Consider the following 72089-nt stretch of genomic DNA (forward strand, 5'->3'; position numbering starts at 1 on the left):
GGACTTTGCAATAGCCACATGCGAGTGCAGAAGGAGCTTGTCCTTCCTATGCAAACACTCTAGACTTGCCTATAGAGGCTTCCATTATAGAGCTTGAAGGACTCTGCAATAGTCACACGTGATAGCATTACATATTTTAATAGATAATATAATATTTATAAAAAAAAAGAACTGGATGTCACAATTTCAATGAAAGGGACCACAACATTTCAATGAGGATGTTATATGTGCAATGTGAGTTTTGACATATCTTTGCCACCATTGTGACAGAAAAGAGCATAACATTTCGATGAGGATACTAAATGTGTGACATGAGTTTGAAAGCATCTTCATTTCCATTACAATGGAAAAGAGCAAGTAATTTTGATGAGGATGCTATATATGCGACATGCATTTCAATTTGTATTCGTCATAGTTTTGATAGAAAAGAGCATAACATTTCAATGAGAGTATTATATGTATGATGTGCATTTTGACACGTATTCATCTCCATTTTCACAGAAAAAAACTTTGTATTTTGACGAGGATGTTATATGTGTGACGTGAGTTTTGACGGGTGTTTATCACAATTTCAACAAGAAAGATATCAATATTTCGGTGAGGATGCTTATAATTCTTGTGAGTTGAGGCAAATATCTTGACAATAGTTCCATTGATATCTCAAAAATAGTAACATTGCAATTTTGAACAACATTTTGGGTGTTGTAAGCTCGATGAAAAAAGATCAATGATAGGGTTTGTCATTTTGTCAACATAGTGGTGTTGTAACTGCAATAAATCCTAATAAAAAATTAGGTCTAAATTTACTAGTGTCTGCTACTGCCATCATGTTCAATGGATGTCAAGTTATTGTAGCTCTAGTGGATGCCAAGCAACTGTAGCTCTAGTGAATGCCAAGTTACTGTAGCTCTAGTGTATGTCAAGTTACTTTAGCTCTAGTGGATGTTGAGTTATTATAGCTCTAATGGATGTTGAGTTAATGTAGCTCTAGTGGATGTTGAGTTACTATAGCTCTAGCGGATGCTGAGTTACTATAGCAATATAGTATTGACTAAGTGTTCCTTCATGTGCTAAGTGAATCTATTGGTGCTGAGTGTTACTATTGGTGCCAAGTGTTTCTGTTGGTGCTGAGTGCCAATATTTGTCGTGGTCCTTCATTGACCAAGTTTTCTATGGGGTAAGTGCACCAAGTTGTGGTGGCATAAGGGGGGTATAAGTGGACACCTTTTTTTTGAAATCAGTAATTTCTAAACTTTAACAAGAATTTGAAGATAGTTATGCTAACAAATTTAAGATATGATAAAAACAAAAGTAGTATTCATTTGAATCTAGTTTCTAAACTACTAATCTTTTTCCAAAAATGGTTTACTATTAGTTCATCAAAAAAGGGGGCCACAAAAAGTGGTATTTTTTATTCCAAAAAAACATAACATAGTACAAAGTGTGGACCCCCTAAAATTTGAACCCTATTTTTGGAATTCTTTAATTGCTCTAGTCAAAAGTTACCTAAAACTATGTAGTTTATCCAAAAAAATTTGAGTAATTTTATAATGTCTATTTTTTTAATGAATTTTTTAATTAGACACATCCCAAAAATGTGAAATATCTATGTGCTCCCCCTAGAAATGATTGAAAACTAATCTAAAATAAAAACTTCTCTTTTTCAAAGTGTGTAGAATGGAGTCTAGTTTCTAAAAAACTAAGTTGCTGCAAAAATTGATGAACGAGCTAAAATCTACAGCCCAATTAGTACATGTTGGTTTTTGACAAAAAATGGACATACATTAAAAAGAAATTATGGTTGAAAGGTTTGAAATAGTTCAAATAAAAAATAAATTATATGGTTATATAGCTATCACAGAGACCTACAATGTCATGTAATCTTATTTTATCAATGCTCAACCATGAGGAAACTTGAAGGAGAACACACAAGGAAAATCAATCATTTTTGTATGTTTTTAGCGAAACACATCTCAAACCACTTTATAGACTCCAAACCTTTGGGTTGGATCCCCAAAGAAAAACCAAGCCTTAGGCTTGGTACAATGAAAAGATTTAAATATCACACGTTGTATTTAAAGCTTTTTAAATTTTTAGTCTTAATAGTGTGTGTGTGTACTTTAGTTTAGATGCACTTTAGTGCACATGCCCTATTAAGACCCAAATAGTGCATATAGAGGGAAGGAGAGAGAGAGAGAGAGAGAGAGAGAGAGAGAGAGAGAGGAGAGGGGGGATGTGTGTGTGTTTGTGTTTGAGAAAGAGAGGGGGGGATGGGAGATGAGAGAGAGAGTAGGGGATGGGAAAGAAAGGAAGTTTGATAGAGATAGTAGGGGTGGAAGAGAGAGAGTATGAGATGGGAGAGAGTAGGGGTGGTAGAGAGAGAGTATAGGATGGGAGAGAGAGATTGTGAGTAGGGGATGGGAGAGAGAGGAAGTGTGACAGAGTGAGTAGGGGTGGTAGAGAGAGAGTATGGGATGGGAGAGAGAGATTAAGAGTAGGAGATGGGTGAGAGAGAGAGAGAGTAGGTAGTATGAGAGGGAGTAGGAGAGGGAGAGTGAGAGACAGAGAGAGAGGAGGATGGGAGTGTGTGTGAGCGAGAAAGTACAGCATGGGAGAGAGTGTGAGAGAGAGTAGGGGTGGTAGAGAGAAAAAGTAGGGGATGGAAGAGGGGAGAGAGAGAGTAGGGGATGGGAGAGAGAGGAAGTGTGAGTGAGAGAGTAGTGGTGGAAGAGAGATAGTACATGATGGCGGAGAGAGATTGAGAGTAGGGGATGGGAGGGAGGGGGAGAGAGAGAGAGAGAGAGAGAGAGAGAGAGAGAGAGAGAGAGAGAGAAGGTGATGGAAGAGGGAGGGAGAGAGAGAGAGAGAAGGGGATCAAAGAGGAGAGAGGGGGGATGGGAGTTTGTGTGTGTGTGTGTGTGTGTGTGTGTGAAAGAGAGAGAGTAGGGGATGGGCGAGAGAGAGAGAGAGAGTAGCCTTAGAGAGAGTAGAGAATGGGAGAGAGAGAGAGGGGGGGATGGGAGTGTGTGTAAGAGAGAGAGTAGGGCATGAGAGAGAGAGTAGGGGTGGTAGAGAGAGAGTAAGGAGAGTGAGAGTAGGCAATGGGAGAGAGTAGAAAGGGAGAGAGAGAATGAGAGAGAGAGTAGGTGATGGGAGAGGGAGTGGGAGAGGGAGAGAGAGGGAGGAATGGGAGTGTGTGTGAGAGATATAGAGAGTAGGAGATGGGAGAGGAGAGAGAGAGGGAGGATGGGAGTGTGTGTGTGTGTGTGTGTAGAGAGAGACAATAAGGGATGGGAGAGTGAAGAGAGAGAGAGAGAGAGAGAGAGAGAGAGAGAGAGAGAGAGAGAGAAAGAAGGGGATGGGAGAGAGAGTGAGAGAGAGAGTAGGTGGTGGGAGAGGGAGTGGGAAAGGGCAAGAGAGAGAGGGGGGAATGAGAGTGTGTCTAAGAGAGAGAGTAGGGGATGGGAGAGAGAGAGTGAGAGGAGGCGATGGGAGAGAGATAGAGTAGGTAGTGGCAGAGGGAGTGGGAGAAGGAGAGAGAGAGAGAGAGTGTAGGGGATGGGAGAGGAGACAGAGAAGGGGGGTGGTAGTGTGTGTGTGTGTGTGTGTGTGTGTTTGTGTGTGTGTGAAAGAGAGAGAGGGAGAGTAGGTGGTGGGAGAGGGAGTGTCAAAGGGGGAGAGAGAGAGGGGGGATGGGAATGTGTGTGTGTGTGTGTGTGTGTGTGTGTGTGTGAGAGAGAGAGAGAGAGAGAGAGAGAGTAGGGGATGGGAGAGAGTGTGAGAGTGTGAGAGAGAGTAGGGGGTGATAGAGAGAGTAGAGAGGGACAGAGAGAGAGTAGGTAGTGGGAGAGGGACTAGGAGAGAGTGTGAGAGTAGGAGATGGGAGAGGGAGAGAGTGAGAGTAGGGGATGGGAGAGAGAGAGTATAGAGGGAGAGAGAGTGAGAGAGAGAGAGATAGTAGGAAATGAGAGAGGGAGTGGGAGAGGGAGAGAGGGGGATGAGAGTCTGTGTGAGAGATTTGGAGAGTAGTGGATGGGAGAGGAGAGAGATAGGGGGGATGGGAGTGTGTGTGTGTGTGTGTGTGTGTGTTTGAAAGAGAGTGAGTAGGGGATGGGAGGGGGGGAGAGAGTAGTGGATGGGGGAGAGAGCGTGTTTGAGAGAGAGAGAGAGAGTAGGCAGTGGTAGTGGGAGAGAGAGAGAGGGGGGGGATGGGAGTGTGTATAGGAGAGAGAGTAGGGGATGGGTGGTAGAGAGAGAGAACAAGATGGGAGAGAGAGTAGGTGGTGGGAGAGAGAGAGAGAGAGAGGAGTATGAGAGTGTGTGAGTGAGAGAGAGAGTAGGGGATGGGAAAGGGGGGAGAGAGAGTAGCCCGAGAGAGAGAGAGAGAGATAGTAGGGGATGGGAGAGGGAGAGTAGGTAGTGGGAGAGGGAGTAGGAGAGGGAGAGTGAGAGAGAGTAGAGGATGGGAGAGGGGAGAGAGAGAGTAGGGGATGGGAGAGGAGAGAGAGTGAGAGAAAGTAGGGGATGGGAGAGGAGAGAGAGTGAAAGAGAGTAGGGGATAGGAGAGAGAGAGTGAGAGAGAGTAGGTGGTGAGAGAGGGAGAGAGAGAGAGGGGGGGATGGGAGTGTGTGTGAGAGAGTAGGGGATGGGAGAGGAGAGAAGGAGAGAGGGTGAGAGAGAGTAGGGGATGCGAGAGAGAGAGTAAGTGGTGGGAGAGGGAGAATGAGAGAGAGAGGGGGGGGAGTAGGGGATGGGAGAGGGGAGAGAGAGAATATAAGATGGGAGAGAGAGAGAGTAGGCAGTGGGAGAGGGGAAAAGAGAGAGGGGGGATGGGAGTGTGTGTGAGAGAGAGTAGGGGATGGGAGAGGAGAGAGGGTGAGAGAGAGTAGGTGGTGGGGGAGGGAGAGAGAGAGAGAGAGAGAGAGAGAGAGAGAGAGAGAGAGAGAGAGAGAGAGTAGGGAATGGGAGAGGAGAGAGAGAGTAGAGAGGGAGAGGGAGTAGGGGATGGGAGAGGAGAGAGAGAGATTAGCAAATGGGAGAGAGAGGGTAGGCAGTGGGAGAGGGAGATAGAGAGGGGGGATGGGAGTGAGAGAGATAGAGAGAGTAGGGGATGGGAGAGGAGAGAGGGTGGGAGAGAGTAGGGGATGGGAGAGAGATAATAAGCAGTGGGAGAGGGAGAGCAAGAGAGAGAGTAGGGGATGGGATAAGAGAGAGAGCGAGAGAGAGAGTAGGGGATGGGAGAGGAGAGAGAGAGTGAGAGAGAGTATGGGATGGGAGAGGAGAGAGAGTGAGAGAGAGTAGGGGATGGGAGGGAGAGAGAGTGAGAGAGAGTAGGTGGTGGGAGAGGGAGTAGGAAAGGGAGAGCAAGAGAGAGAGTAAGGGATGGGAGAGCAGAGAGAGAGTATTAGATGGGAGAGGAGAGAGAGGATGAGAGAGAGTAGGGGATGGTAGAGGAGAGAGAGAGAGAGAGTAGGGGATAGGGGATGGTGGGATAGGGAGAGATTATTTTTTACATAGTGCGTATGCGCTTTAGTGCATACACACTATATGAAAACAACAAAAAATGGTCATAAGGCAAGTTTGGTTCCCTGGTAATCCATATTCTACTTTTTGTTTGTTGTGTATTGTTCTAACAGAAAATGTGGGTTTCATGCTATTGGAAGTTAGCAAACACTATTTGAAGGCCTTTTGAACATTCTTTCATTCTATTTGAAGCTAGCGAACACAAAATTCAACTATTGGATACACCATTGAAGGCTTTTTGAATATTCTTTCTATAGCAAAGGTTAGTGCAATCCTTTTTAAATATTCTTTGTTGTTATATACAGACAAATTTGATTACAATTTGATATTTGTTTTAATATATATAGTGAATTCATTGAAATTTGTATGTTTGAATGAATTGTTATTTGGAAATGGTTAGAAATTTGGCAAGTTGTTTAATATATATTGTGTATTCATTGAAATAATTGTAATTTTTATATGTATTTGAATGATTTGTAATTTACAAATTGTAAGTAATTTAGATGTTTGAATAATTTGACTTATAGAAATCATCATCATGCCAAGGAAGAAACCAAAAACTCAAACAAAGGAAAAGAGGGAGATAGATTTGGAAATTAAAAGAGATAAAATGAAACTACTATGTGAACAAAGAAAATTGCAAAGCAACAATGAGGAATTCACTTTTGAAGAGGAAGAAGAACAACCAATACAAATAAACAAAGAGTAAGAATTGGAAAGACAAAGAGAGTGAATGAAATTGTTATGCTGAAGAAGACAATTGAATTTTGAAGCTACACCATCTTCTAATGTTGGATTCATATCATCCCCTCATGTTGAAGATATGCTAATTTGTAGATTTGACAATGTACACATTCCGTCATGTCATGTTGAAGGCACAACAATATCAAGTAGGTGATATTCCATCTTTTGTATCTTATTCCCAAGGCACATCATCTTCGATTCAAGGTACACAAAACACTCAACCTTATGTTGATGTTCAAAATATTAAGGGAATGAAAGAGATTATAACACCTTCTAAAATTCATTTTAGAAGACTAAAATATTTGATTGATATTGATACTAACATTTTGAAATCAATGCCTGACAAGATTAGTAAGCATACTTGTCAAAGAAAAGATAATTTTATGTGGAGATTGTTCTTTTAAGAATTAAATATTATAGGTGAATGCCAATTATTTTTTTAAATGATGAAGAATTTGAAATTTAGGCCTATCATGAAGATTCTTGGGCTAAGAAAAATGGACAATTCAAAGAAAAAAAGCATTGTAAAGAATCTAATGAGTGCTTATGACAAAGTGGGTTCTAAATCACGCACCAAAAATAGTGATATCACAAGATGAGTACTTACATTGACAACAATAAGTACCCAAATCAAGAAAGCTTGACTCATGAGAATACAAGAAAAAAATTGAAAATTGGTAGAGGTACTCTAAGGAGAGCCATGCTAAGGCGTGAGAGATTGGAAGATCCAAAAAAAATGAGCTATGGAGATTTAGCGGTAGATTACCATGATAGGATAAAGAAATTAGTGATACTTTGAAATCATTGATCAAGGATTTTTAGAAAAATAACACACATGTTTCCCTTAATCAAAGAGATGTTGTAAGAGGGAGGATTGGTATCCAAAATAGTGACCCATGTGTGAAACATTTTTTGGACTCAACTCAGACACAATTTTTTGCAAAATTTATTAGTATGTTTCCTCAAAATCAAATAAGTCAAAGATTTTTTGAGATGGGTAAACCTTTTTATGTGAAGATAAATCACACACACACACAAATTGTTGTTGTAGGGTACACATTGAATTTTCTAATCATTTTGATGTTTTTAGGCATATATGTGTGTTTTTGCATTCTAAGTTTGTTTTGCAGAATTGTGGTATGAATGAGCTACCAAGATCTTCAAGGGAATTCAAATTGAACATTTAATGTGAAATAGGAGATAGCCAAAAAATTTACAAGACATCATGCTTGGATGGTACATGCTTATTTTTTGGTTCTTTGCAACTTTTATCAACTTGTGAACATATGGATAGTACACATGCAATTGGAAATGAAATAGTAGATTACGAAAAATATAAGATAGTGAAATATGCTCTAAAAGATGGGAAACTAGGTAAAATATGTGATTTTGTCATTGAAAATATTTCATTGTATGAGTTCATGAAGATTTTTTGTGAAAAGATTATTTACGAGTATGCAAGGCATACACATAGAGCTTGATGGTTGCATTTGCAATTCAAGTTGTGCAAGGATACATTTCCACTAGATACCATTGTTTTGGTTGTAGACTTTGTAGAGAACTACACACTACAAATACAAAATGACGTGCAAGAAAAGTATTATACTTCTTAATAGGTTTCTATAGTTATTTACATAACATTCATGCATTCATCTACAAGTACAGAGGATGATAGGAAGATTTTGAGAGAGTACCATTTTTACATCAGCAATGATAAATCACATTCTATGGAGTTTTTACATGGTTGTTTTAAACTATTTTATGGAGATTTTGCTAACAAGGGCATACCATATCATCAGCACATTATTTGGTCAGACAATTGCGCATCTCAATTCAAGAATGCACAGATGTTCTATTGGTTAAGCAGGATGCATAATTTGTGTAGAATTCAATATATGTGGAATTTCACAAAGGCTAGTCATGGAAAGGGAGAGCATGATGGTGTAGATGCATGCATCAAAAGGAGCCTTAACTCATGAAAAACTAAAGTACAAAGATGGAGAAATATTGATAGATGTAAAATCCATTGTCCAGTGGTGTAATGCTACAATGGCTCCAGGTAAGGAAGGTGAGTCTACGGTTCATAGATTTTTTTGGTTGATAGATACTACTAACATTGCACCATATGAAGATTGTTGCACACTAATAGGATCAAGTGAGTTGCACTCTTTTAGAATCTTTGATGCAGGTTCAAGGACTATCCACACACAAAAAATGGCATGCTATTGTCCATCATATGTAGAAGAAAATTAGGATGATTGTGAGTCAACTGAATGGGTGGACAAATGGGATATATGTGTTTTGGACCCAATTGACACCTATCATCCCCCACAAGCACTAGAAATGGTATAGATGGATTCATCTATTGAATTTGACCACTTGTCTAATCTACTACAACCTATTAATATATATATTTATATATCTTTGTACTTTCAATATGTAACTTTATAACTTTTGCTTAAGTATTTTTTGAATTAATGACTGCATTTTGTACATTTATCACTACAAGCCATATTTTGGTTGTTATTGCACCTGCACACAATGAAGAAGGGACATATTAATTTATTTATTTTTTTGTCCAAGTCAAACAAAAATTGGTTCACTCGGTTATAGATGGTGAAGGTTTAGAGTACCATATCAGTGCAATGGTTGTAACTGGCACATGGCTTAGATGATATTCTATGAAGAACCCTAACTTGTGGTTATTCGAGGATTGGCAAATAGAGAGGAAGATTCTTCATTATTCAAACCTTGTTATCTCATCAAATGTCCACTTGATAAAATATGGTGAAAAATCACATAATAAGACTCTTTAGAAAGTTCGCGAGTTAGACCATGAGGCAATACTTAAGACATTAAAATGTAGAGCAGATCTAGTTGGTTCATTAGATTGAATAGGGAGAGAGGGAGAGAGAGAAAGAGTGGTGTAAGGTCACCTTGAATCATTGATGCAAGTGTTAGGGTACTAAAAATGAAGGTTGGGAGAGTACAACCCACAAGGACACCTAAACAAAGTTTGAAAGCCCAAACATGGCCCAAATCCATGCACTTGCACCTTGACAAAAATAAAAGCTTAACATATGAAACCTACTCTAGAAATTGAACCATTAATATAGACTTAAGGAATGTTTTTTTTACATTAGTAGGGGCATATGGACTGAATTTGAAGGCCTCAAACTGAGAAAAAGTCATAGGTCTTTCATTAACCTCTTAGATTCCTAGTAGCCCAAGAAGCAAGGTTATGGCCTACAACTTACTAAAAGTTGAATGGAAGAAAAAACTAACCACCAAGATACCTCCTACTCCTAATAAACTATCAAATTTCAAAGTGTTGACATTGCATACACATAAATGTTGCATTAACCCATGGGGACAACAATTAAGGCTAAAGGGTTGATTAGGCCACTATTGCAAAGGAAGTACTATTTAGGCACATGCTAGAACCATCAAACTAATTGAAAATGTTGAGAAATGTTCCAAACAGCCTAAATCCGAAGTTTAGGGTTTGGAAATGAGTTTTAAGGTCTTAAGTGTTGACTATAGCAAAATACTAAGTTGGTGCATATATGCTACATTCACCTAGGGTATCATCTTTCTCCCTTGTACCTACATTTTTGCAACTAAAACCAAAAAATTCTCAAAGAGAATTAAGATTACAGGGAATCCACCAAAGGCCATAAAACTCCTATGGTGGAATCTCAAGTTATAACATGATTTCCACCAAAACCCTTGAAACCCTTAAATTTCGGGTTGTCAGCACTAAAATAGGAATAACTTGAGTTCTACTATGTTTCAAGACCTCAAACCAGTTTCATTAGAAAGGTAACTCAAATATGCATCCAATCACACTAAGATTTGGCACCTATTTGTCTTTATAGGTCTGTACCATGTAGAGAAACAACCTATAATGCAGAAAAATAGGTTATATTTTATTGATTTCAAAGAAAAATATTACATTATACCTTCCATCCACCGAAAAGAGCTATATGAAGGTCTTCCCCAACTGATCCAACCAAATTTGAAAGGTTGTAACCATTGGGGGAATGATTACAAACAATTTTTTTAGTTATACAAAAAGCTGCAAAGTTGCATAGCAACTTTTGTAACTTTTATTGTATTTTTGCATATTTGTGCCTAAAAGGCATTTTAATTATGTAAATGAGTCCTAATTGAATCAATACAACTATTGGACTCTAGATGACAAGCATATGAATTCAAAATACAAAACTTGTGCCCTTATGACCTCATTGAGAAATGAGCTTATAAAACACCCAATATTGCTAATGGACCACACAAAAGGGTTAATGGTAAATCTAGGAGTCTAAAAACATGACCTTATTGAAAAAATTAAAAGAAAACTAGAAAGAGGTCATAAATGACCCAAAGATCTTGATTACATGATTTCATAAGAGGGGTGCTCCTGCACCAATCATAGGGTCCTCACCTTTTCAATTTTGTTGTGTTATGCTCCAAGTTAGCCTTGTAAGTAGAATAAGTGTCATTGGACCTAGGTGTGATAGTTAGGGTATTGGATGCCATTTAATGTCCTTAGAAGAGTCACTATTTTGGCCAAAAAATTAAGGTATACATTTCCATAGTGAAATGAGTAAAATAAGGGATGATTCATTAGCTTAGGGAAGGGCCCCTATCATGGAATTGCTAAGGGATAGCCTAGATAACAAGTTAGAAGTGTTAACACTTGAGCAAGCAAGAAAAATCCAATAGTTACTACATTGCAATTTTGCAATTTTTGCAAAATTTTGATTTTGCAAGAAATTGTGGATTTTCCTTTTAAAACTTGAAGGAGGTCAATGCAAACCATAAGGATGAAGGGGAAAGACCTAGGAGGCAATATAAAGACTTTCCAAAATCTAAAATGAGAGAAGTTAATATCATTGTGTACGATCATCATGCTATAGCATGATATTTGAAGGCAAAATGATGCAGCAATCTAGGGTGGTGGGCTTCAATATATAATAAGTTTTAGAAATTTTAGTGGTTTAGGTGCCTGGGCCTATCGACAATCTAAATTCTCCAAGGAAATGACCTAAAACTTGTCTTAATCTGCATATACTCAGTTAGTACTTAATAATACAAGTTAGTTTGGTCATCCCATGAATATTGGGCCCTAAATTATTCAACATAGTGATGCTGAGTGAACAACTTTATTGATTCTTTGGCATATCAAAACAAGCTTAGTTGAGATTCTCAAGAATGAACAAACTTGCAAACATGAAGAGTTTTATTGCTACATTTCACCAATCTCACTGTGTATGTCCGTACACCTGATTCTCACATATATAAAAGCTTCAAAATAACTTCTCCAAACTGTTTCAACCAACTCTCATTAGTTGGGTTGAAGGGTTAATGCTTTAAAACAATAACATTTCCATATTCCCTCTAAATCCTAAACTAGCCATTGGATTTTGAAAATTCAAAAGTCCAACATACAATTTATTGAATTCTTTTAAACAAAAAGACCATTAATTTACTCATATTGATCCTTTATGATCATTAAACTTTCCTAGACCCTTAAAATTCCAATTTAACCCAAGGACTCTATTGGTCCCCCTTACAAAGAAAATTTTATCCCTTTAGGACTTGTGACAATTTCTAGGATTTGCAGAATCAAAAAGCCATTATAGGCTTTAGTATTTCCCAATTAATTTGCCTTATTCTCTGATTGTCTTGTTGACCTTGATTATGTATTCCATCCTCCAGATTTCCCTTGAGGTTCATGAAGGTCCTCATGATCTTTATCTTTATATTTATCTTTCCCTTGAGGTTCGAACCAACCTTATAACCATTGGGGACAACCTATATTATCCCTTACAGGTGGGTGATAGGTATGATGTACTTATTTTGGCAAGAAATCAATAAAATAACTTATTATTCTTGCAAAATTTTGTGTTTTAGAGTGTTGTATAGACTGGTACAAATTTTGGGACATGTACTAGTGACCCCAAGAGTTAGAGAGGTGAGTTACCTTTCATTTTTAGTTTGCAAGTTACTCGAGTTTTGCTGAAGGTGTTTAGAAATTAGCACTAAACCAAGGGTTTCACCTAGGTGCTTTTTGTTTTGGCACTTTCCGCCATTAGAATTTCATGCCCCTTAGTGTAATGCAAGTTCTATTAGTATACTTCATGATTTTGTAGGTTTAATAGATGGCCAAGCAAGGAATGAATTTTGCCACCATACCCTAGGTGTATGGCTCCATACATGCACCATTCAACATTTCACCGTGCAGTCACTATAACTTTTTCTCTAGACCTTGGACATTTTTCACATGCCCTAAGATGTTCTAATGATTTTTTTGTAGATTGGCATGTGTGAAAGGGTACTTTTAGTGCAACTATAGGCTAATTAGGCCTATCAACACTTTCCAAATGTTGTTACAATAGTGGCTTCTAGTCTATTCTAGTGTGTGTGGTTTACATATGTTTTATATGTCCTAAAAGGGTGTTTGAATCTCACATTAAACTATGTCTTCATGTGGTGTTTTTCCATACTATGTTCAATTTATAGTTTGAAGGGCTACTAGCCTTTTCAATGGAAAACTATTGTAAATGTATATCAGTGCTATTCGGACACAACAAAACCACTTTATCTACTGTATACAAACCTTAATAGGTCTAAGGTGTGTTTGGATTCCATTCCATGGTCATTGTTCTCTTTTCATTCATGTTTGGGGATATGTTCCTGGTGTAGAGCACCAAGGCACTTGGTTTATATTTTGGTTTTCATTTCTTTTTCACCTACTTAGGCTAGAATAAATGACCCTTGGATGAGAAGTCCATGGTTGTGAAAGAAAGACACCATTTTGTATGCTTAAGCCACTTTATGCAATTTATAAGAAAAAGTTTCTCATTAGGAAAATATGGGATTTTTAATGTTTTTGGTCAAGAAATCTTAGGATTATTTGTTTTTAGTTGGTTTTAGATATTTTGGAACCTTTTTGAAGTCCTAGAAGTGAAATCAAGTGAAAAATGTTGAAATTGCACTTTTTGTGCAAAGTGGCATTGTTGAAAGTTGTAAAAGTTGCTCAAATTTGCAACTTAGTGGGAAAATGGTTATAATTATTAAAATATTGGTTGTAAAAATTAAAATAGACATTGGAGATATATATACCTCATTTTTGAGGTCTAGAGGTCATTAATATATAGATTGGAAGAAGTTGCAATGAAAGAAATTTAGTTTTGGAAGAAGTTGCAAAGAAAGAAAGAAATGTACAAACTTTCAGACTAGATGTGATGGATTTTTGAGATAGAGTTTTGAATAAGATTTCTTTTGCTTCTAGTCTCATCATTCTACATGTTTTCTAACTCAAGTTATTGCATTTTTGGTGAAACTAGGTTTTTAGGACAACATTTTGGTGCACACAGCAAAAATGGGCTTGCAACTGCAATTTTCATGGTTAAAATTTCATGGCTGCTTGGGAAATGGTAGTTAGTAGGGTCCTTTTTAAGATTATATGGTTTCAAGACTAGAGGATGTGTTTTGCGATTTTTCCAATCAAGCCCTAGGTCAAGTACCATGAAGGATTTGACCTATTGTAGCATGTTGATTTGTGAATGGTAGGAGTTTGGGAATTGGTTAAGGGCTAAGCATTTGAAAATAAGTTATTTTATTGTTGGCAAACCTTACTGAGAATTGAGTTTGTTTCCATGACCCCATTTCCTACTAGTTTCTTTATAAATAGTTTCTTTATAAACCATTCATCTACTTGACTAGGACATGTTTGGGAACTGATAATCTCCATTTAAACTAAAGTCTCCATTTAAAGGTGGCAATGAGAATTTTTTTTTTCTATTAAGATCATTAATATATTTCTATGAGAACTTTGAGGGATCATGCCCATCTTGAGTATCCTAGCTTCCCAAGTCTTGTAAATGCAAAGCCATTAATGAATAGGCATTTCTAATTGAAACATATGTGGTGCTAGAATGAAGTGCATGACCAGATTATTTGCCTACTAATGAGCCAATTTGAGGCTTCACTTCACATTGCTCCGTGGACAATTCTATAACACTTGTTACTTCTCTATCTAGAAACTTTGTGTCTATGTGCATGTGCACTCTTTCCCAATAGTTGTAGGTTTTGTCTCTTCATCATAAGTAATTGGCATAACTTGGATGGCACTAAGATAACTATTTTCTTCTAAAATGTCCTTTTCTCTTAGATTAATCTCTCTATTAAGTAGGTCTTCTATATCTTGCTTTGTATATTTAATAGATGTAGCTTCAATTCCTCTATATATATTCATCTGTCTATTAAGCTTTCCTTCATATGAATGAGAAGGCATGGGGAGTGAGGCCAACTATTGGTCACCGCATTAAAAAGGTAGTACTTGGCTGTGCCACTAATGGGAATCATTTCAATATTATTTTCAGAATTGGTACCTCATTTTTCTTGAAAGAATAATATATATTGTTTTTAATGTCTTTGAAATATCTCTAGCTGGTATCCAATTGCTTATTCATTTTCTTCCAATATTCATGGGAAACTAAGGTATATGGGTACCTAATAGGTCCTAGGAATCTTAACTAGGGTCCTAGAATAGTCCTAGATGGACCCATTTGACCTAAATATTTAAAGAGCAAAAATTGCTCAAAAGTTGCAATGTTGCTCAAAAACTTGCTTGAGCAAATTTTGCATTTTCTGAAAAAAAGTTGCAAATTGAAGTTTGGGAAGCTATAACTATCCATGCTCAGGTATATAAGAATTGTAAACATTTTTTCAAAGGTTAGAAGGTTTCCAATCAGATTTGCATTTTTAAGCAACTTTTACAACTTTTGCAATTTTGCACAAAAAGTGCAACTAATGCAAAGTTCAGTAGATTTCACTTCTAGGACTTGGAAAAGGTTCCAAACTATTAAAAAACAACTAAAAACACCTATTCCTAGGTTATCTTAATCAAAAACTCAGAAAGACCCAATTTGACCTAATTAGCAACTTTTGTTCATATTTTGCACAAAGTGGCCTAGTCATACATATCTTGGTCATATCTCCCTCACCATTTCTCATGGGATTGAATTATCTATTCTATTAGCTCCAGGTGGTTGGGTAAACCCTAGCCCCAAGCTCATCTCAATCTTTGAGCACTTGAATGTTCTTGGGCACACTGAATGAAACTATCCCTAAGAGTCACTAAATGCCATAGGGCAGTGATCTTTAATGAGACATATCTTGGAGTTTGTGTGAGGTATGGATGTGATTCTAGGAGCTATAGGACCTTGTTGTAGAGACCTACAATAAACTCTCTCACATTTTCAATATCTTACTCCATTTTGATTTTATGATGCCATCTCAAGTGATGTTGAAACTCGTAGTGTTGGCCAATACAAAGTTGTCAATTGCCAAATCTCCCTCACCATTCATCGTGGGATTGAATTGTCTATTCCATTAGCTCTAGGTGGCTAGATAAACCCTAGCTCTAAGCTTGTCCCATTATGTTGAGAATTTGAATGTTCTCGAGCATGCCAAACCAAAATGTCTATAAGAATCACTAAATGCCATAGGGAAGTGATCTTTGACGAGGTATATCTCAGAGTTTGTGCAAGGTATGGATGCGATTCTAGGTTTTATAGCACTATGTCATAGAGACCTACAATAACCTCTCTCTCTCTTTTTAGAGATCTTACTCCATTTTGATTTTGTGATGCCATCTCGGGTGATGCTGAAACTTGTACTATTGGCCAGTACAAAGTTGCCAACTACCAAATCTCCCTAACCATTCATTGTGAGATCAAACTATTTATTCCATTAGCTCTAGGTGGCTGGGTAAACCTAAGCTCCAAGCTCATCCAATCCCATTGAGTGCTCGAACATTCTTGGGCACACTGAACCAAAATGTCCCTAAGACTCACTAAATGTCATAGGGTAGTGATCTTTGATGAGGAATATATTGGAGCTCATGCAAGGTATGGATGTGATTTTGGGTGCTATAGGACCATGTTGCAAAGACCTACAATAACCTCTCTCTCTTTTTGGAGATCTTACTCCATTTTGATTTTGTGATGCCATCTCAGGTGATGCTAAAACTCGTAGTGTTGGCTAGTACAAAGTTGCCAACTACCAAATCTCTCTCACCATTCATCATGGGATTGAATTGTCCTATTAGCTCTGAGTGGCTGGGTAAACATTATTCCCAAGCTCCTCCAATCCCATTGAGCACTTGAATGTTCTTGGGCACACTGAATCAAATCGTCCCTAATAGTCACTAAATGCCATAGGGTACTGATCTTTGATAGGGCATATCTCAGTGCTTGTGTGAGTTATGGATGCAATTCTAGGTGCTATAGGACTATGTTGCAGAGACCTACAATAACATCTCTTTCTTTTTAGAGATCCTACTCCATTTTGATTTTTTGATGCTATCTTGGGTGATGCTGAAACTCATAATGTTGGCCAGTACAAAGTTGAAAATTTCTAAATCTCCCTCACCATTCATCATGGGATCAAACTATCTATTCTATTAGCTCTGGGTGGCTAGGTAAACCCTAGCCCCAAGCTCATCCCATTTTGTTGAGTGCTTGAACATTTTCCAGCACACCAAACCAAAACATCTATAAGAGTCACTAAATGCCATAAGGTAGCGATCTTTGATGGGGAATATCTTGGTGCTTGTGTGAGGTATGGATGTGATTCTAGGTGCTATAAGATCTTTTTGTGGAGACCTACAATAACCTCTCTCACTTTTTGGAGATCTTACTCCATTTTGATTTTGCAATGCCATCTCGGGTGATGCTGAAACTCATAGTGTTGGCCAATACAAAGTTGCCAACTTCCAAATCTCCCTCACCATTCATTGTGGGATCAAATTTTCTATTTTCTTAGCTCCCAATGGCAAGGTAAACCCTAGCCCCAAGCTTGTTCCATCCTATTGAGTGCTCAAACATTCTCAGGTACACTAAACAGAAATGTCCCTAAGAGTCACTAAATGCCATAGGGAAGTATCTTTGATAGGGCATATCTCAGAGCTTGTGGAAGCTATGAATGCAATTCTAAGTGATATAGGACTATTTTATGGAGGCCTACAATAACCTCTCCCACTTTTTTGAGATCTTACTCCATTTTGATTTTGCAATGCCATCTTGTGTGATGTTGAAACTTGTAGTGTTGGTTATTACAAAGTTGCCAACTGCCAAATCTCCCTCACAACTCATCGTGGGATCAAATGGTCTATTTCATTAGCTCTAGGTAGATAGGTAAACCCTAGCCCCAAGCTCATCCCATCCTATTGAGTGCTCAAACATTCTCAGGCATGCCAAATTGAAACCTCCCTAAGAGTCACTAAATGTCATAGGGTAGAAATATTTGACGAGACATATCTTGGTGCTTGTGTGAGGTATGGATGTAATTCTAGGTGATATACAACCATTTTTTAGAGACCTAAAATAACCTCTCTCATTTTTTGGAGATCTTGTTGTGTTTTGATTTTGCGATGCCATCTTAGGTAATGTTGAAACTCATAGTGTTGGCTAGTACAAAGTTGCCAACTACCAAATCTCCCTCACTATTTATTGTGGGATCAAACTATATGTTCCATTAGCTCTAGGTGGCTGGGTAAACCCTAGCTCCAAGCTCATCTCATCCTATTGAGCACTCCAACGTTCTCAAGCATGCCGAACTAAAACATTCGTAAGAGTCACTAAATCCCATAGGGTAGTGATCTTTAACGGCTATATCTCGAAGCTTGTTTAAGGTATGGATGCAATTCTAGGTGCTATAGAACTGTGTTGTAGAGACCTGCAATAATCTCTTTAACTTTTTGTAGATCTTAATCTATTTTTGATTTTGCGATGCCATCTTGGGTGATGCTAAAACTTGTAGTGTTGGCAAGTACGAAGCTGCCAACTACCAAATCTCTCTCATCATTCATCATGGGGTTAAACTATATATTCTATTAGCTTCAAGTGGCTAGCTAAACACTAGTACCAAGCTTCTCCCATCCTTTTGAGTGCTTGATCATTCTTGGGCATGCCAAATCGAATCGTCCCTAAGAGTCTTTAAGTGTCATATGACAGTGATGTTTGATGGGGCGTATCTTGGAGCTCGTGTAAGGTATGGATGCAATTCTAGGTGCTCCAAGACCATGTTTTAGAGACCTATAATAACCTCTCTCACTTTTTGGTGATCTTACTCCATTTAAATTTTGTGATGCCATCTTGAGTGATGCTAAAACTTGTAGTATTGGCTAGTACAAAGTTGCCAACTACCAAATCTCTCTCACCTTTCGTTGTGGGATTGAACAATTTGTTTGGTTAGCTCTAGGTGGCTAGGTAAACACTAGCACCAAGCTCTTTGTTTCTTATTGAGCACTCAAATGTTCTTGGGCATGCCAAACTGAATCATCCCTCAGAGTCATTAAATGCCATAGGGTGATGATCTTTGACTGTGGCAACTAGATATGTCATCTCATCCAATGATGGTGACTTGTGATAGAAGGTAAAGGGGTGATCATACACATCATTTTGAACATGATATTTTTTTTTAATGGTAATAAGGTAACCCTTATTTGTAAGTTCAAGGAACTTGAGGTCACCTATAAACCCAAATTGCCTTAGTTCTAACGATTTTTCTTTTTTTATTGTTTTTGTTAATAAGTTGACTCAATAAATGTTTTGAGAGTCATTACACCTTATATAGCTGAATTTTATCACTAAATGGAGTTAGTGGAAGATGTTAATGATCTTCTTGGTTGTCTTAATAGTCATTTCATGGGTTTGAAACATAACCACTTCCCTTTGTGAAGAGCTGTCCAAAAATCAACAAATTACATGTTGTTGCAAAGAAAATGTCGTCATAGGATGTTGGAAGATTGTTTTCACTCATAGGATGTTGAAGAATCTCTTAGAAGGATGGAATAGATGACAAACTAAAGTTTTTGAGATAGTTATTAGGTGTTCTTTGAAGTGGCTAAGATGTTAGTTTGAAGCATTTCTCAAATTTGCTCATTCTTCCCTTATTGCTTCCCATGTCTTGAATAGGGAAACTGATCAAGTAGTTTTTTGATGTTGGGTAGAAGTTTGTTCAATATTGTAACCAAGTTGGAAATATTCTTTGAAGACACTTACAAAGGTGGGAAAGGAAGTTTGTCTTAAAAGTGTTCTTGTTGGAAATCCACTAGCTTTTGATGTGAGCACTCTACATTATTTTGGATGCAATTTACATTAAAATGAAATGCATGAATGTACTTAAAATTTTAAAAATAAAAACAAGATATATATATAATGATAACTAATAATGTCATACATGAACAAACATATAATCTACAAGGTTGCATGGGGATGGGGGTACTTGGGGTACTTAGGGTACCTATACAAGTATGAGTACAACTATTTTTTATAATATGGGATAGGGTTACTTGGGTATGTCAAACTTTATTTTTAATTATACTTTTATGTTTATAGAAAACTTGAATTTATGAGTCATGATAATGATTTTTCAAATCAAGAATAGTGATAAAGTTTGCAAATGCAATGTATTGTTTTTAGTTTCAAATTTGTTATATGTTTGTAACAATAATTTATGATAAATGTTTAGATGCATAACATAGAAGGTAGACTTTAAACATGAACAAGAAGATCATAAATCATATGACAATGACATATTGCAAATGGTAAATTTTTGGCTTTAACAATGATAAAGTTTATTGTTGATCAATATTGTATCAAAGTTTCAAACTGATTAGGTATTGAATCAAGCTTTATAAACAAATAATATAGATGGAAAAATTTAAATATGAAAAAGATCATAAATCATATGACAACAACATATTGGAAATGATAAACTTATGCTTGAACAATGATAAATTTTATTGTTAATCAATATTCTATCAAAGTTTCAAATTGATTAGGTACTACATTAAGCTTGATAAACAATGAGTTGATACAAAAACAAAAAACCAAAAAATAAAATTAGAAATCTCAATCAAGTTCCTTAGCTATGATGCTCTCCATCGAGTACTCGATACTTGGGATACATGTACCTAGTACTTGGGTACAAGTACCAAGGGTGTGGGTACAAGTACCCATGCAACCTTGATAATATCTTATGATAACTAATAATTTCATACATAAACAAACATATAATATAAAATGATAACCAATAATTCCATATATTAACAAACACATGATATATTATGGTAACCAATAATATCATACATGAACAAACATATCATATATTTACCAATAATGTCATAAGTTTAATAATGTCATACATCAAATATAAAATGTCATATATACATCAAATGTATATCGAATATGTCCATTGACATAAAATCCAACATATATGTCTACTAATGCCTATACATGTTTGTCTATCAACTATATCTTCTCCTTCCCATGAGGGGAAGGAAACAAATCCCTAGAGGTCATCAGTCACCATGTGGAGGGAGATGATGGGGTCTTCCTCACACACTCACTCATCCTCTTGTTTAGGCTCTTCTCTAACTCAAGCTGATACAAACAAAGTAGATATGAATCAATAATTATTATACATTGAAATCAAATATATGAACACACAAAATTAATTATTTTCTTATTGTCATCAAATAGTCACTCTGTACATCCACCTTAAAGGCTCACAGATGATAGGGTGTAATAAGGCCCTACAACAATTCAATCAATATAATCACTTATAAATAACATTAGTAACTATTATAAACAACTAAAACCAAGAAAAATCTTTCATACTTTATTCAATGGCTTTGAACTAGCCATCATTGTAGCAACACCATGATCGATAGATTAGCAAAGATGAGGAGGAGTCTCAGATGTTGAGAGCTACATGTCATACAATAAAAGTTACATGTAACATGAAACATGAAACAAATATAATCAAATGAATTAAATTAACATGAAACAAATGTACCTCTATGAAGCTCGTATCACACCTACGCTTGGAGTCCTTAGTGAATGTCGACGATCTTGTAGAGAACTGATGGACATGCATAATTTTTTTTTTTCAATCCTTCATATGATTAATTAATAAATATATGTATTAATTCAAATGATTAAATTGATACATTCTCTAGACTTGTTGATGGGATGAAAAATGAGGCTAGGGGATCTCTACTAGGGCTAGCAACACCCTTATCCTAAATTTTGAACAATGTCAATATATGCTAATTAATTAGTCATTCACTATAGATACAAAATGTGATCAAATTAGTTTATTATAATAGTAATTTACCTATGTGTCAATGCCAAATGTCTGACTCAAGAACTGATCAATGACTAGCCATCATCCATACTATCTCCAGCATGACTACCAAATGTGCATAAGGATCCACATGATGTGCACATGTGACCACAATGCACAGAAGGCTTTTCCTCAACTAATGGACTCATGCAATGAATGAGGATCTACATCAAAGCATTAATAGTCCCTAGAGTATTGTTCTCTACATGTTCCTTCATAACTAAAAGAATAATCACATGCTCACCCTGTGGCTTGACAACAAGTGCCCTAACTACATTAGAGTCATGACATGCCCCCAGCCTCTCAAATGATGACCCCCCACCTCTACCTTGAGATTCTAATATATCAAAATAATTGGGGATCTCCCCAAGGACAAATTCACAATACAATTTCTTCAAAAAATACATTGGAACCTCGTGATTATTACAGGGAGGAGCATCAAAGACCATCCACCATCTATCCCAAATGTTATTTCTAATACCATCATGTATGCACCAATGGATGGGGAACCATTTAGTTATCTCTCTAATAATATTTTGTTCACCAAGTTTTCTAAACAATGCACAAATGCTACCTTTTGCTATTTCTTTTTTTTCTTACATCTTGATATGATAATTTGTTTGTATAATATCTTCTTTGTTCATCCCTCTTAACACACCAAATATCCAACTAACCACTAACAAAAGCTACATGGGTCATAATGGACTCGAGGGAGGATGCCAATTGTGCTCTCATTGGATTGGTTTTTCCACAAGCTTTCAACCTACCAATGAGTGCTTCTAATTCATTTTTCCCTCTTTCTATTTCATTTTTTTTATTGTCTTGTGTGCTATGAGGAGGTCTTCCAATTGGCGCAGGTTGCTGAATATCTTGCTCTTGTTGTGGAGGGCTTTTGTTTGGATCTTGTGGAGGGCTTTGGTTTTGATCTTGTTGATCTGGTTGGGATTTGGTGGTTCATTATTCCCATTTCCTGATAAGAAAAAAATTGCAATCTAAATAAATAAACAAATTTAAAGAAAATTTGAAAAAAACCTATAAAACAATGGAAAAACAAGACTAGAAAACATATGACATGATCTCAATCTCAAACTTTGGTGACGAGGAGGCATTTTTAGGAGGTGGGTGGAAAAATTCTTTGACTTCTTCAATCTACATGCATGCTATTTATGAGAAATAGAAAACCAAAAGCAATGGTAAAATGGGTCACGGGTTTGCAGCCCATTTATAAAAAAATTACTTATTCAAAGTGTTGGCTTGTGCTCCACAAGCCTAAGGCTTGTGGAGCACAAGTTGTACATGCTTTGAAAAATTAAAAAAAGACATTGGGTGTAATATTTTTGGCACCACAAGTTGGTGCACATACCTTGTGTCTAGTTCTAGTTTGGGCTAACCTTGTACATACTTAATTTTGTTATTGGTATTTTATATTTGATGTGATCTGACTTGTGGTTATGCATGCATTTATTGTAAGGTTTAATTTTGTGATAGGATGACTTGTGGTTGCATAGGTATTTAAGGAGGTCTAGGATTGATTCTTAAGGAGAACCAAGAGAAGATGCGAAAGGGGGAAGCATGTGTCTAGAAATCTAAAATTGAAGTTGGATTGTGGATTTGAATGTATTTTAGATTTGGCCATAACCTAGAAGGGCTTATAGTTGGGCATGTATGTAGATTATTTGATGAATCAATAAAAGTGTTTTCTCTTGTCCCTCCTTTGGTTGATGTTCTTTGTGTTGTGTTTATGTTGTGTTAACTCTTGCATGGTGGTTTGGATAGTTGGGTGAGCCTTTAGCCCTAGTTCTTCATCCCTCCCTATGTCATTGACCTAGTCAAGTTTACTTTGTAGTTTTGATGTCACAAAATACTAATATGATATTCATCTTTGCTTATAGGAAATGGTTCATCTCTGAGAGCATCCCTTTGGAGAGTTTCTTGTTACTATCAGAGAGAGATTATCTGAGCTTGATGGGGAGGATATACAACTGCTCAGAGATGTAGGGCTATATTGGGTATTAGTCATACCACAAATCAGACTACATCAAGCCATGTTATTGGTTATTTTAGAGAGGCAGGATGAGGATACATGCTCCTTTCATCTTCCCTTAGAAGATATCATAGTTACATTAGACAATGTCTATAAAATCCTATGGCTTCCAGTCCAAGGTGAGACCATTAGACCTAGAGCTCAGAGAACTTATGAGGACATCCTTGAAGACAAGGAGTATTACTTGGGACATGTTCCATAGGTGCATACCTAATCAGATCATGTCCTTCTATCACCCATACTATCAGGCCCTACTCCTTTGATATAGAGAGGGATGTTTGGTATAGTATCCTTGGTTGAGTTACCCAACTTGAAGGGTACCATATTTTTGACACCACTTATTCACATTATATGGAGGATGGAGACTGAGAGGAATATATTCTCATGGGGTTGCAACATGCTAGCTCAACTATACCATGAGTTGTGTTAGTTGGTGAGATATCGGAGAGAGAGAGCCTTTCTATATGCACTCTTCTACAAATTTGGTTATTCGAGCACTTTACATGTACACATTCATAGGGTATCCCTGTGATGGTAGATGTGAGCACAACTAGAGTTTTTTCTTATCCACTTAAGGATGCTTGGTAGTTTGGAGATATCCTATTTTGGAGAGTATCTCTAGACCACATTCCTAGTGTAGATATGATAGGGAGACCCTACTGTCGGATGACAGAGTGGCTTGATACATGTTTCCAGATGAGATACTCATAGCAATGAAAGCTGCTAGAGAGTTATCTAAATCTTATAGTGGTGCCATACCACTATGATGGGTTGATGAGATAGTTTAGGCTAGTACAAGTAGTCCCTAGAGAAGTACCTCATTATGTATATGCAAAGAGGTATTATCAGAGACTCGGCACCATACACTAACCATCAGTAAAAGATATAGAGGATAGTGATGTTGATGATATAGAGGATATAAAGGTACCCTTAGATGTGACCTACTCAAGCATGAACCAAGATTACATAAGGTACTAGAGTCTACAGGGGTCACATTCCATCTTTCTTGAGGATTATCCTACAGGTGATCCATGTGTTTCATAAAGGACACATCGGGATGATGGTATAGCAAAGGAGGATGAGGACATTAGAGATGAGTAGAAAAACATCTATGAGGGAGAGCCCATAATGGATGAGAGAGAGGAGAGAGAAAAACCTAATTGATGATATTGGTACATATGCACACATCTATCACATTTAACCATTGGGATCCCAACGGCCCCCACGTGTCCACACAGAGACACCACTAGCAAGGCCTACACACAATGAGCATAGAGAGAGTAGTCACTCCATGCCTCCACCATCTAGACCTTTCAGTGATGTCCAAGAGGGAGACCCATGTATGAAATATAAAATATAATTAAATATGTAATTTGATTTTAAAAAGTATAAAATTTATAAATGTAACTTTTATTCTATAGCTAGTGTAGTGAAGTGGAGGATTTTTCTATCTAAGGTTCTAAAGGATACATGAATATCCTACTAACTACCAGCAAGTGAGCAAAAGTCATCTCTTGGCTACAAAGATCCTAATAGGCATGTCGATATCTTCACAGTTGTCTAGCAAGAGTTGAGGATGTGCAGGGAAAGGGAGGAGAAACTAATAGTTGAGCTATAGAGTGTCTGAGAGTGCTCACATGCTATGAGCATATCTATGATTCATACATGGATACATAGATCTACTAGTTCCTATTATAGGCCAGAGAGATCCAGAACATAGTAATAGGCATAGTAATAGATAGGGTCAGTGGCCACATATGTATCTAAACTTAAATCAATTTCTAATGAATGAAAAATTTTGTTTACTATTTAGTTTTTTGTTTGATATAAAACTTAATAGAAAGAAAGAAAATACATAAATATATTCAATATGTAATTTTGCTAATATATATAGCTCATAAACTAATATCAAAGAAAAGGAAGAATAAAATTAAGGAGAATAACATTTAAGATGCATCATATTAATAAGTTCCTTAAAAGAAATAACATCCATATGAACATGTTTATAAGCACATGAACCAAAATCTTCAATAAAAACAAAAGGTCCAAGCCAATTAGGGATAAACTTTCCTTTTTCACCAGGTAAAGCATTCACATTTCATTGATTTTCATATAAAACTAAATCACCAATCAAAAATGTTCATTCAATTACCTTATGATTATATTTCTTCTATAAAGATTTATGATAAGCTTTTATGTGTTCTAATGCATGTATTCATTGTTCATCTAATATTTCTAACTCTTGTAAATGTTGTTCTGAAAAAGTATCTTTGTCAATTATCCAATGAAATGAAACATACAAAGTAGGTCTGTCTAATACCAAAGGCATAATAGTGCCAGTATCATAAACAAGATTGTAAGGAGAAGTACCTGTGGCAGTACAAACACTTGTCCTATGAGCCCATAAAGAATATGTCAATTGAGTATGCTAATCTTTCACATGTTTGTTGACTATTTTTCACAAAATCTATTCAATAATTTTATTTGATGCTTTAGCTTGACCATTAGATTGAGGATAATAAGGAATTGAAAATTTATGTTGAATTCGATATTTCTCCAAAAAAATTGTGACTTCTTTGTTTTTGAAAGAAGTACCATTATCTAAAATTATTGCTAAAGGTATACCAAATATTATTATGATATTATTAAGAATGAAATCAAAAATAACATCCACAATTGTTCAATGAAGAGGAACACCTTCAACTCACTTTGTGAAATAATCTATAGCAATTAGAATGTAAGTATATCCTTGAGAAGAAGGTGGTGAAATTTTGCCAATAAGATCAAAACCCCAAATACTAAAAGACCATGGAGAAACTTGATTACAAAGCTCACGAGAAGGAGCATGAATCAAATTACTATGTTTTTGACATTAAGGACATTTCTTAACAAACATAAAAGAATCTTGCTCCATCATTTGCCAATAATATCTCATTCTAAGTAATTTATTAGTGAGAGATTTTCCATGAAAATGCCCTCCACAAGAACCAAAATGAGCTTCTCCCAAAGCTATTGAAATTTTAGTTTTGTTGAGACATCTTAATAACATCCTTCATAAGAGTGTTTGTAAAGCATATCTCCTAAAATTATATAATTTTTTGCAATCTTCCTAATACGATTATGCGTGTTTCTTGTTGTTGATTTAGGAAAAGTACCATCTTTCAAAAAATGAAAATGTGAGAATACCATTCATCCAAATGCAAATTAAAACAATCAAAGGTAATGTTTTTAGAAATTATAGGATTTTTAAGAGTTTGTATAGTAAATTGAAAGTTCTCCAAACTATTTTCAAAACACACCAAAGAAGCTTCACTTGCCATGGTGTCTACATGTCAATTATCCTTTCTAGTTTAGATTTGAATTGTATAAGAAGAGAATTGTGAAAGCACGTCAAGAGCCAAATATATATATAGTGTTATTTTATCATTCTTAGTTTGATGATCTCCTTTAACTTGTTCAACAATAAATTGTGAATCTCCATATATTTGCAAGTTTTTGATGTTAAGAGATGAAGCTTCTCGTAAACTAGCTATAAGAGCTTCATACTCTGCAATATTATTAGTACAATGAAAGGTTAATTTGTATGATAAAGGGATTGGATTTTTCATAGGAGAAATTATTAATACTAACACTAGATCTTGTCTTACATTTAGATCCATCAAAATATAATTCCAAAATATATTCGTATTGAATAGTGAGAATATTATCATCAAGAAATTCCATTGAATTAGAACATGTTTTTGAAGGAGGCCAAGGAGCTTAAGATAAATAATATATTAAAGATTGTCCCTTAGTATATTTTTGAGAAATGAAATTAAGATCAAATTATGTAAGTACCATCACCCACTTTGCCAATCAACTAGAGAGATCAATTTGTGAGAAAAGATGTTTCAAAGGATCAAATTTGACAATCACATTGACTTCAAAATTTATAAGATATTGCTTGATTTTTTGACATGCATAAACTACAGAAAGACATTTCCTTTCCAAATCTTTATATCTTGTTTCATAATCAATTAAAGTTTGACTAATGTAATACACATGTCTTTCCTTACCATCATGATCATTTTGAGCTAACAAGGCACTTACGACCTTCAAAGTTGCTGAAGTATATAAATGAAATGGTTTATCAAATTTAGTTGGTTGCAAGATCGGAGTATTTGTAAGATACTCCTTAAATTTCTTAAAAGTTTCTTTACACTCATCATTCCAAGAGAAAGTGGTATCCTTTCTAAGTAAGAAAGTAAAATGAATTGTTTGATTAGCTAACTTTGAAATAAAGAAATGAATAGCTTGTACTTTTCCTTATAAACTATGTAGCTAAGATATATTCTTAGGAGGAGATATATTAACAATAGCATTGATCTTTTTAGTATCAACCTCTATGCCTCTCTTAGAAATTATAAATCCTAATAATTTACCATAGTCAACTCCAAAAACACATTTCTTAGGATTCAATCTCATGTTGTAACTTCTAATCCGTTCAAGTTTCTTTCATAAAATAGTAACATGATCTTATCTTTGTACAGACTTTACTAAAATATCATCCACACAATCTTCAAGAATCTTATGGATGTAATCATGAAAAAACAAAGTCATAGTGGATTGATAAGTTGCTCCTACATTCTCCAATCCAAAAGGTATCATGACCCAAAAAAAATTTCCCCAAGATGTTATAAATGAAGTTTTAAATTCATCTTCACGAGGAATAAATATTTGATTATATCCAAAAAAATAATCCATAAAAGATAACAAAGCACGACCCATTGTTGAATCCACAATCATCTCAAGATTGGGTAATAGGAAATCATCCTTTAAGGATGCTAAGTTTAAATCTCTAAAATTAGTACACACCCTTATCTTATTTTCTTCTTTTAAAATAGGTACAACGTTTGAAATCCAATCAGAGTAATCAATAGAATGGATATATCCACAATCCAATAACTTTTCAATTTCACTTTAGACTAATAAAGCAATCCAAGGATTCATCTTTCAAATTTTCTACTTCATAGGTTTCATATTTGGTTTTAAAACAATATTACAACTAACGATCTTAGAATCAATACTTGGCATATCCAAATATGTCCAAGCAAAAATATCTCTAAATTCTAGTAAAAAGTAACTCAATTGATCATGCTCATCCTGATTAGAATATTTCCCAATCTTTATTATCTTCTCAGGATTATTCTCATCTATTTGAGTATCAATAGTCTCAGTTATTAAAAAATTACTTTGTACCAAAGAATCCACGAGCAAAGAAAAAATTGCAATTGTCATGTTCTCCAAAATAAGCATATGTATTTAAACAATAAGGCTCTCTTTGTTTTTGATGGAACTTAGGTAAATCATCACAAATCCCAAAAAATTCCATTAAACTTTCATCTTCAAGAAAAATATCCAAAGTAGGTACTTGATTTATGTCGATAAGAAGTGGGTTAACCAATTTCAACTGACCACCACATATATGATTAACATTAAGAGGAAAACTTGATGGCTGTTATTACAAATTAAACCCTAATCCATACATATGATCATAAATTTCATTATCCAAAGGTACTTGTATACCTTGCTCATATTTACCACATCCTATTTCATTAAATCCTAATTTTTTAAGAAAATGATAACCAAAACCATACCAATCAGCCATTTCATAGGGAGTCCGAGAAGTGGCATATGTCATAATATTAGAACAATTAGGTTTTATTGTTTTGATCATTTCATTAATTGAAGTAGCAACAAAGTTACTTTTTAATTCCTTAGAAAGTGGAGAAGAAATAAACACTTGTTTCTCAAATTCAGTTTGTTGCTTCATAAATTCCAAATCAGAGGCCTTATATTCTCCAATAAAAGTAGGATTGAAATCCAACGTCCCCCAATCATCCTCAATCAGAGAAGAAGATGAAACTTCTAGCTATTGAATCTCAGGTTGTTTTTCACTCTCTTTACTTGGTTGAGGAGGCTCATAGATCTTAACATATTCAACATTTAAGCAAGGATTTCATGCATCATCCACATGTAATGTATAAATTAAGTTGTTATAGATAAACCAAACCTTATGATGAATAGTAGAAGGAACTGCATATATAGTATGTAACCAAGGTCTTCCTAATAGAAGATTATAATTGAGAGGTCCAGGAACAACATGAATATGCATATTTAGAATAACTGGACCAACTTTAATAGATATAGTAATAATGCCCAAAGTTTGCTTCACAATATTATCAAATCCACATATAGGAACATTATTAGGTTGAATAGTAGTAAGATCAACCTTAATTTCTTTAAGCATTTCCATGCTACAAATATTAAGTATAGATCCATTATCAATTAATTTTCTTTGAATGATACTATGATTAATGGAAACAACAACCATAAGAGCGTCATATTGTTCTACACCTCAAGAGAAGGTAAATCATTATTAGAAAACACAATAGGAGGTACACAAGGCATAGCACACATGTAATCCAAAATAGAATGAATGTCATCTTGATTATGAGGCAAAGTAGGAAGATTAGATAAAGCTTTTCACAATGCCTCATAATATTTTAGAGAAGTTTGAAGTAACTCCCATAAAGATATCTTAACAGGATTAGCACATAATTGATCAACTAAGTTATACTCCTTAAAGGTAGAAGAAAATGTAGGAGGTTGAGGAAGAATAGGTTGAGAAGGTCGTAAAGATTCTAGAATAGTAGGTTGAGATTTATTCCATGTACAATAAGCATGTGAAATAGAATCAGTATTATCAAAGAAATCCAAAGGATCTCTAGGTTTACCCTTAATCAGTATTTGAGGACATCCTTTAACCTTCATCAAAGGTGTAGGATATATCATCTTAATTTTATCACCATTGGATAAAGTGGAACATGAAGGTAACCATGTACACACCCTATGGTAAAGGTCAATCAGACAGGTTGTGGAGGAGAGTGAAATATGAATAGGATCAATGGAGATCTTATCTAGACCATTTTCAATCTCACTTCCATATACCTCATTAAGGGATTTATCCTTTTTTACAATAAAAACTTCATCAGAGTATTCCAAACAAGAATCATAAATATTGAAATATAAAAAGCATGAAAATGTAAATGTTTTTGTATATTTGAAACATATAAATAAAGGAAATATAAATAACATTCAAGATCTAACACAAGATGCAAATCTAACACCAAAAAGAAAGTGTTGTCTATATCGTAGGTTCACCAAAATGAATAGGAACAAAATGGATCTATAGCAATAAAGAGGATATTCACCACTATTCATTTATTTGTTTTAGAGTGGATATGAAATAAGTAATAGAAACACTTGAAATTTGATAGGATAAGATACATACCTTGAAATGGAACCAATATGAAAATACCTATTTTTTGATGCATGTGCACGGTTTTCAAAAAATTTGCAACCTATTTCGCACTAGAAATGTCAAAATGGAGAAAACCCATAAATATTTTTTATTTTTGAAGGGAGGTCAACCTTGACCCTATTGGTAGGGTACAATTGTGCCTCGACAAGTTGACCTTGACCTTTTTTTTCTCTGATGAAAATTTTGTTCACGGATCTCAAAAGTTTGTTGAAAAGGGTATCCAAATCTATACTTTGATCTTTGAAACAACACCTACATATATCTGAAAATAGGGTTTTGAGGTGGCTATATAGGGTTTTTCCTTAGTCAAACCCTTGTTTTGGTGATTTCCACCTCCACGAATAGGTGGAAATAATAGAATGTGTATGTGTATTGAATGTGTAATGCCAAGATTTAATCTACCATATTGAAACCCTAGCACGAATATGTATGTATATGTGTATGAGAAAGAAATACATAGACTTGAATAAGATAAGAAAGCATACCAAGCCCTTAAGGATAAAGTGCTCCTACCAAACACAAAATCCATAATTGCTACCCCATGATTGTATCTTTGAATTATTGAAAATTGATAATGGTAGATCAAGGAAGATTGGATCTCTTCTTGCTCCAAATAGATGTTCACAATGGTATAAAAATGCTTGATATCCATAATATCTTGATCTTCTACATCATTCTCTTGTAATCTTGCATCTTCACAGTATCATCTCTTGACTGTAGTTATCACATTCATATTCTCTTGTAGTTTTCATCTTGTTCTAGTTGTAGAAAGATGCAAAATCAGAGTCTTTATATAGAGGCTTCAAGGTGAGGCTCCTAGAGCAATGTGAGGACCCATAATTAAAATTTTACCTTGAATTATGGTCCAATCAACATAACCAACTAAGCAAGGAAAAGAAATAAATTAATCTTGAATCAACCCCTTCCATATTTGAATCTAAAATCCTGACATTCATTTCGAAGCCCTTCAGGACCCAAAATGAAACAAGGGATCAAACTCCTAGAGAGGTTAAAGATGACCTTGACCTTGACCTAGGTTAGGGTCAACCTTGACCTTTCCCTAGGTCAAGGTTGACCTGGTCAAACTTTCCCTACATCAAGGTTGACCTATGAATCATCATTAGGCATAATAGAAAAAGAGGAATTCTAATGATGCCCAAAAACCTAGAAATAATGTTGAAATAGGATTAAATTCTTGAAATAGACACCAATTCATATATAAAATACAATAAAGGCTAGGTGGACCTATTATTAAGTCCTACCCATAAAACAGAGCCATCAAGGAGTGAAATTAAGGGGAATCTTCAAGATCCTAACCTTAATTTTACCTAAAACGAAGGAATCAAGTGCAAAATGCATCCTAAATCAAATATAACATGATAAATATACTAAAAGAGGGTCCTAAATCTACCAAGATGGAAGTTCTTCCATTTTGAGATGATAAAAGTACATAGAAGTTCAAATGGTATCCAAGTCTATGAGCCTCTCAACCCCTAGTAATTAATTCCATCATATTTTTGGATCCCTCAACTCTTCCATGGTATTTCACAAGTGGGAGAATGTTGAGAAAAAAGTATCTCAACCTTTCGAGATATTCTAGATAATCGTAGTTAATTTTTTGGTAGTTTTCCACTTTTTTTTATGTTGAATAAGTTATATAGGATGCCAAAAATGATTCCTTGTCCATAGCAGAATATATGAGTCATTTTTAGAACACGAATGACACATAGTGATCATGTTAGTTATAATGTTCAGAACTAGGGGATAAACTTTTGGATGGGAATATTATTTTAACATGGCTTTTTCCTTTGAAATACAAATGTCATGAATGGGAAAGACTTGGCATGGTGATTTATCCCATAGTGTTGTAAAACCCTAAGTTTTTTCTAGATTGTAAATTCACTATATAATGAGGGCTTGGGGAGGAGTTTGCATCATGCAAGTTTGTTTGCAAATTTGGTTTCTAGAAGGAGTCTCTCTAAGCTTGAGTTGTGATGATGCTCCACTAAGGACTTGCACTACAAGTGTATTATATTCCTCTTGATTTGATAATATGTTATGCAAGTTTTGGTGGGTGGGATTTTTCTCTTGAAAGGGTTTCCAAATGATAATCATTGTGTTGTATGTTCATTGTTATATTGATTTTTCCTTTGTGCATTTCTTTGGATCTTTGTGGTATTTAAGTTAAAATTTGCATATTCATCCTCTCAAGATTAGCGTGGGAAGCATTTTCACACACATTTTCTTTCTTACAAGGTTGATAACTAATATTTTAAATTAAAATGAGAAATCTTATAATATTAATAATAATAAAGGTTAAGCTTTTGCATTGTGGCTACAAAATTTGCTAGAAGCACACTTTTAAGTCTGCAAAGTCTTTTTTTTCAAATATTTATATGAAAGATCTACAAATTGGTGGTAGGGAATATATTAAAGATTCATATTAAGATATTTTTTATGGATTGAATTGTATGATTTACTTTTTAATTGACATGTTTGATCACATTCTCTAAGTCATCAACAAAATAAAAGAATGAAAACATGAGAAAATACACAAATGCCTACTAACATTTTGCACACCCCATTGAAACTGTCTCACACTTTTATCAAGTGTTGAAAAAATGTTTTTTCAACTACTCTCACATCCAAATAGTTAAAGGTAACATTTTTGATAGAAAATATCAAGTAACAATCATTAAGGAAGATAGATAGGAAGGACAATCACAAAGACAAATATTCCTCAAACATCTAGACTTATTCATTAAGTAGTAACCTTTAACATGAAGATGGAAAAACCAACTTGGAATGGGCGCTCTTTCAGAATTTGAATTAACTAGTTCACATGCAGGTGGAAAACTAGTCGAGGAGAATCTAGCTAGAGGTACAACCTTGGGGGAATGATAGGGGATGCTGAGAAGTTAGCAGGGTCAAAATCTTTGGTTGATGTGGACAATGGAAAGTCTTTGGGTGATTTTGAACCATTGTGTGGGGTCTGTGTCCCACCTTTGGATTCCCTATCTTCTTTTCATGTGCTAGGATAGGATCTTGAGAAGGAGAAAAAAATGTTGATTCTTTCAAGGAAAAGTCCTTTGAAGGGCTAAAGCAAGGGGTCTCGGAATGAAAAACTTGGTCATCCTCATTTGGCAAGAAACCAACTGGAAGGTCTCTCTTCCTGCCGATAACTACTAAAGACCTGTTGGGAGAAAGGTGAGTTTCAAGTTTCTATTCCAGACCCTTTAGTTGATTTTTCTATGTCTTCCATGGATTTCACCTTAGTGGGAAAATTTTTAGGGGCTAGACCAGATCTTGAATCTCTTAGAAAAATGGTGAAAAGGAAATGGGTTATTAGTGGAGAGGTAGATATTACTCCCATGTTGAATGGCTTCTTTTCATTTATCTTCAACTGTAAAGAAGACATGGATAGAGTTCTTTGTGGAGGGCCATGGTCTTTTGGTAGAAGTTCTCTCACCATTAAAAAATGGGAACCCAACATGGATCTTTCAGACTCTTTTTTCTTAACCACTCCCATTTGGGCTAGACTTCCTGGACTCCCTTTAGAATTCTGGCATGAAGACATCTTTAAGGTATTGCTAGTTCTTTTGGAGAACTTGTGGCTTTGGATAATGCTATGGCTTCTAGAACCAAACTTCAATGTGCCAAACTTTTTGTTAAGGTGGCAGACCTGAATCACCTCCTAGCAAAGGTGGATATATTTTCCAAATTGGGTAAAAGATCTCAAGAAATCCTTTTTGAAGATGCCTAACTCTTGCTATGCTTGAAAGATGCAAGGGAATTTCGTTAAAAACTATCCTTCCAAAAGTAAAAATTAGGCTAGCAGTGGTTTGGAAGGGAAAAAGAACAAGGTTCAGCAAAAGAAAGTATGGAAACCCAAAGAAGGCCAACGCCAAGAACAAAAGAGTAATGAAAAATTTCAAGTTCCACAGGCTAAGGTGGATAAAGAGCTTGCTTCTGAGGAAGTGAACTCTGAGAAAGAAGGTCCTAGTTTATAGTCTGAAACTAGTTTACTTGAACAAGAATTGGAAAACTAGACAGATTCATCAAAACAAATCATTATTTATCAGAGGATGGAAGAACAATGGAGAGATTTTGATGAAAAAATTGTGCTTGAGGATGGTGAAATCTTGGCTGATATTGGAAATTTACTTGAGGAAGGAGATCCTCTTTTTTCTCAATCTAGGGAGATTTAGGTTTAACCCTAGGTTGAAAATGACCTTTCATAAACCAAACCAAAGGAAAAGGGCTGAAAAAAAGAACAATACTAAGGGGGTAGAGACTAGAAGCAACAAAATAGATCAACATATCAAGGGGAAACCTCTTGCTTCTAATCCAAAAAAAATTGGGAAAAGAATAGAACAACACTCTAAGGTGAAACCAGATGTTGGTTCCCCATACAAACCTAGAAGAAGATCTACTAAGAAAACTAGAGAGTTAGAAAGTATGCAAAATTTGTTAATGGTAGGCAGGAAACAATTCTGGATTTTACTCCTAAAAATTAGATATGAAGATCATAACCTGGAATATTAGGGGTTGAATAGTACTCATAAACTGGACATTGGTAGGAATTTTTTTACAGAACAAAAGCCTAATTTTCTCCTGCTTCAAGAGACCAAGATGAATAAAGAGAAAGCATAACAGATTAAAGCTTTTTAAAACTATTCAATAAATGCTAGCAGTTTAGAAGGGGATCAGGGGGAACTCTGATGTTATGGAAGAAGAATTATTTCTCTGGAACAATTTTGATTGCTAGTAAACATCTTATGATAGCCAAAATTACTAGTTCAGACCAGAAGGAATGTTGGTATATTGTGAATATTTATGCTCCAAACATAAAGCATCTAAGGAAAAAGGTCTGGGATCGTGTTTCTAATTTTAAAAGTAAAGACTATTCTGGATGATGGATCATTATGGGAGGTTTCAATGTCCCTCTTTATGACCATGAGAAAATGGGAGGCAATGCTACTTAGTTGGAAGGAAGATTGGATTTAGTGGATTTCATAAATAATGAGTGCTTAATGGATTTGGACCTCTATGGAATCCAATTCATGTGGAGCAAAAAGAGAGTTGGTAATGAATGTATTCAGGCTAGGCTTGACCATGCTCTTATTTCTCCTAATTGAACTAAAGACTTCATCTGTAAGCTGGAAGCTTGTCAGAAAATTGAATCGCATCATTTCCCTCTTATCTTCACTGCTGAGAAGATTAACCTATTGAAGAATTTTCCTTTTAGATTTGAGAAGATGTGGATGCAACACCCACAGTTTGAAAGTAAATTGAAAGAATGGTGGAATATTGATTTTGAAGGCACTACCCTCTTTAGAGTTGCTTCCAAGCTTAAAAATGTTAAAAGGGAAGTCAAAAAATGGATCAAGAACAGCTTTGGGAACATTTTTTTAGAAGAAAACTACTGTTAAGGAGGAAATTCTAAATATACAAGAAAAAATCTAAAAGGAAGGATATACTTCTGATCTCCTCCTTGAAGAAAATGAAAATCTTGCACAATACCATGGCATCATCACTAAAGAAGAAATCTATTGGAGACAAAGATCATGGTTTATATGGTTAAGGGAATGAGATAAAAATATGAAGTTTTTCCATCTCTCCACTCTGAAGCATAGGGCCAAAACTCGCATATCATACCTAAAAAGGGAGATGTGAAAATTATTGAAGACAAGGCTATCATGGATGAGATTGTGACTTTTTTCTCCTCTCTTATGATGGCTAATCCTAGCATCAATGTGGATAGTCAGGTTGAATTCCTCAAAGTGATTCCTCCACTGATTTCAAAGGAACATAATAAAATGTTATGTTTAATTCCTAAGGATGATGAAATTCTCAAAGTTGTTAGCTCTTTGGGAGGAGATAAAGCTCCTAGTCCTTATGGTTTCCCCATGTTTTTCTTCCAAAAGCTTTGGAAATTTGTTGGTAAAGATGTTTGTGATGATGTTAAGGAATTCTATGGGGAAAAATAGATGCTTAAGGAAGTCAATTCCACTTTTCTGTGCCTTAGTCCTAAGAAAGTTGGGGCTAACTCTCCGGATCAATTTAGACTGATTAGTCTATGTAATTCTTTCTATAAAATTATTTCCAAAGTTCTCACCTCCAGACTTGTTCAAGTGATATCGTTGATTATTGCTAATCAATAGAATGGTTTCATCCCAAGTAGAAAAATCCTTAACTCTAGCATCTCTGGTCATGAGAATATTCATTCCTTGTCTTGTTCTAAAAACCAAGGTTTCATTATGAAAGTGGACATTGCTGAGGCCTATGATAGAGTGGATTGGTCTTTCCTCTATAATATTTTGTTGGCTTTTGGCTTTGACCATAAGGTTGTTGGTCTGATCCATCAATTGATTTCTATCATCTCTATCGTTATATTGGTTAATGGTAGCTCCTCTCCTTTCTTTTTTCCCACTCGAGGGCTGAGACAAGGTGATCCTTTATCCCCCATCCTTTTTGTTATTATGGCTAATTGCTTGGGGAGATTTATTGGGGACTTGGTCCAAAGAGGTTTGATTAAGGGCTTACAACCATCTTCCCATCCTTTAATTTGTTCTCATGGTCAATTTGTTGATGATACCATCTTCATGGGTAAGGCTAAAGTGAAGGTAGCCAGGATTTTAAAGCAAGCTATTAACTTATATTCTGCCACATCGGGACAATGGGTTAACTAGAGCAAAAGTGTTGTGTTCTTCATTAATATCCCTATCACAGACAATTTAAAATTGCTAAAATTATGGGATGCTCTATAGGATCTGTCCCATCCTCTTACTTCGGGCTTCCCCTAGGCTTAAAAGTCCCTGATGCTTTCTGGAAAGATCTTATAAACAAATTCAGCAAAAAGTTGGCGGGATGGAAAGGAAATCTTTTAAGCCAAGATGGTAAGTTAACTCTTCTCAAAGCTTGTCTCCAAAGAATTCCTACTTATGCTCTAAGTCTTTTCAAAATTCCTTTTAAATTTTCTTACTCAATTGATAAAATTCAAAGAAATTTCCTATGGACTGGCTCTGAGAAAAAAAGGAGAATGCCTTTAATTGCTTGGGATCAAGTTTGTAAACCTCGTAGTGAAGAGGGGTTTGGGAATCTAGAATATTAGAAGTATGAATAAAGCCCTTTTAGCCAAATAGGGGTGGAGATTTTACCATGATAACAAAGAGTGGAGTACCATATGGAAACATAAGTCTCTCTTTAATGTTAAGGCTAAATTGATGAGAATGTTAAAGAGAAAGATAAGGCTAAATGGAAACCCTCTAGCTCTCGAAGACAAATTGTGGAAGAGGATACAGAGGTGGAGAGTACTGAAGGCTCAGATAAGGATGTCCCTAAGGAATAGGAAGTGACAGATGTTGGAGAGTTAAGCTCTAACCTAGAAGGTTATCCAGAAATGAAAGACAAAAATGAGGAAGGGAGAGAGAAAGAAACAAGTGAGAATATATGAGGGTACTCATACTGTGTTTGGGGGAGGTGATAAAGAGAAAGATAATTTAATTGATGATCCAGCCATTTTGAGTGAGGAGGAAAACATGGGGAAGGCATCCACTCCTGTAAAGGAGATTGAGGGACAAGATAAGGAGGTCCCTAGTCAACATGTCCCTATAGAGTCTAGTGAGGAGGAGTCATTGGATGGGGAGGAACAAATTGATAAAGTTGGCCCCTTGCCACACACCACTACTGAAGATGCGGGTGACTCCCCGGAGAGGGAAATCGAGCTATCCTTCCTACACTTGGCCAAACAAAAAGCTAACTCTTTCCTTCAAGTCAACTCTTGGATTTATAATTAAATAATGGGGCTGAAGAAGAAAGTGGAAACCTTGCAACATAACCAAGAGGCTAACTGGGCTATTATACAACTCATGGAGGTGCAAATGGGAGATATCCCAAAAAAACTTAAGGATTATGAGCGGAATCTTAGAATGCTTATCAAGGAAAGTGGAACAAAAATGGAGCAGGTAACTTCAAGCATCTGTCCTACTGCGACAACATTGGGAAAAAGAGAAAATGAAGGAACCATATTTTTGGAGGGACCTAGCAAGAGGATAAGACAGAGTTTGAGGAAGAAATCTTTGATTGTTGTTGCTTCCTCGGCTGCTAACTTCATCTAGGATATGACTAAGATTGGTAAGGAGGCAATTAAGATGATTATGGAACTGCAATAGTTTCCTAGGTCTTCTTTTTTGGTTGGGTTCTTGTTCAGGTCTTGTTTGCTAGTTTTTACTTTTGGTCCCTATGTTTGGTCCTATTTTTTGGCTTTTAGTTTTTAAACTGTAATGAAGGTTCCAGGTCCTTGTAAAACTTGGGTACTTTATTTGGACTTTGTTGGTGGTTTCAGGTTCTTGTAAAACCTAAGTTTGGTGTTACTTCTAGTAGGTTTAAGGACTCTTTCTTGATGGATGGCTTGTTTTTTCTTTTTTTGAGGATGTGATAGGGTTTTGAGGTCCCTTCAAAACCTATTTTTACCATAATCTAAAACATGAAGATGGACAAGTTCAATAATGCAACCCTATCATTTAGGGTAAGCCTTTAATTTTCTATGGCTTCCTCAAAAACATTAGGATGACAATCAATTAGCCCAATTTTATCTCACTAGTCTACTTAATATTCAAGCTTAGATCTACTATGATATTAGATAAATAAAAATGAAACCAATGGATTTGAAATGAATAAATTATTAAGTAAATGAAAGAAAATAAAGATAAGAACATTAACTACACTTCACAAAATGAAGTAAATAAAAGATCTTGTGAATAATTAAATTTCAGCAGTACAATTATTAATTTAAGTTAAAGTCAATTTAAAGACAATTTTAAATTCATATAATGTATTGATTCACAATCTATCTAGTCGTGGTTGGCATAGTTGATATTCCAGTTCTCAATGTTAGAAATCAAAATATATTTAATATATTGTATTTTTTTGATTTGATCTATGAGTATTAGTGAAAAAGGAATCCATCCAACATAGTAGTTCCATCTCCACTTCTGCAACGAGAATGCTAGCATTTTGCAACAACTAATCCATATTTGGGGGGATTTTTCTTTTATTCTCATTTCAATTTATTCCCATAGTTATAGTAGGGCTAGTGGTATTTGTTGATAGGTTGGTTGGCAATCCAAGATGAGTGCCTTATAGGATAATTCCCCCATCCTTTTGTTTGTTCATTCATTCTCCATGTTCGACCTCATTTTAAGGAGTGTATGTTCCTATTTGTAGAAAAGACAAAGTAAAGACTTAATAGAAACAATTTTTCTTTTGAAGGATATAGTTAAGGCCATAATGGAGGATGTTACTGGCATGATTACTATTGTTGAGAGCTTTGTACAAAAGTTATGTGTTTCTAGTAGGACATGGTCATTTGATAAGCTGGTAGAATATTATAGTTTGTGTGATCACATGTTGTTGAATGGAAGAATGAACTTCCAATGTTGAAGGAGAGATACAATATATTTTTTCAATTAAAATTATAATTTTCTTATAAAATTGTTTCCTTAAATGTTGTTTCCCTTTTCCATTATGCAAAAAAGGTAGATAGACGTAGAATCATTCTTATAGATTGCAATTATCCCACAATCTTTAGAAAACGTATATTTTAGGAGGCTCTAGAGTTTTTCAAGCAAAAGGAATTAGCTAGTGTACAATAAGTCGTGGCTTTGTAAAAGAGCTATTAACATCCATCAAAGCATAACTAAGAGGATTTTTTTCAATATTAGAACTGGTCTACTAGACATATATAGAAAATGTGAGAGCACATGCAAATCTGGTGAAATGTTTGACAAAATGCCTCAAGCAATTATGGTTTCATAGAATATCATAATTATAAAATATTCACAAATTGAACAAGTGTGAGATATTCACAAAATGAACATGTTAAAAAGGCTTCATAAAATTAGAAGAAAATTCAAAAAACTATTCAAATATTTAATATATATTACTATCGACTAAACCATTATGCCTTTTTCAACACAATCGCTAACCATATAATACTAAAATACATTTCACTTCTATCATTACTTTTCTATCTTGTATGCCTTGATTCTCGTCTACATACGAGTGCTACTTGTGGGAGCTCCGAAAGGGAACACCCAAGCAAAGTGAAGGAAGACAAACGTAACAAGGAATGCATAAAAGAGGGAGTTAAACGATAGACAATCTAACAAACAAAACATTCTTGTTCATTTGACCTGCAAATCATGTCTTCCAAGGAATAAATTATTGCCATCTTCGATCGGTGGGCAATTAAAAACAGCGCTTTCATCTTTCCCACCGATGCACCGACACATTAAGTTGACCTTCGCCAGCTAAACCCAAATAAAGCGTTAAATTAGAAGAAAAAGAATCGCACGAAAGAACATCTGGTGCGCGCTAAATCTTTCCCACATCTTGGAAGGGGAAAAGTCACAACCGCAAGAAGGCCACCATCGTCGGATCTTTCCCACATCTGCGGCCGAGAAGCAACTAAGATTTTTAATTAAATTTATAAATCACGAATTCCTTGAATTTCTATGATGGAAGTCGGAATGTCACAATCACCAGCAATCCTACACCGTCAGATCTTTATGAGATCTATGGTTGAAAACGCTCAGCAATGGATGTGAAAATTTATCTCCTTCATTGCAGGTTGGAGCTCCTGCTCTTTCATTTGAACTACGAAGTTTTGCTAAATTCCAAAGCTAATTGAAACAGCAGCAGATCAATATGAAAAACCAGTCCTACTTAGAGAGAAACTTCCACAAGCAGAGGAGTAAGGAGCATTCTCGTTTTCTGGTTTTCAGTCCCACTTTATAAAAAAAATACCTCTTTTAGAATTTTGCTTCCCCCATTTTATCGGATTGCATTTGGGTGGCCGGTTTTTCAACTGGGTATTGATTTTGAAGGAGAAAGCCAGGTTCTTTTTTTTCAGGTATGCTAGAAATCTTACATTGTTGAACACTTTAATAAATTTATACTCTTTTTTTTCTGGCTTGTTTCAGGCATTCATAGATTAGTGATTACATGCGTAATATGACTAGTATTAACTGGTTTGCATGTTAGGCTGATTGTTACATCGGCATGTGAGTATTGAAATATGTATGATCCAAATGAAGTAGATGAATCCATTGTTTAAGAAATTAGAGAGAAATTCAAGAAAGATGAATTCTTTTGATGTTTTGATGTAGATATGAATGGGCATGCTGAGGAAATGGGATTTTCTTCCTTGTCATACGAATACCAGAAGGAAAGTTCAACACTGAATCTCACAAGGGTGTCATTGAAAGGCCCCACGAAAGGAGTGTTGAAGCAAGGGAAAATATCTTTGGGTGATAAGTTTTCAGCATATGGTCTTGACATGCAGGGGCATTGTAGTTCTACACAAATGGGGCAACTGGATCATATTGTGGCTTCTACTTCTCCACAAGTTGGGCCTTTGTTGAGTGGAACTGGACAAACATTTCATTATGATAATAATTCAATGGTTTTGTCACCCGATATGAGGTCTCAAATATTGGATTACCAGCTTGAAGAGAACGAGAAGCATATTACAACTCCAATCAATGTTGTTCCACTTCCAGCTATGTCGTACAATTTTTGTGATGAGCTTTCTTGTAGTAGAAACTATGGTAGTGGTGGTGGGATTAATCAGAGCGCAAAGAGGGTTGTGAAGTGCTCTAGCAGAGTGCAGAAAAGGCACAATATGATTAAGGGGCAGTGGACTGCAGAAGAAGACAGGTTTTGCTATGATTATTCCTTTTGTTTTTTGTTTGTATTTGTTTTCTTGTGCATTCAAAAATTTGGGCTTTTCGATTCTTCTTGTTTTTTTTTGGTTTTTTCTGCTCTGAAGTAAGAGAGTTGGTGGTGCAGGTTGCTTGTGAATTTGGTGGAGCAATATGGGCTGAGAAAATGGTCACAAATAGCACAAATGCTGACAGGTCGAGTGGGAAAACAATGCAGAGAAAGATGGCACAACCATTTACGCCCTGATATCAAGGTTCTTGCCCATTTCCCACTTTTCTCTTTCCTTTTTGGCTTTTCCCATAGATGACTTCGAGATCCATGATAATCACTGAGTATGATCTGAAAAGCCAAGTTCAAAACTAATACACAATTTAATTCCAAACATAATTGAATAATTAGACTTCACTTACCATTACTCAACAATAGTTGATTGATTGACTTTATAATCTCCACCAGTTATTTTCTTGCTTTGGTTTATGAATTTTGATTATGGGTTCTATTGTGGTTTTTGGCACAGAGAGATTTATGGACAGAAGAGGAGGAAAGAATGATTGTCAGGGCTCATGTAGAGTTGGGGAACAAGTGGGCAGAGATAGCAAAGAGGCTTCCTGGCAGAACAGAGAATGCAATTAAAAACCACTGGAATGCCACCAAGAGGAGGCAGTCTGGGCAGCGCCGCTCGAGAAGAGCTCTTGATGGCAGCCATGATAGGAGCTCCATTCTAGAGGAATATATCAAGAGTTTGAATCCCCCACAAACATGCATCAAGGGAAAGAAGGACTCTCTCCACTTCCCTCACAATGACTACACTACCACCATTAACAACAATGTGTCCATCATATCTGATTCAATCTCCTCCTCTTCCCATCACCACCACCACTTCTCTCCTCCTCCTCCTCCTCATGACAACGCTAGTAGCACCATTAACTTGTCATTTTTGTTAGATGGTGTTCCCACTAGAGATGATGAAAACATGTTGGTGGATGAATTTGTGGATGTTGAGAACAATATGGTGGGTTTAGAGCATGAAAAAAGGGAAATTGATCTTATTGAGATGGTGTTTGGATCTTCCTCTCCTCCCAACAATGACAACTCTCAATTCTCTTTTTCACTCCCTTCTCTTCTATGATGTAACAAGATTTTATTAAAATAATTATTTTGGTTTTTGTCAACTATCATCCCTTCAACTTTTCGATCTCAGTCAAACCTCCTTCAAGGTCAAATCCTTGACTGTCTTCGCAACTTTGCCAATTTGACAATTTTGCCGTCTCTCTAAAAATAGGTTTTCAGAATATATTCCTCTGCGGTTGGCTTCTTTGAGAAATTTGTGTGTCCTTGATCTCAACAACGAATTGATAGGATTCATTCCTCCTCAATTGTTATCACTAAGCAGTCTGGAGAATCTGGACCTTTCCTTTAATCATCTCTCTAGAGAGATGCCTCATAATTTCTCAAAAAAATTGCTCTGGTTAAGCATGGAAAATAACAACTTGACAGGAAAAATACCTTCTACAATTTCAAATATATCATTCAATGATTATTAATATATTTAATTATTCAAAATAATTTTGAAATGTGCATTTAACACTAGTTTTCATAATCTATAGAATATTTCATATGGTTTTGTTTCGTGTATATTTTTTAATCAATGTCTTCAATGAAAATCAAAAATAATTATATGTAATTTTTATTTGGTACTTTTCATTAATATAACCAGAATTTCTTTTGAAATTTGGAACCATTTTTTATTCAAATTTAGATATTCTATTTTAAAATAGTAAATCTTATGTAAAAGATTCTTATAACTTATAAAGGTCTTTATGCTTTATCAAATGTATAAAAGTTAGTTTTAAATTTCTATACTTATAAGAACTATGTTTTGTTTATGTTTAAAAAATAGTATATTTCTTTTATATGTTATATCTTTTTATTGTATTTTATAAAAAAAATTTAAAATATTTATTTAAAAAGAAATTATTATTGTAAGTTGTTTTATTTTATTTTTCTAAATATATGAAAAATATGTAACCAACCATTCAAATGCTAAATTAATTTACAAAAACAATTAAGGGTGAACTTGAATTTCAAACTAGTTTTTCAATTACAACCATGGAAGTGATCTAGGTCACATAGGTACACATGCTATGCATTTTTAGCTATTAACTTAATGACATATGAATGAAGATGTTTTATGAATGCAGACAATATATTAAATTTAAAATGTTATAGTTTAAATAAGTTGAAAGAATATTCTTGAATTTTTTTTTGTCCTATTTTTTTTTATTGAAACTTGGGAAACTAACTAATACACATTTAAAATATATCCAAAAAAAATACACATTTTAAAATGTGTACCAATTTAAGCCTTCTTAGCTATCCCAAAAATAATCAAAGAAGAGAAAAATGCAAGAAATTATGGTTGTCATAAGAAAATGATACTAACTTCCAAATTTTTGTTCTTATTCTAAATCAACCAAGTGGATGAATGTAAAATGATTTTGATCATGTAATATAAAAAGTGAATTCTATACTAATTAATTTTATCTAAAGAAATGCTTATTAGAACTAAAATTGTGATCAAGATTCAAAAACTAACACTCCAATCAGAAAATTAAATATAAAATATGATGATTAATTTTATACAAGAATACACCATTCATTACATAATTATTACATTTAGAATACTTCATTATCATATTACAAGTGAAAATGACCGTCATTAAGAAAAAATTCTAGAGCTTGAGTGACAACAATCTGTTAATTGAATGTAGTCAAACAAGAACAATATTTACATCTAATTTAGAAATAATGTATATATAAATAGTTAAGTTTTCAAAACTTGTGGCGCAAAACGTCATCTTGTCTGAACTTTGAATTAGAGTTAATTGCAGGTGGTGCTATTTTTGTCTATTGTCAGCAATTTCCCAATCAAAGTTGGTGTTTGAAGATTCATGGTAGATTCTTTTCCTGCATTCTGCCTTGCATATATTGAATGATGACACACGTTCAATAGATGTGTCATCGTAAAGAGGAGGTATGTAGATTGGAGAAAACAAAGGGCATAATGAAGGACCCTTAGAAAGTGATGGAAAGCAATCAAAATATATTTGGATGAAAATATGTTATGGCAACTCTAACAATTATGGCATGATGCAAAAACTCCAAATTTATTACTTATTAGTAATTACTATAGTCAAGTTTCTTAATTTTGGAGACTATTCTCTATATCTCATCATCTATAATGCATAATAAGTTATATATCATATTCTAAATTTCTAGTGTCCGAAAAATATGTACATTGTATGTTACATGATGTCATCAATCATTCAACTTTTATCATTACAATTGATTTTCTATTTTCATTATTAAGCTCATATGATACAATGTTATGGTACAATCCTTGAAGATTTTCATTAATTTAATGAAAATATTGCAAATCATATGATAAAATTTGTATTGATTCTCATCACTTTATTAATTACACATGGTAATTAATACAAATAAATGAATTCATTTTGTAAAAGTTAAATTTCAATACCAAATTTCATAATCATAAGTTATAACCATTATATTTAGTAAATGACCCTGAATTCCCTTTTATACAAATAAGGAAGCATAAATAGCTTCACATAAATTTTCCTCATGGGAAGAGTAGCATCAAGTTCAATATTAAAAACTTTTTTGGCATTTGAATTTGATAGGCTTGTATAACAAATAAACATCTAGATTCTACTACATTTATCCTATTTAAGAAACAAAGTAAAAACTTTAAACTCATATCAAACCATTAGAAATAGAAATAAAATATACATTATAAAAATGGTTAAAAGTACTTTTCAAGTTTCATATACTTTGATTGAGAAATAGTGAGATGATTATTTCATATTTTTAGGAAGTTCACTTCTACTTTGATTGGAATTTGAAGATTTGTTATGTTATAGTAAATGACCTTCAACTTCATCAAATGTTGTTACTCCTATTCACATTCATTTTTATCATTAGTGTACAAAGTTAGTAGATGAATGAAGCTACAAAGTCACCATGTTAACCAAGACTAGGCTGAGCATAAGCATAAGTATGAGTTAGTGGTAACCACACTCTATGTACACTAAGAAGTTATAAGTAACTAAGAAAAGACCTATCAGAACCAATTAAAGCTTAACCAAGTTAGAAGAACATCAAGAATCAACATTACTACTAAGCATGAAAAAAACATACATTGTTACACATGAAGCACAATTTTTTTCAAATGGTATAGATTACTATGTGTTACAATTCCATTGATCGAAAAATAACATTTGCATAAATTGAGGAAAGTATTTGGTAAGATTCATTGAGAAGAGTGATTTGATTGTCTATGATTGAAAGATGGAATGTAGGCCAATAAAATAAAATAAAGGAAAGTAAAGAAACAAAAGAGATAATTATGATTCTAGGTCACTAATTTAGAACTAGATCAAATTCAAGAAAATTCCTAAACCTAAGTAGACCAAGTATCCAAAAAGGAATTTTTTTTTCTATTTAAGGGCCTTAAAAAAATAGTTTAAAGTTGTTGGTGTTTTTGATGAAGTTGATTAAAGTCACAATTATTGAGGGATGTGCTAGAGGGATGTAAAAGTAGTTCTACTACATATTAGAGTTTCAAGCAACAAAGGAATGATTTTATATATCAGTTACCATGGGAGATAAGTAACTGAGCATATCAGAGATCTAAACAAGAAATATAACTATATATTGATAAAACAAATTACTAGTAGTCCATTTTCCAAATATAACAAAATTTTCTGAATGTAAACATCTAAAATGTAAAACACCATACAACATTTAACACAAGTTTGACACTAGGATTTAACCTAGAAACCCAATTTGAGAAAAACCACCAACATCATTTCAGCACTTTTTCACTCTTTTTAAGTGAGCTCTATTAGGAGCCAAACCTATTAAAGGTTACGATAGACACTATTAAATGTTACCTAGTTAGAGGATTTAATCACCCTATTAGGAGTGGGCTTGTTAGAGGACTTTGAGCATTCCATTTAGAATGTCACCTTGCTAAAGAATTTACATAGACTGTTAAGTCCTTCGATGACTATTAGGTCAACCTTTGATTAAAAAGATTTCAATACAAATTTTTTACAATGATTAGAAAGATAATAGTAGGGTTTGATCTCTATAATTACAACTCAATATGTAGTTTCATATCTCTCCTCATTTCATGTGCCGATGCTCTGGTAAGCCTCCCTTGTCACCTTTGTCCTTGATTCACTTGGTAGCTCTTCAAGAAATCATCTTTCTCTTCACAAAAAACTTAAGCCTTCTTCTTAAATTTACTTATTGACCTCAACAACTTTGTTCCCTCTTATTGGAAACACACACATACTCTTTATTCTCTCTTTGGGTCTCAAACTTCACACTTATATCACCCTTTTATGTGCTCTTCCTGATGAAGGGTGCTCCCCTTAATACCATAAACACATAACAGAAACAAGGAAACAATAGTAATTGTGAGAACATAATAGGGGCTTCTTATTACCACCTTAAATGTAGAATTAATAAATTCATAATTACAATATGTTAACCTACATGGGTGCCTTCATTATAGTAATCTATAAGAAAAAGCTACAAAATATCACCTAGAGCTGTCATAGATCGTGTTTGGGCATTTCTTAAATAAGCAATTTTATGCCACTTGAGAAGGTTCTAGACATTTAGACTTAATATCTAAGGCTAACAGACCTTGATAATACATATAAAGTCGACCAAATACATTTTTGATATTTATTTTGGACATTTTTGTTAGCCCAATTAGCTATTATAACTACTTTTAAAAAACCCTAGCTCCTAATTTATAGGCTGAGATCCATGCAAGCACCTATCAGTTAACTTTTTAGACCTCATCTAGGCACTATAAGGCCTCCAATAGTGAGTTTAAAGTTTATATACCAAAGTTACAAACAAAAAATCCACAAAAAAATCCATGAATACACATGATATGACACTGAACCTCAATTGGTAGATTGATATATCCAAGATGAATATCCACTTCTAAATTTAAGACATTTCGAGCTCATATGAAAAAATTACTAAAATAATAAGTTCCCAGAAATAGTAACTCCCTTGTCTACTATTCCTTATTTAAAATTAAAAAAATTTGATAATAAAAATATTTCTGGGTGATTCAAGATTTTCCTCACACCTAAGATGCTTATGTGTAAAAAACCTGGGGTAATTTGAGAAGTGACTTTGTGACATATCAGGTGTTCAGAGGAAATCCAAGATGGTTAACCTCCTTTTTTGCTAGCCATGATGAATCTTCTACTAGCCTCCCTTTCCATTTTACAAGGTATTCTTCATAAGTTTTCTTATTTGTACTTTTCCCAACATGACTATCTGGTATCTCCTCAATCTCTTTTGTAGTTGAATTAGATATTAGAATGCTCCAGTACGCTTCTGCAACTTCATCTCCATCACCTCCTTCATAATATGCTATCAAATCTAAAATGTTAAATACTGGTGAAATATTCAATTCAATAGGCAACTCCACTTCATAGGCATTTCTATAATAATGTCTTTTCACTATCTTGCATGGTCCAAACTTCTACATCTTTAGCTTCTTATATGTACCCATTGGAAAATTCTCCTTTCTCAATTGAACCATGAATTCATTTCCAAGATGAAGCTCATTATGCCTTCTTTTAACATCTCCCTTAGCCTTGTACTATATAGTCATCTTAATAATGTGTTTCCTCACCTCCTCATGGATGTTCTTCTAATGTTCAACAAATTCTTCTACTTCAGCACTACTTATCTTTTCTTTATACAACTATCGCAATTCAAAAGCATTTCTGGGACTACTCCCATATATAATCTAGAATGGTGATTTACTAGTACTCCTATTGATAAAATTATTATATGAAACTTTTTCCTGTGGTAAAATAATATCCCATCATATTGGCTTGTCTCCAACCAAATATCTCAACAAATTTTCCAAACTCTAGTTCATAAATTTTGTCTATCCATCAGTCTTTGGATGATGTGATGAACTAAACTTCAACTTAGTCTTTAATTTCTTCCACAATGTATTACAAAAATGCCCAAAAGATTTTTTATCTCAGTCTGAAACTATACTCTTTGACAAACCATGTGGTCTCACCACTTCTCTAAAAAAAATTCTATAACATGAACAATATCACTACTCTTTTAGAAAAGAATGAAATGTGCCATATTTGAAAACCTGTCAACTATCACAAAAATAGAATCATGCCCTCACTAAGTCCTTGGTAATCCAAGAACAAAATCCATGCCGACATCCTCCCATGACTTTTGTGGTAAAGGTAATGGTTGAGACAACCCTGTATTCTACTTCACTTCTTTTCCATCTAACATACTCTGTAGCTCTATACCAAATTCTTCACATCTCGGTACAATTTTGGCCAATAATAATTCTTAGCCACCAAAGAAATTGTTTTATCTCTACCAAAGTGTCTAGCCAATCCTCCAGTACACTTATCCTTGATGAGATTCTCTCTCATTGAACTTCTTGGAATGTACAATTGACTTCCTTTGAAAAACATACCTTCTTGGATTATGAGATCCAACCACTCTTTCCTATCAAGAGTAGCAGGTTCTGTACAAGCCTTCCACATCAAGATCCTTTGGATACAAATTACTGAGTTCCTTGAACTCAACCACTTTAATTTGTAATTTTGTCAACAAAAGTTGTCTTCTACTAAGAGCATTTGCAATTCTATTACACTTCTCACTCCTGTGTAAATTTGAAAAAACTCACCCCACTTCAAATGTCTTTGGTTTAATTTTCCTTGACTATTCAAATATTGCAAAGCTTGATGATCAATATACAAAACATATTGCTTAGGAAGAAGATAGTTTCTCCACTTATTTAATGCCTGAACTATATCATAAATTTTTTGATCATAAACAAAATATTTTATTTTTTTCATCATTCAATTTCTCACTAAAATAAGCAATATGCCTACCTTCGTGACTCAAAACAACTCCTATTGCAGTACCACTAGCATAATAATCTACTTGAAATACCTTGTTAATATATAGAAGTTCTAAAATTATTTCCTATACCATCTCATTGTTTTAGTTAAGGGTCGAAAAATATTGCTAAAATGTTTTATGAAATTTCTATAAAAAATAGCTAGTCCATGAAAAGATCTTACCTTTGTAGCACTCTTTGGAATAGGCCATTCAAGGATAACATTCAATTTCACCAAGTCAATCTTTAGATCTTCTGTTGACACTACAAATGCTAGGTAAACCAATGTGTTCTTCACAAAACTACACTTCTTAAGGTTTATCAGCAACTTTTCTCCACTTAACTTGTCAAATACCTTTTAGATATGCATCAAATGCTCCTCCAATTTCTTAATAAATATCAAAATACCATCTAGGTAAACAATGAAAAACTTACCTAGAAACTCTTTTAGTACCTCATTCATGAACTGTATGAAAGTTCTTGGTGCATTGGTTAGCCCAAAAGGTATGATTAACCACTCATACAGTCATTCCCTTATCTTGAAAGAAGTCTTCCACTTATCACATTCTCTGATACAAATTTGATGTTATCCACTCTTGAGATATATCTTTATGAAATACTTAGCCCCACTCAAATAGTCCATAATATCATCTATCCTTGGCAATGGAAATCCATACTTGATTGTGATCATATTAATAATGTGAGAACATATTTTGGTAGTACTACATATCTTTTCTTCTTTCTCCCTAAATTACTTCAACATATGTTTCACTCCATCCTTGATCAGAGCATAGGTATTTTCTTTCCCATCGTGTACAACATGCCTATCAAATTACTATAGCCTACCTAGGAACATATAACCTATGTCCATAAGTATGATATCACACACTACCTCATCCTTGTAGCTTCTGATCTTGAACTTCACCGAGCATTGCTCACTAGCCATGACCTTGTGATCATCTTGCAGCCAAGTAATACAGTATGGACTTGGATCTTTCTATCTCTTTAGCTTCAAGTTTGTGATCATCAATTTTGACACCAGATTGATAATACTTCCACCATCAATGATCACATCACAACACTTGTCTTCACATTTGCACCTAATGTAAGACAAACTCCTTCTTTTGATCAGGTTCATTCTTACCACTTAGTATGACTCTTTTATAAACTAGGACTTCTCCTCTTTCAACATCTTTAGAATGTGATGCTTTGGTATCTTCATCAACATGTGTAGCTCTAGCTTGGCGTTTTGTTCTATGATCTATCCTTCCTTGGTGGTAGAAACATGAAAGTTCTTTATGTCCTTCTTCTTTGTAGTGAAAATATTTCCCATGGAAGCCTCCTCTTCTAGATCCTTGTCCTCTTCCTCTTTCTCTCTAATCTCTATTGTTCTAATCATGGAAATGATTAGAATTGTTTCCCCTCTAGTTTTTGACTACTACTTCTAGCCTCATCCTTGTTCTTCTAATCATCATTTAGGCCTCCATAAGATTGTCGACTAGATATTCCATCGTGACCTCTTCCACTATTCTTGTTATCAAATTTTTTCTTATTTTCTCCTCAACTTTTAGGGTAAACTAGTATGACTCCTAATTACTATTCATTTGAACTAGAATCATCTCATCTTGAATGCTTGGTCTTAACCCATTAAGATAATGGGCCACTTTCTCCTTATCAACTTTTGCATGGCTGGTTCTAATGAGAACTCGATAAAAATCTTCGATATACTCTTTAGAAGATCTTTCCGTTTGCTTCAACCCTTGAATTTTATTAAATAGCTGAAATTCACAATCCATAGGAATGAACTGTCATGTCATTTTAGTTAACATCTAATCCCATCTAGTGATTTTTTTCTTTTCTCTTTTATTTTGATCCAACTAGATCTCCTGCCACTAGATCTTTGCATGACCCTTCAGTTTGCCCTTCACAAACTTGATCCTATCTAAATATTTAATATCTTCATATTCAAAGTACTCTTCAAGTTCATTGATCTGGTCGATCAATTCCACTGGGTTGAGATTTCTCAAAAATGTAGGAACATCAAACTTAGGTCTTTTTTCAATATTGGAAATGACCTTAAAATGTTTCACCTCCTTTGGGTGAAGAACTTCCTTTACTAATTTTGGGTCCACATTTCCTTCTTATTCTCTTTCATCCTCCACTTCATCACCTTCTATGATAAGATTCATTCATTTGCACATTTGTTCTTTTCTTTCGTGCATTTGCCTCTAGAGGGTGCTAAAATCCTCAGGTGTAACATCCTTGACTCTTCCACCATACTCTCTTTGTGGAGGCATTTTTGTACTTCCATCAAAATTCTAGTGTAAAATTCTTCACAATTAGCAATCTGTATATACACTTAGTCCAAACTGCAGTCCTAGTGTGAACTTCCTCACAATTAGTTATTTATCTACACACTTAGGAGCTCTAGCTCGGAAACCAATTGATGAAGGGTGCTCCCCTTAATACCATAAAAACGTAATAGAAACAAATAAATAATAGAAATTGTGAGAAAAATAGGGGCTTCTTATTATCATTGCAAATTTGGAATTACAAAATTCACAATTATAATATGTTAACCCACATGGGGACCTTCAATACAGTAATCTACAAGAAAAGCTATGAACTATCACCCAGAGCTATCATAGATAATGTTCTAACATTTTTTAAATAAGCAATTTTATATCACCTAGGAAGGTTCTATACATTCAAACTTAATACCAAGGGCTAAGAGACCCTAACAATACATATAAAGTTGACCAAATACATTTTTGAAATTTATTTTGGACGTTTTGGTCGACACAACTTTGGAAGACCATAACTCTAGAACCATTACCTTGATCGGCTATTATAACCACTTTTCAAAAACTCTAGCTCCCGATCTATAGGATGGGATATGCACACGCACCCATCCATTGAGTTTTGAGACCTCATCTAGGCACTCTAACCATCCAATGGTGAACTTGATGTTTATATACTAAAATCACAAACCAAAAATCCTCAATAAATCCATGAATACACATGATATGACATTGAGCCTCAACTAGTAGGTTGATATATCCAAGATGAATATCCAACTTTGAAATTAGGGCATTTTGAGATCATATGAAGAAATTAGCAAAAATAATTTCCTAGAAATAGTAACCCCATTGTCTACTAGTCCATATTTAAAATAGAAAAGGCTAAAAATAAAAAATATTTTTTGGGTTATGGAAGATTTCTATTGCACCCAAGATGCTCTTGTATTACTTCCACACACTTTACTCTTATGCATTCACCCTTATATACCTTTGCTCCATACCACACTTCTAGTTGCCTCTATAGCTCTTTAAATATGTAATCCTAGTCTTTTGTCATTTTCATGATCACTGTTGATCTTAGAGTTTATGATCTCATTTATCATGTTCATTATATTTGTCTGTCTTCCTTCTTTTCTAGAAACTTCTCATTGAATTTATATATTAGGTATGATACCTACTCCTCTCCTTGAATTAAATGATTGTACTCATCAATCTTATCTTTACATGATTTCCATATCCCAAGAAATCAATTAAATTGGTTGGAAATCATGATTCTTCATATGCTTTCAAAATACTTCTTGACCATTTCTATGTTTTGACACTCAGTCATCATTAAATTTCTCATTCATTATAGAACTTCTAGCTCAACACCAACTAGTATGGTTAGTTGATACTGATGCTCAATCAACACTAAATTTTCTTAGTACTTACTATGGTCCAATCGACACTAGCATCACTCAACAATCCTTACTCTTTCACTCTCTTGCTTGGTCAAGCTATACATAATTGATATATCTTGACTTGTACTATAAATACTTCTACATCAACATAATTTAAACATTTACTTTTTTTTGTCAAAGTCTAACCAATCAAATGTCCATTGTAGCTTTGTTTTTAGGAATTTGTCAAATCTATCAAATCCTCTTCATCAATCAAATAGATATGACATTTATATTAGATATAAACATGTTTCATTAGTATGTTTGACATCAATGACAATAAAACAATCTCTCTCTTTGGCATTGATGGAGATATCTTCAAATATGTCAAGTATACAAATACAATATCCCTCTTTGTTACCATACAATCCAAAATATTTCACTTTCATGAGTGAACAATATCCTTAGTTTTATTCTAATTCTCATCTATACTATTTTAGAAACTCCCTCTAAGTTCTGAGTTTAGACATCTTCTTGTATCATTATTTATATTCAGATATCTTCCTCAAGTCACCTCCCTCTATAGTATATCTCTTCCTCTTTAGATATATCAATAATTATCTCCCCAGCTTTCTCGACTTCATTTAATTCATACATCTTGATTATGTAGATTAATACATGTTTGGGCTGGATACTGCCATCTACAAATGACTAATTTGTTATACTATTCTTCTTCATTACTGAGCTTGACTACCTTACGCACCTCCTAAAGTAGAATTTGCTTCATCAATGTGTATGATATTTTGTTTAACACATCTGATGCAATGCACAATTTCTCCTTAATTTTATTTTCTTAAGGGAATCACCTCTAATTCACCTCTAATATATTCATAACATCTTTAGGTAAGGCTTTAGTGAATATGTCAACACTTTGTTCTTTGGTGTGTAAATATTCTAAATTCACTTCTTATTTTTGAATTAGATCTCTCCAGTAGTGATACTTGATAGCAATATGTTTTTTTTTAGTGCACATTACTGGATTTTTTAATATGTTAATAGCACTTGTGTTATCACAATAGATAAACACTAGATCTATAATTTATTCTTTCATTCACTTTAGTAATTATTTGATCTACATAATGTTTGAATAGTTCACTTAGTAGCCACATACTTGGCTTTAGTTGTTGATTGGAAAATACAATGATGTTTCTTATTTTTTTGTGACACCAATCTCTTTTCTAGAAAGAATGCGCCTCCACTAGTATTTTTTCTGTCATCAATATTTCACGCCCAATTCAAAGTTAGTGAACACCTTCAATTCAAATCTATCACTCCTTTTTTAATAAACTCCATAATATTTTTTACCTTTTAGATATCTCAATATCCTTTTCATTTCCATCATATGATTCTCCTTTGGATTTTCTAAAAATCTAGCAACTATCCCAACTAATAATGCAATATTAGGTCTACTATAAACAACACAAATGTAATTTTCTAATCATTGATGTGTATATGGTTCACATCAATGGATTCATCATTTTTAGATAACTTATGTCCTAGAGACATACATGTGCTCACTGGTCTCAACTCTTCCATTTCAAAAGTTTTTAATATCTCCTTGATATAGTTAAACTGAGTAATGAAAATACCAAACTTCATTTGATATAGTTGCAAACCAAAAAAGAATTCAATTTCACCAAACATTGACATTTCAAATTCCTTCTTCATTTCATCAGCAAATTATTTGCATTATGCTTCCTTTTGTCCAAATATAATGTGATAAAAAAAAATTCAGAGAGTAGTAATTCATTTTTCTTACCAGTCTTCAAGTATAGATTACTGTTATCATTTTTCCTTTCAAAATCAATCTTCACTAAGTAATTACGAAGTCTTTCATACTTTGCATTCAAAGAAAAAGCACATCTAGTTGCAGTGCCATTTCATTCGGTCAATTTTGGATGATGGACAGTTAAATTTGGACAAGATACAAATAAATGAGACTCTAGTGGATATGTTTACAAAGGTAGTGACAAGGGAGAAGTTGAACTCCTCTTTAGCTTTGGTTGGTCTTCTATACTGAATAGAATAAAATGACAACAGAGTCTAGAGTGGTTTGATATTCCAATGGGAGCTATAGGTTTAGTAGTGATATGATCAGTCTCCAACTGGGAGGTTATTGTTGTGGAGTCTAATTAGTCTCCAAGTGGGAGATTGTTGTAAGGTGGAGTCTAATCAGACTCAAAGGTTTATTCGACGTGATTTTCTCCCCATATTATTTCTATAGGGGTTTGGGGATAGTGCCCCAGGTGCACTCCCTGTCATAGTACAAGGTGGGGTCGAGGGGCAATGCCCCTATTGGGTTTTTTTAGGAGCAGCGCCCATAAAGTAAAAAATGACCTTATATTGTAAAAGGCATTGATTGCTATTTTTTTAATTGGATGGCTTATTCTAGCCCTAATTTTGTAAGTGGTAAAAGCTTGTATAAAAAGACTTAAGGTTAGGGATTTCATAATGTAATGGTGATATTGTAACTTCTTGTGGTGGTATTGAGCTATAAGGGATTGCAGATTGTCATCATTGGATAATAATAATATTGGACTTGTTGTTGGTGGACATAGCCCAGGGATTAGGTGAACTATGTTAAATATTGGTGTCTTGTGTTCTCTTTTATGTGATCTATTATTTTTTGATATTGGTTATATTTTCATTTAACTGTTATTTCTAACTAAGTTTAATCCTAACAAGTGGTATCAGAGACAGATGTTCATCATTTTTTTTAGCTAGATGGTTGTCATTTTGTTAGCCAGACAGACATCATTTTTTTAGCTAGACTATAATCAATTTTTTTTAACAATCCTTTGCGGGAAGCTCTCACGGTTGAGTGGGAGCGATGGTAGATGAGGAAATGATAAAGGTGGAGAATTTTAATGGGTAGAACTTTTAGTTATGGAAGATGCAAATGGAGGACTGTCTTTATTAGAAGGACTTACAAAAGTAGTTGAAAATAAAATCCAAAAAACATGGAACTATGATAGATGAGGACTAGAAGATTTTAGACAAAAAGGAACTTGGAAGCATTCAATTATGCTTCGCACCATTAGTGATATTTAATATGACAAAAGTAAAGATGATAGAAGACTTGATCTAAACCCTAGTGAAACTATATGAAAATTCCTTTGCTTCAAACAAGGTATTTCTCATGAAGCGTTTATTTAATATAAAGATAATAGAAGGTGGATCTATTGCAAATCATTTAAATTAATTTAATACTATTACTAGTCAGTTATCTTCTATGGGTATTAATTTTGATGAAGAGATTAGGGCTCACTTGATTTTGTGTTCTTTCCTTGAAAGCTGAAATGTCTTGGTAATGACTGTAAGCAATTCTATTTCTAGATCTAATACCCTAAAATTTGATGATGTGATCAGTGCTATTTTTAGTGAGAAAACTTGTAGGAAAACCTTAGGTTGATCTACATCAGGAAGTTCTTTGAATGCACAAAGTAAAGGCAGAATTACTGCTCAATAGAGGAAATAATTCTAGAAATTGCAGTAAATCAAGAGGAAAATCAAAGGGGAAGAGGTCTCAATGCAGAGGACCAAGAGATTGCTGGTACTATGGTAAACTAGGGCATAAGAAGAAAGATTGTTGGACTTGAAAGAAAAATGAAGGAGATAAACCAAAAGGGAACAAGGAGGCAAATGTGGTAAGTAAAAAATCTGAACAGGATGCTTTGCTTCTTTCTTTAGAAAGTATTGACGATTCATGGGTTATAGATTCTGGTGCTTCATTTCATGCTACACCTCATAGTGGTTATTTTATTGATTATGTCCAAGGGGATTTTGGGCTTGTTTATTTGGGGGATAATAAACCTTGTCAGAATGTTGGAAAGAAAAAAGTTAAGATTAAGTTGCAGAATGGAAATCATTGGCTACTACATGAGGTAAGACATGTTCCAAGGTTAAGTAGGAATTTAATTTCAGTAGGGCAATTCGGTGATGAGGGTTGTGTAGTTACTTTTATTATTAAAATTGGAAGGTTTCAAAAGGTTCCCTTGTAGTAACAAAAGGTGTGAAAATAGGCTCCTTATATCTGTGTACAGGTCATATTGTCCCTTCTACTTTGATTGTTTCAGAGAAAAATGAATGTTCAGAACAATTGGTACAATTGAGTAGGGAGAACAAACAACTATTGTAGATTCTATTACAACACTATGCCACCAAAAACTTGGGTACATGAATGAGAAAGGTATGAAAGTACTTCATTCGAAGAAAGTTTTACTAGGCTTGAAATGTGTTAATATGGATTTCTGTGAAAGTTATGTGTATGTAAAACAAAAGAGAGTGATTTTTGTGAAGACTGGGAAGGAAAAGAAAAGTGATAGATTAGAGCTTGTGCATACAAATGTATGGAGACTAGCTTAGGTATCTTCCCTTGGTTGATCTCATTATTATGTTACATTTTTTGATGATGCAACTAGAAAATTATGGGTTTATTTCCTTAGATAGAAATCTGATCTATTTCAAACTTTAAAGAAATGAAAATGCTTGGTTGAAAATGAGACTAGAAAGAAATTAAAATGTCTTAGATCTGATAATGGTGGTCAGTATTGTAGTCCAATTATTGCTCTACTAATGGTATTTTTAGACCAAAAATTGTTCCAAGGACTCCACAGGAAAATGAAGTGGCTAAATGCATGAACAAGACTATAATGGAGTGTGCAAGAAGTATGAGGTTGCATGCAGGATTTCCCTTAAACATGTGGGTGGAGGCTATCAATACTGATGTATATTTGACTAATAGAGATCCCTCTAATCTATTGGATTGTGGTATTCCATAGGAAGCATGGACTAGTAAGAAGGTGAGTTATTATTTTCTCAAAACCTTCGGTTGTCAAGCATTTGCTCATATAGATTCTAAAAATATAACAAAGCTAGAAACTAAGTCAAAGAAATGTGTATTTGATGGATATGACATTAATGAATTTGGTTATAGGATTTTAGATTTAGAAAATTGTAAAATTGTAAGAAGCATGGATGTCATATTCAATGAGAAAGTGTTGTACAAAGATCAATTGTAGCAACATGAGAAGAACAAAGATGATTATGTAGTGTTGGATGATACTCCAAAATATGATGTTCCAATAGTCCCTCAAGATCTACAACAACTGCAACAAAAAATACCACATACCGCATTGAATGTTAGATGGTCAACAAGGCTAAGTAGACCTCTAGAAAGATTTTCTACTTCTTTGTATTGTATCTTACTTACTAATGCTAGTGAACCTTAATGTTATGATGAAGCTATGCAGGTGGATAGAAAGATTCAGTGGGAGCCTGCGATGAAAGATAAAATGGGCTCTTTGCTAAAAAATAAGACATGAGATTTATGCAAGTTGCCTACAACTAAAAGGGCTTTATAGAATAAATGGGTTTACAGGTTAAAAGAAGAGGATGGAGGTAAGAAAATATTTAAATCTAGGTTAGTTGTAAAAGGATTTTCATAGAAAAAAGGCATTGATTTTGATGACATATTCTCTCCTGTTGCTAAAATGACTTCTATTCATACTATTTAAAGTATTGTGGCTATTGAAGAATTGCATTTGGAGCAGCTTGGTCTTTAAAAAACCTTTCTTGATGGTGATTTGGATGAAGAGACATATATGGAATATCTACAAGGATTTGAGGTCAAATTCAAGGAGAACTTAGTATGAAGTTTGAAGAAAAGTTTATATGGGTTGAAACAAGCACCTTGACAATGGTATCTGAAGTTTGATAGGTTTATGGATGAACATGGATATAGAAGGTTTCACTCAAATCATTGTGTTGATTTTAAGAGGTTGGATGATAGTAGCTACATTATTTTATGTTTATATGTTTATGATATGCTTGTAGCTGGGTCTAACATGGATCACATTAAAGGCTTAAATGAATAGTTAGCACATGCATTTTCTATGAAAGATTTGGGGAAGCAAAAAAACTCCTTGGTATGAGGATTTATAGAGATAGGAAGAATAGGAAATTGACATTATCTCAGGCTAATAATATTGCGAAGGTGTTGCAATGTCTCTCTATGGGGAATACTAAAGATGTTAGCACACCTTTACCTAAAAAGACACAAGAAGAGGAGGATAAGATGTCCAAGGTACCTTATGCTTAATCTGAACGAAGCTTGATGAATCCTATGGCATGTACAAGGCCAAATATTACACATGCAGTGGAAGTTATTAGCATGTATATGAGTCATTTTTGTAGGGCTATGTTGACTCAAATTTGGTAGGAGATATTGATACTTGACAGAGTACCATAGGTTATCTATTTACTGTTGGTGGAGTAAAAGTGAGCTAGGTTTTTAGGTTGTAGATGGTTAGTGCTTTATCCACTACAAAGGTAGAGTATGTTGCTACTACAGAGGCAGCCAAGGAGATGATATGGCTTCAGTTCTTCTTGGAAGAATTTGGAAATCCAGAGATACATAATTTTTTCTTTATAGATAGTATAGTGTCATTCATCTTGCAAAGAATTCTACTTTGCATTCAAATACAAAATACATCTAGTTATAGTACCATTTCATTCAGTCAATTTTGGATCATAAATAGTTGAATATGGACAAGATACATACATATGAGAATCTAGTGGATATGTTTACAAAGGTAGTGACAAGGGAGAAGTTAAACTCCTCTTCAACTTTGGTTGGTCTTCTAAACTAAATAGAGTAAAATAACAACAGAGTCTAGGATAGTTTGATATTCTAGTGGAAGCTACAAGTTTAGTAGTGCTATGTTCAGTGTCCAAGTGGGAGGTTATTTTTGAGGAGTTTGATCAATCTCCAAGTGGGAGATTGTTGTGATGTGGAGCCCTATAAGACTCAAAGGTTTATGCAACGTGGTTTTCTCCCAATATTATATCTACAAGGGTTTGGGGGCAGTGCCTCGAGTAGATGCAAGGAGTTGGGTCTTGATTCCATGGAAGTCCATGGATTGAGATTGTACTCCTTGTACCCATTTTTAGAAAATAGGTACTCATTTTAGGCTTGGGCACCTGATCCTAGATTTTAAAAATGGGCACCCATTTGTTTAAAAATCGGGTACCCAATTTTGAAAACATAAAAAATTTGTATTTTTTAGAAATGGGTACCCATTTTTTACTTTTAAAAAATGGGTACCCATTTCTAAAAATTTAAAATTTTGTTTTTTGTGGGGATTTTGTATGCCGATTTGACATTTTCAAAATGAGTACTTGTTTTTTGAATTTTAAATAACGGGTACCCATTTCTTACAACATTGGGAAGGATTTTTTTCTCCCACCTCAGATTTTGGTTTGGGATAGGCTTGGTGAGACCAAGCCTATGCCTTGACCTCTCAAGATTTGGCTAAGGCATTGAAGTGACAAATTCACACCTTGCCATAATTTTTAGAGCGTCTTCCCAATCAATTTTTTTTATGAAACAAAAACCCATTAGAGCTCTCACTATCCTGATTTTAGAAATATAAATTTTATAGTGCTATGATTTTATTTACTATTTTTGCATTTTTTTCAATGAAAGGTGGTACCTAAATGTAAAATAGTGAAGTTCACTAAAACTTTAATAACTTTTTTATTTTATAAATTTTCTTAAATTAATTTATATGTCATCAATCTACCTACAATTCTTTTGAGGTTAAACAGAAGAATTTTTGAAAAAAGTGAAATTTTGATCAAATTATGGTGTATGTACACAAGACATTTTAAAATTTACCTTTATAGCCAATTAATAATTAAAAATAAAAAAAGTATTCAATAAAAAATTAAAGAAAAATATTTTCATCAATCTTAGGTATATTAGGTAACTTCTTTTAAAAGGATTTATGAAAATTCATTCATTTGTGTCAAATTATGGTGTTTGTACAGGAGTGTGGTATGGTCCTGAAACATGCATTTTGAAAAGTTTGTTTTTAAAGATCTATACCAAAAATAAAATCTATCATATGGGTACACAAATAAATTAAATATTCCAAACTCAAATTTTGAACACTAAATATTTTATTTCTAAAGTTTTTATATATTCAATCTCTAAATGCCTCAAATTTTGACATCAATTGACAAAAAGTTTCAAAAATAGGAAAAAAACTTCCACTTTTTGCCCAAAAGTGAGACCCAACTTCTTGCCCTTAACCCCCCCCCAAGTGCACTCCCTATCATAGTACAAGGTGGGTTCAAGGAGCAATGCCCCCACAAGGATTTTTCAACGGTAGCACCATTGAAGCAAAAAATGACATTATATTGTAAAAGGCATTGGTTGCTATTTTTCTTATTGGATGACTTATTCCAACACTAATTTTGTATGCAGTAAAAACTTGTATAAAAAGCCTTAGGGTTGGGGATTTCATAATGTAATGGTGATATTGTTTCTTCTTGCAATGGTATTGAGTTGTAAAGGATTGCAAATTCTAATCATTGGAAATTAATAATATTGGAGTTGTAGGTGGATGTAGCCTAGAGATTGGGTGAACCACACTAAATCTTGGTGTCTTGTGTTCTCTTCTGTGCAATCTATTATTTTCTCATATCAGTTATATTTGCATGTAAATGTTATTTATGTCTAAGGTTAATCCTAAGACAAGTTATGGATATCCACTAAAGCTTAGTAGATATGTATGAAGGGAATTTTCTCTTGAAGTGTTGTGGTAGATATGCATGAAAATTGTGAGAATTGATAAAGACACTTGAAAAAATTGACGAAATGCCTCAAAAAGATATAGTTTCTTGGAATACAATGATTGTCGACTATGTACATTGGATTTAGAAAGGACACTCAAAATATATTAATGGAGGAGTCTAAAATATATCCTTACATTGTAATCTTTGATTTTGTTTCTTGTACATGCATCCATGCAGGTTTAGCAATTAATGGAATTAAAAAACACAACAACATGAAATATAGAGCATAAAATAAAATAGAGAAAATGAAAAACTATCTACTAGTCTATAATCAATAGCATGACCAATACATATTTATGCATAAATTACAACCAACTAGAGATGTGAATAGGTCAACTAATTCTTTGCAAACTCCACTTCAAACTCAAATTGTCATTCATTTATTTATTTATTCTAACAGTCCCCATTAAAGAACATTTGCATTATGATGCACTCCTAGTACATCTCTACATATTAAAAACTTTCTTTTTTCCAATGAGTTAGTGAGTACATCATCCATGTTCTCATTTTTGTTCCAATATTGTATCTCTATTTCTTGAAACTAAACCTTATCTCTTACAAAATGATGTTGTGTTTCAATATTCTTTGATTTTGCATGATGAATTGGTTTGTTGGCCATCGCGATTATACTTTTATTATCACACTTAATTGGAGTAGGTGTTTCTTCCATTAGTTCCACATCTTCAACAACCCTATTTATCCATATAGCTTCACAAGTAGCACAACACAATGCTTTGTACTTGGCTTCACTAGATGATAATGAAATAGTATATTACATATTGTTGCTCCAAGAAACAACACTAGAACTAATGTTAAATATGTAACTAGTTATTTATTTCTAATAATCTAGATCACATGACTAATAAAATATTAATAACATGTCAAGTCAACATTCAAATGGTTAGTATATACAATGCCAATATCTATGGTAACCTATAGGTATCGTAGAAATATCTTGCAACTTTCCAACAAAGTTCAAGAGGTTTAACCATGAAATGATGATGTATACTGACTGAATATGTAATATATTGATGTGTGCTAATCAAGTAGATCAACATTACCACCATAAGTCTATACAATGTCCCATTGAATTATGCAGCATCATTATCACTAGAAATATCAACATTTTTTTCTAATAAAGTGGAAACTGCCTTGCAATCTTGCATATTAGACCATTGAAGCATTGTCTTTGCCAACTTTTCTTGAGTAATTGAAGTCTTTCCAGCATGCATCCATACTTAAATCCCCAAACACTGATGCATTTTACCAAGGTTCTTCATTTTGAATGCTTGATTTGTCTCTATTTTGATTTCACCAATCAATTTTATAACACTTCCTATTCAGATCAAATCATCAACATAGAATCAAATCAAACAAATTTTCCAAAATCATCTTTCTTTGTGTAGCAATTTAAATCATTCATACTATTAATATACCCTTGTTGAAAGAAGACTTTATCAATATTTTCATACCATGACCTTGGTTTCTATTTGAGACCATACATGATGCTTTCTTTAACCTACATACCAAATGTTCTTTTCATTTTTTTAAAAACCCTTTTGGTTGAACAAGATAGATTTATTCTTTTAAATAACCATTTAAATCTTCTAATTTAACATAATTGAACTTAGTCGAAAGTACAATCATGACTAATAGTATTCATTTTAGCAACAGGTGCGAAAGTATATTCATAATCTATTCCAACTAGAATCTAGATAAATGAATTTATTAGTAGTTCCACCAAATTTAAACCTACTTTTGAACAACCAACTATAGCCTATTGAAATTTAATTTATAGTCAATTTAGTTAATTATAAAGTACCATTATCCATAATTAAATTATAGTCTTCTTGCATTGCATTCATCCATTCATTGTGATCCTTATTTTCTTCATAATTATATGATTCATCTATATTGTTTACTTGAAACATAAGAGCATAGTTATTAGACCTAATTAGTGCTTTTATTTCTCTTTTTGGCATTCTTAATGTCTCACTTATAAATAGAGCATGGTTTCACCTTCCCTTGTTTTATGCCCGCTTTGATCATCATATTTCTAGTCTACAACATCTAAACTTTCTCGTCATCTTCTTCAATGATTTTCCATGATGTAATATTGTCACCCTCGCCTTCCTCTTGAACATTATCTACAAACTCATGAAATATTACATCTCTACTAAAAAACACACTATGGGAAGTAGGATTATTCATTTTTTGGGCCTTATGATATTGACAATAACCATTGAATATCCTTTTGATTGACTTAGCTCAATTTCTCTCATATTATCCTTTAGAAAATGAAAAAATACCTTCCAAAAATTTTCAAATGACTAAAAATAGGTTTATTATCTATTAAAGTTTCAAAAGGAGTTTTCTTTTCTAGATACTTGGTTGGTTTAGTACATTATAATGATCTTTCATATCCCATATTTGACAACTTGTTTTCAAGAATTCAAATTTACACCTTGATCACTAATTATATTAGATTCTTTTAGTCCTTGGTACATACAATACATTTTCAATTTTCTTTAAATTTCAATTACGCAATTGAACACACTGTCACCATATCAACTAATGGCTCTTAATGCGATCATTTTTCTCATGAAAATTTAAAACCAACTTCCATGACATGACATATGGATTGATGTCCCTAAATATATGGACTAGTTATGGAAGTCATCTATATCTAGTGATAAAGTGACATAAAATAATAATAAAATTTAAATCATGAAGTTTATTTCTTTTTTCATCTTCGCTATTCAAACAATTACCTTCATATTTCTTAAATTTGACTCGTTATCCTCATTTTTCCTTCATTGGTAATCAATGTCCAAATTTTCCACAACAATAATGCTTACCATTTTCCTTTATTATTTGTTTAGATGATACCCTTTCTTGATATATGATTTCATCTTTAAATCTTTGGTTTTCATATGGGCTTCCTCATTTATTCTTTTACAACTATTTTCCTTTGAATGACTTCTTGTCTTTTACTATCAAAGTTGAATCTATAGTCTATAGTATGTTGTCCACATGCTTCTTCCTTTATTCTCATTGTAGAAGGATACTTGTCAAATTCTCAAAAGAAGGTTCATTTTCTCTTCTAACCAAATTGGTAATGAACACTTGATAATCATTCACAATTCCATTCAAAGTAAAAATAACAAAATTACTACTTGAAATTGATTCCCTAATGTTAGCTAATTTATCCCTAATATCCTTGATTCTAGATAAATAATCAATAATCCTTTCATTTTATTCCATTTTTATTTAAATTAATCTTATCTTGGAACATAAAATTTAATTTGTATTTGTAATCTCATAAAAAATTTCAAGGGTTTCCAAGTACCACTAGAAGTAGGAATATCCCTTATATGGTGGATGATGGAGTCTTTCACAAACATTCTTTAGAGAATATTTCATTTTATTTCTCTCTTCTCCCAATCCTGGACAACATTTTGAGGTATAGTAGGCTTAGCTTCAGAACAATTTATAGTGGTCCAAACATTGTATCCCTCCATCCAAGTCTGCATCTTAAACTTATAATTTACATAATTGGAACCATCTAACATATTCGACTTGGTTAGACAAGAAAAAGTTAAACTTTTCATGTTGGAGAGACCAAAAAGAAAGGAACTTTACCAGTCCCTTAACCAAAATTAGAGTGTTGAACACACGAAGGTTGCAAATTTTGAGAAAATCAACACAAATGTGACAACTTCAAAACTTCTTTCCACTTCTAGAAGGATGGATTAAACCTCTAATGAAAATGCACCTTGTGCAAATCCTATTTTGAGGATGTAATTGACACTTTTGACCATGTTGATTTGGTTGGTGGACCTCAACATGCATCTTATGGGTATTGGTTTGAATATCCAAAACTTTTTTTAATGTTTTGTTTGACAAAAATTATTGGCAAAGTGTACTTCAACTATGTAGTAATTTTTCATTGGCCTTCATCAATTTTTTATTTATTTATACCTTGTTCAATTTATATTTTGATCTACTTTGTAACTATTGTTTTCTTCCATTAATGTATAATATTATTCCTAATGATATTATTGTTATAAATTCATCTTGAGTTGGATGTTGAATAGTGCATGACTGGATATTCTTACAAGATGATGATGTTAGATTGTTAAAAAAATATGAATATGTTTTTGATTTTGTGAATTAAGTAGACATCATCATTTTGATAATGGATAATGTAAATATGTTATGTTTTTATAGATAATGTGCAACCTACATAAGCTCGTGTGCATATATGTTGGTTATGTTGTGAATTTAGTATAATAGAATATGATTTTATTAATTATTAGTACTAATGTATATTGATGTATTTTCATGGTTTTAACTATGATTGATTGGTTATAGGTTGATGGAAAGAGTTTAATTGAGGTAGAGGAGGCAAACTCCATGTCACTAGTCGGTATGGATGATCTAGCTCACACACACCACATAGGTTGTTTTCTAGGTGATTAAAGTTTTGATTTTATTATAATATGTTGTGTTTCTTCTTTAAACCTTATGTGGCTAAATGCCAAAATTATTTTTTGTGTTAACAATATGTTTATAATCAAGGAAAAGTTTATTTATGAATGCGTTACTAGACAATAAATATAAATGTTAGATTTTCATTTACTATTATGTTAGATTGTAAGGATTATTCTTTGCATTCGAATTCTAACCATTGTCTTATGATCAAAAGAAAATGTCTAAGGTGATTTAATAATTATTCACAATAAATTTGATAGTAATAGAAGTTTGAATTTGATCTAGTAAAATAATGACAATTGTGTAATATTGAATTAAAATCCATTATTCAAAATTTCTATCAATAAACAACTAGAAAATATGCAATCAACATCGGATTAGTTTGTATTATCATTAAAAATGATTGTGATGACTACGAGTGGGTGTGTTATGGTTTCTATAAGTGATGGTAAGTTTTCGAGTTCTAAGGATGGTGAGGGAGACCTAGATGGCATGCAAGTTTGAACATTTGTTTTGTGTTGGTTGTGTGGGCTTGTTTGTTGGCTACGGGTGGTACAATTAAGTTCTAGTTTGTAGCATAGATGATCCCTATGGTTACTAGCTAGGGGATTCTATTCTCTTCCCCTTTCCTTTGTGGCTTCCCTTTTTTGGTGTACAATGTGCCCTTTTCTAGGTCCTTTGGCTTTCTTATCGGTGCACTACTTTTAGTCTTTGTTTCAAGATAAAATGTTTATGGGTTTTTCAGTCCTCTATTACCTTGCCTCTTTCTAAATATGTGGGCCTTCTCTTTTTCAATAAACCCCCTATCATTGAGGAATATTTGGTTTACATCTGGTTGTTAGGTTCCTAAAGGTCCTCTCATTTCTATGAGGGTTTACCCATTGTTTTCAGATGTTGTTTGGCCACTAAATACTTCTGGGGTTTCCTGTTGAAGACTATAGAGACCTTGTGTGGAGTTTTCCTCCAAAAAAGGATTTTTGTGTGTTGTTGGATGTAATATCCTATGATTTGTTGCTAGTCCATATCTTCCCTACTCAATTTGGTGGGTTTAATGAGGCTGTATTATACTCTTTTCTCCTTGATGCCCTTTTTTTGGGAGGATGGATTTAGTTGAGTGGATTTATCCTTCCCCCTTATCATTTTCTTCATTTCAAATGGTATGCCCTAGCTGATTATCTCCCTATAAGTATCTTATTAAGGGAGATACTTTCTCTTTGGAGGTGAGATCTCAATTGGTTTCTTTGTGGTAGTTATTATTTTCTCTCCATTGATCTCTTCTCCCAAATTCCTACTAAGGTGGGAAGGTGGATTGTTCTAAGTAAGAACATTTATACAGTTTTGGGTGTTGGAACTACAATGGGAAAGGTAAACTTCTAAGAGAGGGGGGTAGGGTGAATCAGTAGTTTAAATTGTGACCCATAAAAACTTTCACCACAAATTCATCTCATACATTCAATAAGTAAAATGAAATACCAGGTAAAGATTGTTCATCTAAATCATGTAAACATATAAAAATTCACACATGTATGACACCAAATACGATTACACGGAAACCCTCCAATGAGAGGGTAAAATTGGGGTGGGGATGACACCCAAAAATGTTCACTACTATAGTAATAAAGTGTATCCAATGAAGGTTACACTTTTGATCATGAGACATGATCTACCTTGTGAAAGGTCTGCCTTGTTAAAGGCTTACAAAGGCTCTTAGGTCTCACGCCGGTAGGATGATTCAACAATGATCCTGTGGTTAGCACTTGATTGCTTGATGATAGATCACCTCTACATTGTTGTCTTCACGATTGTTCTTGATCAAATGTCTCTTTGTTGTATGCTCTTCTCTTTCCTCTATTCTTCTCTAGCTAATTTTGCAATGTAATGTTAGATCATAACTCCTTAGAAACAATGAATTTTCTACTTCCACATGCAAAATACTCTCCTTTCACCTTCATACACCGTCTCTACACTCTAGATAGTTTAGGGTTTGTCCTCCTTTAGAAGACTTAGGTGACTTAGGGGTAGGTATATATGAATAAATAGCTATGATTCATCCATTTTTCCACTTAAAACTTTCCTTTTTCTGATAGGCTGCATGTAATTGCATTGGGAATCCAACTTAAGATTTGTCCTTATCTCCAAAATATCATAATTCATCTTTAAGTTGGCTCAAAAGTAGTTTACATAGTAGTTTGTGCCTTTACAAACAACTAAGTCAAAATAGTCTAACTCAGCATCTAAAGTCTATGATGCTCGAGATATAGTGATTTCTATATTGAGACTTAGCATTTGTATTGTTTGGCATGCACTGCTTGCTCGACTCCTGAATCAATTGGCATACACTTTCTTCTCGGCACTTGAGTGACTTGACACATGAGTGGCTCAACACTCATTATAGACTTGACATGCTCTATTATATACATGTTGTGCTTAGTATGTACTACTTGTTCGACATGAACTAAGTAAATGACTTAAGCATGTAGACACTCACTTGTCAAAAAAAATTTGAGATCAATAATCTCCCCCTTTAACATGAGTGTCAAAAACTCTTGGTCGTGCATATTAATATCCTTAACCTTAGGAGCATAATGTATCTCTTATTTGGCTTATGTACAAAACATCAAATTTTCAAAATTTTGTAACAACTTAGGTACCTCAAAATTTGATAACTCCCCCTAAGTTGATAGGTATATGTTGTACTCAAAGATTATGTACTCCTACTAATTAAATATTTCTATCCTAATACTCTTTAACTTCATGTTGTTCTTCTGCTTGCTCCCTCTTAGCTTATTCTATCCTTTTCTCTATCCCTTTTCTTACTTCCCTTCAAAATCATATATCTCCCACTTTATTCTTATTCTCCCCCTTTTTGACACTTATGTCAATGGACTATACACTTATAATGTGTTTTCCCAAAAAATATTTATGGACAACCAGTATAATCTTGAGAGCTGCATCCCAATTTTCACATGCTACATCCAAAGACTTGATTTGGATAGCCAACTCAGCAACAAGGTGGACTAGGCCATCTAATGTTGAAATATTTGGATCTTTCTTCATAAATGTTTCAGCATAGCCTAATTTCTTGTGTGAAATTTCAATGTGTGGGGTGAGTGTTGTTTGGATGCTAATCAGTTTGGCCCTTATATTGGTCTCATCTGAAGACAATGCTGCTAATTGACTCTGGGTTTGGACCAATGTTTTAAAGTTCTTTTCAGTTTGAGTTGGTGTCATAGGTAGTTTTGCACTTGACAAAATAATTTGGCTTTCCAAACTCAAAATGTGACTTTTGGTTTCTTGGGTGAAGAGTGTTGGATTACACAGTTTAGTGTACAATAAGAAAATGTTCTCCAGTACCTTCTTCACATCCTCAACCTTAGTTGCCAATGCAACTTGTGTTAGTGCTATATCACCTGGTAATTTCTCATATACTTTTCTTTGAAACTTCTTTTCTAACCATTCTAGTAATTTTTCATTTGTGTCAAGGTCTGCATCACTAACCTTCTCCACTATGTTTGTCAATTGTTCAATGAGTGGCTTGGTCTCATCTAGAGTTGGAACTAAATGCATCTAAAAAGATGTCTTTAATGTCCAACAATGCCTATTTCTTCCTATAATCCCTTCTTAGTAGTTCTCGATGCTTCTTTCTGCCTAGGGCTTGTTTCAATATGCCCATCTACTCTATGCTCATTGTCTCAAAGTCATACTTTGGTAACACAATCTCTTCGTCAAGGCTCACATCTCTATATTGTATTACTTCTTCAGCCTTTGATGAGCTTGGACTCAACATTGAGATCTGCAATGGTGTTGCATCTATGCTCATCTTCTAAAGAGTATGAATTGAAGGAGTGTCAGATACTAGTCAGTTTACCAAGGCTTGGATAGCTACTTGCTCCTTCACCTTAGGTGTCAACTCTGTCTCTTTAGGCTTGTCCTATTATACTAGAATGCCTTGTGATGAACCTTGATCTTGTGTTGGAGGTGCAAATAAGTCTATCTGACCTAATTGACTTTGTACATCAATAGTGGCTTGGGTTTCCACTATATTCTTCACAACTATATCAACCTTGTCAATTGTACCAACCTTTTATGATGTAGCTTCAAGTGTTTTATCCAAAGATTGTACATGAGTGACTTGAGGGGTGATGATAGAGGGTTCTTGTGTATTCACGTCTTCTCTTGTTGTTTTTTAAGTCACTAATTTTTGCAATTCATCTACACTCACCAATATAGGATTACCACATAATTTGGCCTATAATATAGATTGATCTAGTAACTTCCTAAGATCATCCTCTGTAAGGGGGTTGATGTTCTAAGCTATGATATTAGAAACATCCTTAACTATTACTATTTCAATATTGTCACTTTTTAGATGTGGAGTGCTGATATTAGGCAATTGTGTATATAATACACTCTATTCTTCTTGTTGCTCAACCTTAGTTGTTTCCTTGTCATCTTCTTTCATTTTTGTCCCTCCTTCAATAGTACCTTCATTTTTATCATCTTCCTTATCATCTTTAACCTCTACAAGTTCTTGTTTACCTTCCTTCATTGTAGTGAGCCCATAGGTTACCTTCGTCATTTGTGTGGACTTCTTAACAACATCTTC

The sequence above is a fragment of the Cupressus sempervirens genome, chromosome 3 (assembly GCF_028749045.1).
Source record: "Cupressus sempervirens isolate cs-2001-9-10 chromosome 3, ASM2874904v1, whole genome shotgun sequence".
Lineage (NCBI taxonomy): Eukaryota > Viridiplantae > Streptophyta > Pinopsida > Cupressales > Cupressaceae > Cupressus > Cupressus sempervirens.